The 63,078-nt window shown below is 54.1% G+C and overlaps 1 protein-coding gene across 3 annotated transcripts; it reads right to left on the bottom strand.

The window, feature by feature from the left end:
- Positions 1 to 28,636: 28,636 nt before the first annotated feature.
- Positions 28,637 to 50,571, bottom strand: LOC105700377. 3 transcript variants are annotated; one of them, XM_012426176.1, is made up of 5 exons: positions 50,312 to 50,571; positions 37,749 to 37,987; positions 33,148 to 33,288; positions 32,635 to 32,772; positions 28,637 to 31,888 (listed from the first exon to the last, which is right to left on the bottom strand). In XM_012426176.1, the coding sequence occupies exons 1-5, from the start codon at positions 50,481 to 50,483 to the stop codon at positions 31,655 to 31,657; spliced, it is 924 nt and encodes a 307-aa protein (XP_012281599.1). In that variant the 5' UTR covers positions 50,484 to 50,571; the 3' UTR covers positions 28,637 to 31,654. The 3 variants fall into 3 exon arrangements, with proteins under 3 accessions (XP_012281599.1, XP_012281596.1, XP_012281598.1); XM_012426173.2 differs by lacking the exon at positions 50,312 to 50,571 and adding an exon at positions 42,246 to 43,356; XM_012426175.2 differs by lacking the exon at positions 50,312 to 50,571 and adding an exon at positions 42,246 to 43,356 and having other exon boundaries at positions 28,637 to 31,867.
- Positions 50,572 to 63,078: the final 12,507 nt, after the last annotated feature.

The raw sequence follows: 63,078 nt of genomic DNA, 5'->3' as shown, positions 1-63,078 counted from the left end.
TTATCAGTGGTCAGGAAAGTGCGGCCGATTATTTTTTGTTTTTATTCCACATATTCATACCTCATACCCTGAGATAAAAGATTCATCCAGCCGAGGAAATACTTTGTTAATTCAATAATTATCCTACTCAAACTCAATAAAATTGTCGCAATTCCGAAGAAACGTCGCGTCCAGCTCGTTCGAGTTAAATAATTATTATCCGAGTGAATAAAATATTTTTCTTTCCTCCGGTAGAATTTTTCTCAGGGTAGTAATCGAAGGAGAGAGAAATGGGTCGAGAGTATTCGCAGGACTTCCTCGGGAAGAAAGGAAGGAAGCCGCTTTTCGGATCCTTGGGTCGAGACGCGATCGAGCCTGATAAGGTACACGCGAGTCTTATCACTAATCGCGTGACGCGCCGGGAAAGACCGCGGTCTCTCACACGGACGACGTAACGATCTCATTGTGTAACAGCTGATTCTCGATCCGAGGATCCTTCCTCCAAGGATCTGGGTTTCCCTTTTCGAGACTTCTTCCTTCCGACTCGTGAAACGCCGAGACGAGTCCTTGCTTCGATAGCGATCGAAGTGATCCAGTGATAAGAAAAATTGTACCGCTTGAAAATGCACATTTCCGTAATGCGTCTGCGACACATAGTACGTTGCGACTTTTTTTTAAACACTCTAGTCCCCTTCATTACGAGTGGGGTAATGTTTCATTCTCCCTCTTGGGAGGATGCGCATGGACCAGGACATCTCGCATGGCCCCAGGCCCCCGTTCAGGGCCCGATAGTCAATAAGAATCGAGGTATGCGCGTCCCGGGCCCATTGGAGGCATCCCGCGGTTATTACCGGGCGTGTGCGCGCATCCCGGCCCGGGGGCGGCAGATATCTCGGGATTAATGGAGGGATGCTGCGCCGCGGGGAACGGTCCAGCCAGTCGGGAGCCGGGGCCCTCTCTGCACCTCGGATTCCACGGGGCCCCCTTTGACGCCTCAATTCGCGTCTCGTTACCCTCCTCTCTCCTACCCTCAAAATTAGTAAGCATTTCTTCCCCTCGATTACATTGGCTATTCTCCTAAATGGCATGCTCTATCAGTCGTTTTCCTACAATATTCGCCGCGTCCAGTTAGTAGAAAACTTTTACAATAATATTTTCACTTTTCGTTACGAGCATATCGCACTTTCATGTCACCTTAAGATGTCCAGGAATGTCCAACCTGGATCATTGTCAATCGTCATTCGATCTACAAATCGATCTACATCTCTCAGATATCGCGAAAAGTTTCCTCGGCTTCCCCGGGGAAAACGAGCGGAGAGCCGCTGTCCGCAAGCGGCGAGTACTCGCGCTTGCTCGCGCGGCGAGGACGCGCCGGGACGCTCGCGCCCCCGAGTGCGGAGAGCGCCCACGCGGCCTCGTTAACCCGCTAACCGTGACGTCACCGTCATTAACATGTTACACGCGGTTCTCGACAATCGGGCAATCTCTGGTACACCGCCGACACCTAAAAGTTACACGGCTACCGTGCGCACCCCCCTCACCCTCCCACCCACCCANCCCGCGTCGGGCCCATTACGGGGCCCCGTGGTGTCGCCTTCGTCGGGCCCTAATCGGGCCCCGGTTGTACCATTTTATTGCCCCTCTCGGTTTTCTCGCGCTCGGAGTTGTCCGGCCCTCGTTACACGGCCCTCCGCGTGTCGACCGCCTCGACTCCGCTGCGGAAAAATCGGAGATCCGCGGATCCCCACTCTCGCTGCGAAGAGATATTGAATATATTCTGTTGGGCAGAAATTCTTTTTATTCTTATTACTCAGGAATAAGGAGGAGGTGTCCGCGTAAGTTCCCTAGGAAATACGTCCCGCGGAAACGGCCCGCTCGGTGGGTATTAAATTTTCCGCGGCGCGTGGGCCGCGCGCGGAATCGGGCCCGCAAGGCGGCGAGTGCAGGTGAGCGCACGCCATCGATCAAGGTGTGCTCGGATGCGTTCCCGGGGGATATCCCCTTCCCCGGGGGACGCGGATACCGCATGAAACCGCGCGGGAAACGCAGCGGCCGCCCCGCCCCCGATCGATCAGAAAATCAGAAACCGCGGGCGGGCGTTCCGCGAATCCCCGCCCGCCGCGGGGACGGTTTTCTCGGCCGAGGCCGGTCCCGGCGGACCGCGCGGAATTATTCCGCAGGGGGAGGGGGCAATTTACCGCGACTTAATTGCATTTAATCCGGCCGGCGCAACCGTAAATCGCGGAGAGTTGCGCGGGTCAGGCACGCCCGCTGTCGATGCGGGGCAATTACGCACGTCCCAGAGGTTGCGGACAGGCTGCGGACAGGTTGCGGAGGGCCGACACGCATGCAGACGTCGCCGCGATCGCTCGCTTCCTTCCTCCCGTTCTCCCCTTTTACGCGGTTTCCGCGGATTGCGAGAATCTCGCCCATAGGTGTCCCATTAGCGTTTCCGACCCCTCCGCAGCAATTCCGCTCCCGTACCGAGAAGCGGCTCCGCTAATGTCTGATATTAACGCCCGCTGAGCCGCCGGTAATGCGCAGGGCGTGACAAGGGATCTTCCCCGACGCGATTTCCGCCTGACGGCCGCAACTACTTGTCGGAAAATCCAGAAAGGGGGAGGATAGTTACCCTCTTCGCTAAGGGTGGTTTCAAAGGGGTAGAGAAAAAATCGCGATAAAATCCGACCCATCCGAAAATCGGCTTGAAAAATAAGGGGATGATCCTACCCGGTAAAGTGGCGTCTCCCCTTTTATCAAAGGACAGCATTGCTGATAAAATTTCGCTGCGGCAATACACCTTACCGTGTAGGAGAAGCTGCCTCGCGTTTATCGCGCGAAGATGGACGCGCGGCTTGCGTGGGCGGATGTCGGGCGCAAAAGTGGCGCGGACATTCCGGAAAGTCTCCCCCGGGAGATTGATGCCGTCGCGGCGATGGCCGCTCGCTTATTAAATTTGCATACCGCAATTTGCGGGCCGATCCGCTACCGTCAGTCGGCAATCGCGATAGCATTGTGTCCGGCGGGGGGCAGACCTGCGGCCGATCTGCCCCGGAGGTGTTCCGCGACGCGGCCGCGTCCCACGGGCCGCGGGCCGATAAGCGTCCGCTCGGCTTTTTCCGCGCCGTTTCCGGGCCCGCTCGCGCGGCGATAACTCACCGGGTCCCCCGCGAGCGGATCTAGTTTAACAAACTGGTACCGCACCCCTGGAAGGAAGTTTCTCCCGCGGCCAGAAACCGCACCCGAGACGCCGCGGTTTTTCAGACACCTCGCTCCGAGCGGCCGCGGGACGCGGATTTACGCACGCGCTGACAAATCGCCCGAGATGTCCGCGACTGGTTTTAAACCGCACCAAGAAAACGCGTTAATAAAGTGCCCTATAGGAATCCGTACTAATAAAACGCACGCGTTTTTTTTTTTCTTCATTTTTCTTAGCTCCTAGAAAAATGTGAACACTCTTGCACACTCGATGTTACCTGCAGGCGCGGAAAAAAAAAAAATAGAAATATGTGCAAACCTTCGCACCTGGTATTTCACGCGCATTTCACCTGCGTTTTCACCGCGCGGCGCAAAGTCCCTCTCGCGGGTTTCCGCGGCGGGCAAAGTCTCGCGAGCGGAAAGGGCGCGCGCCCGCGGAAAACCGTATAATTATCCGAACCGGTGGCGTAGAACGGTAGAATAATGTGTAATTCGTTAATCGCCCGGAGCAAGGCGGCCGTTCCGTGCCGTTCGTTCCTCGGTTACTCGAGTACTCGCTCTAGGTACTCGGAGTACATAGGGTACTCTCTAGGTGCGCTCTCGCGCGTACTCGCGCACGTAACGAGCGGGTGGGAGGGCCATTTTTCTTCTCCCTTCCCAATCCTCGTATCAAAATTTCTTTTTTGCCAATTTGTTCCAAAATCTTAAGTCAAGTCAAAATTGGGGACCATCCGGGCGAGCCGCGGAATCGCGTCCCGCCCACGGGCGGAAAGAAGCCGCCGGGCATCCCCGGGATAATTGGAGCGGAATCGAGTCCTGGACCCGCAGCCTCCGGGGACCGGTCCCACTCTCACTTTTTAATCAGGCCCCGGCTCTCCTATCTCTCTCGGTCACCGGGCCCGGCTGTAAATGTTAATTCGGATGTAAACCTCCCGTTTTGGTCCCGCGGAATTTACGACGCGATTTTTTTTTAATATTTTTTTATTACTTTTCTATTACTCGTCTTCCCACTTTGGCCAATTTTTGAGGTGACGAGAGGATCATCTCCGAGACGTCGAACCCGATCTCGAAGTCACGTGACGGCCGGATAATCCGCAGTGATAACGGCGCGCTGATACTCGAGGAGGTCGACGTCACTCTTCGATTATCGGTGTTTACTTTCGGATTGGGTTACAACAAAAAAGTGACGACGCGACTGTTATCCCCGGCTTTATCAGCGGAAGTCCCATTGCGCAGGTTTATCGGGAGATGACACGCGTGCAACAATTGAGGAGTAAACAAATAAAATGCCGCGCAAGCCCTGCGCTCATTTGTTGCATCTCGAAGACGTCGACGATACATTATTACCTATATTTTAATTTATTATTAACATTTGAAAATCCAGGAGGACATCGAGAGCGAGGTGTTCCGCGTTCGCCGGAACATACTACACGGGGACCAGAACCGGAAGTGGGTCAGACAACAGGGGCCTTAAGAGGCGAGGATCGCTCCTTTGATCCCGGCGATTGCCGAGATCACTTTCTCGTCTCCGAGGACGACATCGATGACATCGACGTCGATGTCTCCGGTATCTGAACGATCCTATTGGCGAGATCGGACGATCGCGCGGGTCCGTTCGAGGATGTTTACAGCTCGTAAAGACTGGCCACTGATCTGGGTCCGTTGAACCGCAATGGGCCCGAAATGGTCCAGCGAATTATTGTAGCATTCGCAGGCCACGTGGGCAGAGGATTTCCCGCTGGACCGAGAAATAAATGTCTAATCGACCGGGGGATATCGGTCCTCCCGCGTTCTCCAACGTTCTCCAATGGCCGCCATCTTGTCTTCGCCGGTCCCCGAGGCGCTCTCCAGAGAAAAGAGAAAAGGATGATTTAAAGAAGCGTTTCGTCGTTTCTAGAAACGCCGTTCGCCGGAAATAACCTCAAATAGACGGTCGCAATCCCGAGGAAACCTGGCATGCGGTTTATTCGAGCGGAATTAATATTCACAGGATTGATAAACAATTTCTTCGGTTCATTGAAATCCTCGCGGTGGAGTCGTCGGTCGGGGCGTATTTACGATCTCAACGAGTGGGGCCCGTCATCGGGCGTGGGACCATTGGGCAGTGTTTACAGCTCGTAATGGTCCATCGGCGTCGAAGAGTCGCATCGATTCGCGGGCCGATTATTATAACAAATAAAGCAACCGGACGCGCCGCCGAGAGTGGGCGTCGGGTTTGGCTCGGGATCGGGTAAACGTCCCCCGAGACCCAGGAGGCCCTCGGAAGACGCGCGTCCTCTCGCAGGGGCTCTTCTAGCTGCGGCCTTGGCCGGGGGCCCTCCCGGTGGGCCCGTAGGACCCAATGGGTCCGCTCCCCGGGCCCGAGCTAAAAGGGTCGATGACGAGAGAGTTCGGAAATGCGCTTCCCACGTGGGTGAGTTAGTGCGGGGCCATCCTTCCTCGGCGAGGAGGAGAATATCGCGGCGGAGGCGGCGGAAGGGCGCGGAGGAGGGCAGCGGAAGGTGTTCTCTCCGCTGCCGAGAGGAAGGCTCAGGTGTTCCGTTTCTCCCGAGAGAGAGGTCCGTCCCCCTCTTTGCGGATTTTTCCAAAGTCCCCGTCTCCCTCCACACCTCTGCGCTCTTGGTGCACTCCGCATCCCGTCTCGCCGCGTCTCCTTCCGCACTCCACGCGCGGAAGGAAAATCGCCCCCGTAATGAAAAACGTCGCAACGATTCAAAATGGGCCGGCGTCACTTTGTCCGGATTTTTGTCAATTCGATTGTAAATTCGATTTGTCGATTTAAGATGGAATTTTGCTGAAGAGAAATTTCTAATGGTTTCGTCCGGGATCCGATGCAATTGCATCTTTGCCGTTGGACCGATCGTTCCTGCAGTGCCGTCCTTTGCTAAAAGTGCGATGTACTTTTCTTTCGGAGTACCTTTCTGTCTTTCTCTCTCTCTCTCTCTCTCTCTCTCTCTCTCGAGTGATCTCGATACGTCGCATGTGTTTGTCTCTCTCGGATGCACGTAGAGGGTACTGGGTCCGTCTCGCTCGCTCGGGCCCGGTGCATCCCGGGAGGGGGGAGGATGCATCTCCGGCTGCACGCCCACGCGCGGGGCTGCACTCGGGGCCTCGGGGCCCTTTAAGGCCGGGCGACAACGCCTCCTCCTCCCGTCCTCGCTGCACTTTGCGCTTTCTCTTCGGACTCTTTCCGAAACTTCTGTCCTCAGTGCGGAGGAGAAAGCTCGTCATCTCCCGACTGGGAGAGCGCTGATTCTTTCAATCCCCCTCGTCGATATTTCCCCCCGAATTAGAAGTGCACCTCGGCGCGACGGTAAATAGAAAGTGCACTCGACGTCGATCGGGAAGATTCAATTGTTTCTAATTATTCCCCCCCCAAGGAAGTGGGTACAGGAACCGCGCGTCACCATCCGCGGCCATTTGTCAAATTTCTCAGCCCGGTGACAAATGTCGGTCAGATCGAAAACAGGCCCGAAATCGAAGATAGCATCTCGTCGCCGTTAAAAATGGCGGCCATTGCCGCGCGCGACAGGATATTAATATCCGTGCGGTCGAGATCTCGCGGCGTGATCTCCGCGCCATGTCGCGCGGACTTTAGGCCGTGTCCGACGCCAACATAAGGCGAGTTCCGTGTGTTTATGTCGTCCTTTGACGATTCGGTCTCCCCTCCGGGCCCCTCCTCTTGGGCCTTACCCGCCGCGAATAAGGCCCCGCTCGAGGGCCCGCAATTACGAGGTGTCCTTGCGCGCCGTCTGCGCGCGTTTCCGCTTTTCCATTTTTTTTTCCCTTTTTTTTTCTCTTCCACGGATTTACTCCCACGTCCGAGGACGGGGCCCGTCGACCCCCCCTTCTACAAGGGGCCCAGTCGTCCATGCGGAGCCCCGGGTCCCCGAGCTCGTCGAAGTCCGTCATGAAGACGTCAAAATCGACGACGCGTCTACGCCCACTGATCGCGGGCCCTTTAAATCAGCGTCGGGCCCCCCCATCGGGCCCCTCGACAGTCAGGCCGGTCCGAGGGCGGACACGGGGGCCCGGCGTCGCGACGCCCCGCGACTCCTCGCTCTCTTTCCGCAGGGAAAGTGACGGTGAAAGGGCCCTCCACTCCGCGAAAGTCCCCGGGAGGGGGTCCATCGGGCCCCGTCAGGCCCCGACGTCGCGTTTCGTCTCTGGTAAACTCCCAAGAGGGGGGCTGCTTTTTAATTTCCCGCGAGTCAAACGGGTGGGGGGCCGCGGGGGCGGCGCTCGCTTCCGGCCCCGGGGCCCGATGGGCCTTACGCGTAAATCCGGATCGACGAGAGCGGGTGGTATCTTTTTCTCCGTCTTTCTCTCCCCTCCCCCCTATCTCTCCCTGCGTATGGCACGCACTTCGGGGCATAATCGTCGCAGTTGGGCCCGTCCACTACGGACTGGCCCATATCTCCGTCGCCCACTCGCGTTGCTCCGGTTGCATTGTCGTCGCCGAGTTTTACGTCGGGCCATTAACACTTCCACGACAAATGAAAGCCCCCCCCCGGCCCCCTGGGCCCCCTTTTATCCCGTGTGCGTGTACGCTAGTACCTGGTACGCCCTCGAGGAACGCAATTACGGCCGCGCTTGGAAATCGGCCCTGATCGGACCGAGCGACAAGCCGCGACATGCCGCGACGGAGAGATCTCGCGATCCCGATCGCGAAGGTCCGATCGATCGATCGATCCGCGATCGATACATGAATTTCAGATGAGACGGGCCCTATGACCGAGCCTCGTTTTCTTCATTTCCTTCCTTCGTACCTTTATATCGAGCTTATGTGTTTTTTGCTCGGAGGAGAGAATGGGACCGCGATATCTACCGCTTCGCCAATGAGTGGCGTTCCACTGGACGCGGAATTTGATACCCCTTATCAATTATTTTTTTTTTTTTTAGAATACATTTTTCCAGAAAATTGATTTTCCGAGAGCAACACCGCGGAGATCGCGAAACTCCGGGAAAGTGGACCGCGATCGACATTACGAGCGGATCTTTCGAGCCTAATGACAGGGCAGTGTCTCCGGCGGACGCATACCGGCGTAATGAACGATAAGTAAGCCGCATGCGTTTTCCGCGCGGCTGGAAAACTCCCGGGCTTGATAACATAACGCGGCTAAGGAGGGACACCGCCACGCCCTCGCGGCCGCGCTCGCTAATGAGCGGCCTGCAGTTGCATTGTGCAACTGCAATCGCAGGCACGATAGGGCAAACGCGGCCGCAGGGACGCGGCAGGACCTTCTAGGAAAGGATATATCGAAAGGAAATCCAATCGTACTAGAAATCGCCCTCGATAAACCTTTTGGCTACTAAGAGCGCCTAAAGACGCCCGACGTTTGGTCCAATATTGCCTGCACGGTCAGACGAATTTCGCCCATATGTCGAAATGGCTCCGTGTTCAAAGAGTTAAGAAGCAACATTAAATGACATCCCCGTACCAAAGCGGGATTCTTTCGTAACAGGCCGAGTTTTCCTTGGACAAAAAATCGGCGACGAGTGATCGATCGACCGGGATCCACCGATCGATTTATACCTATACTTCGTACAATCGACTATTGTCTTCGGAGTCGCACCTGCCAGGTGACTCTAGGTGCGCCGCTATTTCGCCATTCGGCCGACAAAGCGACGAAAGGTTCCTCCTTTCAGGAGGACATCGTGATCGGAATGAGATCGAGACCGATCGAGTTTCGATATCACCCTGAGGAGGCGTCGCGACCTCGGAGGCGCATCCCGAAGAGAGAGGACCTCGATAAGATCCCGAGGATACCTCCAGGGAGGTCCTGGAGGAAAGTCCTAAAAGACGATTGTCTCCTTCGCTCTCTGTTTTGGTACCGGTACCAAACTGGTACGCGCCTCCCGGATAAGACCATCGCAATGCGTTCTAGGCTTAATGTCCTGGCCGGAGGAGGTTTAAGAGCCATAACGTGTACCAGGGCGTTCCCGGGACCGCCTGGAATCGGCGCGGTTCCCACGGGAGATCCGCGCTCGGTTTTTTTATTTCTTTTTTAATTTTGTTTGTTTTCAACTTTTATGCCATTTTTTTACAGCGCGACAAGGGTCACCCGTGGGTTCGGTCGCAATTGAAGACCTCTCCGTGCTGGACATTGTGCGCCCATGGAGTGACGTCCTTACAGCCTCCTTTCTCTCCTTCGAATTTTGTTAAGGATACTTTGTTAGTGTTGGGTACATTTTTAGGAGGTGGAAGAATTGTTTTGATTTTTGTATGACTTTTTTTTTAAGGTTCCGAGGTAGGAGGGAGTACTTAGACGCGGTGCAGGTTGGTCGTTCCTTTTTTCATCGATCGATCGTGCCATCGGAGAAACGTCGCGACGTCGACGACCGCCGAGAGAAAGTCGCCCGTCGTCCCACACCGGCGAAAAATTATTGTAGCCGGCTACAATGCGCGCGTTACGGTCGGCGTAATTAATGTACCGGAGGGTACCGCCGACAATTGGCTTCCCCTGGTTGTTTCCTTTCCGAGAAAAGAATCCGCTCGAAACTCCGCCGCGACGTCCGTGGGACGGTCTGAAAAACCGTGGATAGATCTGCTAAATTTGATATATTCGATAAATCCGATAAATGCAACAAATTCGATAAATTCAATAAATTCGATAAATTCGATAAATTCTGCAATTTCTACCACGATAAGAGCAAGACTTTCCCATCAACGTCGTTTTTTAGAAGCGCTAATGTCATTTTCGTCTACAAACTCGCCGATGGAGGGGAATTTTTTCCGAGGTCAGGAGTAGGAAATAATTATCCGGATTTCGTCGAGTCCCACGAGAGTCCCCATTAGCCGCCGAATGGAAGCCACCTAGAGCCGGTCGAGTGTACGCTTACAAAGTGCCCCGGTGGTGTCTCCTCGTCTTCAGGGTGGAAACGCGATACGAGGCGGTCGAGCCGATCGCTCGTAAAATTAGAACTGACCTAACCGCCAGCCGAGCAACACGCGACATTCGCGTAGGTGCTCCAGGACACCGAAGACACCGAAACCTGGTCCCGAGGGAAAGAGATCGCTCGGGACGCGAAGCGATAGCCGATCGATGACTACCCATCGATGAGCGCGAATTTGCGGAATGGCCTCGAAATTTCACCACGAATTTGCGAATGGCCTCGAAATTTCACCGCGAATTTGCGGATGGCCTCGAAATTTCACCACGAATTTGCGAATGGCCTCGAAATTTCACCGCGAATTTGCGGAACGGCTCGAAATTTCAGAATGAAGAAAGTCGGTGACGGAGTGCGGTGGATTTAATTGCCGAGATCTCTTATTGGAGAACCGGCGAAAGCGGAAACGTAGAACGGTTACTTGCATGAGTAATCTGCCTCGGAATAGGATCGATTCACTTTCGAATGGCTCTCGGAAATTGAGAATGGCCTCCCGGAAATGGGATTCGCACGTGGCGCCTCGAAATCGAGGAGGTCCTCTTCAGGGTGGCTGAAGAGGGACTTTTTTTCGGGCCCCGCGAAGTCGGTGCGTTGTACTTCATGGCGATCCATGTGACGCCGTGGAATACGAGTCCTGCAGGTGGGGAACGATTATGTCATCCCCGGATAGACTGTCGCTCCGAAGAAGATAATCTCCTTCTCTTTCTGATCCGTCAGCGTCGGATGTCCCGACTTCGAGACACCTGCATCCGTTATCGTATCGCGATAACGCGGAGACTTTGGACCGCGACTTCGTCGTGAACCCTTGGTACCAGTCCTTCGGGCAGTTTGCAACTTTATCGCGTACTCAATTCCACCCCTGTTGATAAGGATCCGGAAATGATTCGAAACCTAGATCAATGGAAGCGATGATAATTTTCAAAGCGTCCCGATCCCTGGTCTAGAGATCCGCAGCATCCCAGATTTTTCCTCGCATTTTCCAAACCATCCTTTTCAATAAGAACCCGGAAAGGAATGAAATCCTGGATCGCCGATGTCCTGGGAATTTTCGAAACGTCCCGGACCCTGGTCCAGAGATCCGCAGCCTCCCGGATCCGCGGCCAAACATTGCGTCAGAGGAGATCTTGCCTACACGGTTCTCGGTTTGTCCCTGGCGAGTGCGCGCCTCGTCCATTGTGTACCCAGCCTTAATATTCCCCTGCCAGGATCCGTATGTGCGAGGCGAACGACAAGGAAGAAGCCGCACCGAGAGGGGACCTCGGTCGGATGTAAGCTCTCCGGCAAAATCGTTCGAGATTTTTTAACGAGTTTACCCGCTCTCTCGTCCCGGTTTTCTCCGTCCCGGTGCCGCCCTCGTCCCTCCGATCCGTCTCTCTCTCTTCCTTTCTCCGTTTTCCTCTTCCTCGAGAGGAAGCCGAGCTGCACGCGAGGTAGTCGTGGGCGCTGCTTCACGAAAAGAGTCACCGTGTCGCTCTCTCTCTCTCTCCCTCTCGTGCTTACTCTACAAACATCTTAATATCGCTCGCACATGCCTCGCAGAGTTTCGAGAAGAAACCAGGGACGAGGAAGACGGCGCGCGGTGTCCCCGCCGCCATTTTGGTACCAAATTGGCCCCGACTATGTAGTCCAATAACAAGAAAAAATGGATTTTTGCGATAACGTCAAGGATTTCTAACGCCGATATCGTGGCGGTACCACCCTTTGTCATTGATAGTTATAGATAGATATCGATGCCTAATCGGTACCGCACAGGAGAGAAAATATTTTCATCGTCTCGGTTCCGTCTCACCGCCCCATTTTTCGGGGTCCGTCCCCTCGCCCTTTCTCGAGATTATCGATATCAAAATGCGGGGGGAATTTCGAACGATAAATCCCAGGGATGATGAGAGCCGTAGGCCGCGGGGAATACCAATCAGCCGGTCGGGCTAGATGTTTGCTCCCGATCTGCATAAAGATCGGGGCGTCCCGAAATTATGCCGAAACGCGGGGAGCGAGGTTAGAAGCTCGGTTGGTTGCTTTATAGTTCCGTAGGATAGCCAGCCGAGAAAAAGACCACTCGAAGTTAGAGTCGATCCTGCGAAGGACGCCGGAGAACGAAGGAGCGATACATCGCTTTTGCGAAATCCTTCAAAGCGTAAAATCTCGCGTCCCAATCCTAACCTCAAACCTGATAAGTGAAATCCTAAGGAAAGGTCTTAGACACCCAATCAGTTGGTCCAAGTCTCTCTTTCGACTTTTTTGCAAGACCACGCCAATAACAATGCCCATCACGACTCAATGCGAGCAGGGCTTTCGAAATCTAGAGTGGATCCCCGTGGACCAGAGATGCTGGGTGGTCCAGGGTCCAGGTGGGACCAGACGGTTCCAGGTCGCCCGAGATGGAGTTCTCCGGGTGGAGAACCGGAGAACCGGAGAACCGGCGAACCGGAGAACGGAAAAAGAGGTGGTGGGGGGGTCTGGAGCCGGCCGTCCGCGTTTATTTGTCACTGGACGGTCATTAGACCGAGATGAGGTGGTGGTCAGGTGGCGGGCAGGTGGGAGGGAGAGGAGGGTGGAGGCAGAAAAACGAACGGCTCTTCCCAGAAACCGCGTAAACTCCCGGCGTAGATCTTAGGACGCCGGCCGACAATGTACCACAACCAGTCCCGGTAGAGTTCTAGCACCTCCCCCCCTGGGGGAGGTAGGGGGAGGGGGGCAGTCAACGACCATGGACCGCGGTGGAGGCTGCGCGGATTGTAATTATCTGTCTCTTTCTCTCTCTCTCCCTCCTGCCGTGTCTCCACGATCGGCGGACCCCTTCTTTGTCCTCGGCGTGCCTCGAAGGGCCCAAATCGACTCGGCTGCCTCGACTCCGGACCCAAATCGATTGCGCAATTGGGCCCAAAACCGAAGAATTATCCTCCGGAGGAGAGTACAAGAGTGGAAACGGGGCTTTTACGTCGGATCCTCTAACGTTTCACTCGGGTAGATCATGGAGGAATTCGAGAGACAATGGGCCCGATCTTGGGACGAGGTCCCAAAGAAGGCGGCCGGACAAAGGGTCACCGGAGAGGGGCCGGACCGCGAGATGACCACGGACCTCCTCGGCGACGGGCCCACGTAAGGCTCCTCGGAGGCAAATCGCGGGCGATCCGGCCGATATTCAAATGGCCGGGCCCAGGAATGCAGGAACCCCTTGGGTCCCCGTGCATACGCGCGCCCTCGTAAAACAGCGTTACGGGCCCCGCGCCGCGGGCGAGCGGGCCCAGTTTTCGGGGCCTCGTCGAAGCGGCCCCGAGTCGCGGCCAATAAAGGCGGATTAGCATTAAGCGCATTGTGCGAGTAGATCGTACTTTGGCATTCCGGGACGTTAGGGCCCGATAACGGGCCCACTTCGTCTGGATGAGGCCCCGTTGCCCCTGATCTCGGTTTACGGAGGTCCTGGCCGTTCGTAATTCCGCGCTTCCCGTCGACGCCCACGTGGCGAGAGAGGTCACGTCGCCCCCCCTCCTGTCACGGGGCCCGAAGGCCCAGCTCTCGTCAGCCGCGATGTCGGTCGGTCCCACCAACTGCGAAGAATCGACCCTGGGGGGCGCATCAACGTTTCCCGGGTCCAGGAAATTCTCAATGCAGGGAGGAAAGGGTAGGACCCTGAAATTGGGCCCAGGCCCAAGGCCGTCCAGGAGGGCCCGTCGTTCCCACGCGAATCGCCCCGGGCTGCTGCAGGCTAGCGGACCCAAATTAAGCTCCAGTCGCCCTGATGCACCTTGGCATAATTAAAGGACGCGCAGGTAATTTCGCGACCTTGGGGTCATCGGGCCCCGATTAGGAAATCGGGCCCCGAGAGACGGTCTCACCCCCTCAGGGCCTTGAGCGCCCTGAGGAGCCACGAAGGCTGCGCGGGTCCCTTTGTCCCGGAGACGACTTTCTGCTCGGGCCCCCGTACATCTGCATCCTGGGGAGAGCGGCCGGGGCCTTAGGTCCCGGGGCGCCGAATGGAAACATTCCACAAATCATAAAAAAGTGAAATATATCGTTAACTCCGTGCGGGGCCCGGGTCGCGGGCGGCCGTGTCGAATTTTCGGAGCGGAATGGCCGACAGGGACGGCAGGCGTCGGGCCCCGGGCCGAGGGAGAGAGAGGGCCCGGAAAGGATCACCTACTAATATTTTTATTGGCCGTAAAATCGCGCTAGCCAGGACAGGGCGACCTCACCGGAACGTGGGGAGCGGCAGGAACCCCCGAGGATGCCGAACAAGCTATTCCACGGGAACCACTTGTACGAGCTCGGATCGACTTATTGCCTCGCATAATCGAAGGCCCGATATATTCGGAGGGCCCAAATGGGACGTCCCGTGGGAACGTTGGGACTGATGCATTGTCCTCGTGGGACGCAACGAGACATAGCGGAGGAAAAATCGATAGTTATCCCTGGTCCGCTAAGACCTATCGATCGACTTTTTATCCGACTCTTCGTTCGCAGTCTCGAGGAAAAAATCGATACCAACCGATCGATCGACTTTTAACGCACTTCACCGACGCGCGTCTCGAGTTTGGGCCTCACGATGCGAGGCCGCCCCGCCCCGGCGATCGGGCCCGAATCAATTTGCATGCAAATTATGCAGATCCATCCTGCGCGTTAATCTCTGCATGCCGGCGCGGATTTGCCGATTTCAGCTCGATTTATGTCCGCGCGACTTGCGTAACCGCGCGCCGAGGAGAGACGTTTCTCTCGCGGTGCGTCGATGGTTTAATTCCGCAAGCGGAGGGGAAAAGTCGGGGATTATTAGCTTATAATGGCTGCCGGGCCCCGACACGGTCGGGCGAGCGGGATTAATCGCGATAGATCGGGATGAAAAATCGGAAGGAGGCGACAGATTAAGGCGACGAGCTCCCGACAGGCCGCAGCGGTCCTGTCGCGGCGGATCGGCCGCGGGACGCCGACACCCGGAGAAACGTGTCGGGCCCAGGGGAAGGCTCGAAAAATCCCGCACCCCGGGAAAAAGTCCTGGAAGGCGGGGATCTATATTTACGCGTGTCGCGGCCGCAAATCCGCGTGTCCGGCCCCGCGGCGAGAAACGCATCGGGCCCGACCCGAGCCATAAAACCTCCACCCCGGAGTCCTTCTCCCGGTGGCCTTTCCCACGATTTATTCCGCGACCCTTTTCCCGCCTCCGAAAAGCCCCGGGCACACTTTATCGATTTTTATGAAATTCTAAATCATTCCGCATCCCGCGCGCGGTATCGGGCCCCGCGGAATCGGCGACGCGCCGTTTATTGCCCCATTCGGATCGGTGATATACGCCATAAGGATCGGGCCCCGATATGTCGGCCCGGCCGAGCATCGCCCGACGTTTACATACGTCCCTGGAAATTTATTGGATTATCGCCGCTCTAATTTATACTTCACTCGCGCGATGCGCCTGTCGTGGCGAACTTTGTTGCTCTTCAATATTTTCTCCCTTTCAACTGAAAAACATTGTAGAAACTCTTGAAAGAGGTTTGAGAGAAACTTTTAACTTTACAAAAATTCCACAAATCGCCATGGTGGGTGGAAAGTGAAAGGCGAAGGTCTTCCTTGCAATGTGCATGACAAAATTAGGGGGGAAGGAGAAATGCAATATTTATTTATTTCTAAAACAATCTTGACATTGTTCAATGAGGTGATTCCTGCCTTACCTACCGGTAAGGCCAATCGATAGTTGCGACGTCGCACACCGTGGAGACTCCTGCTGCAGGTGAGGTGCACCTGGAGCGATGCAACCGGCGATGCACGTCTGACGAGTGGGTTGCACTCCCTCTGGGGTCCGCTGAAGCACCATTAAAAATGCAACCTGTTGCCCTCGCAAGTTAAAATCTATGAATTTATTTCAAACGAAATTATTCCCAAGTTAAATAAATTAATTAACAGTGATTAATATAACCGAGATGGATGTAGTAAAATCCCAAAATGGCGAGGCGAAGCTGGAAGAGACCACTCTACAGGGTCGGGTTTAATTCCGGCTTAATTTTTCTTTCGAACAAAGTATCAGATCCTTAATTAGAGTCAGCTGGAGTGCCTCGCTAATTATCCTGCGGATTTATTCCACCTACGGGTCGGCGTTAAAAAAGTCCCGTCCCGGGATTCTGCGGCGAGCGACGCCCATCGTTCATCCACGGCGACTTCTTTTATGCCACCGGCCACTCAATGAGTCATATACATAATTGAGGCGCACTTCCTCCGAAATTTATGGTACGGCCAGGTTGGATCGTCGCCCGCGATTAACATAAACCCAGGATGACTTAACTCGCCGCGGCCCCGGGGACTTAACGAGCGCGAACCTCGCCCCGGTTTATTTATCGTGGGCCTTATCGAGTCTCGAGACGTTCACCCTTAACACCCACACGAGTTTTGACCGACATTTTGATACCGCCTTTGAAGATCGTACCCCTGAGCCCCCTCCCGAGATTAGTACGAGACCAAAACGGCGGTTCATAAAAGTAAAAAAGGGGCCTTATCAGGAAAATTTGAGACTTATACTCGAGGAACTCTACAAGGACCTCCCCGAGTCCGACATATCAAATGGCACTGGCGAGGATTCGGAATCGCGGATAAATATTCATGACGGCGAATGGGCCCGTCAATGGGGCCCATTTCTCGTTTATTTGTCACCGAGGCGGTGCATTAGCAGACGGCGGGTCTAGTTGGGCCCGATATGTTCCTCGAATGCCTAAATGCGTACAAGGTGCTTATCTTAACGCGCGTCGGATCCAGTGGGCCCATCGGGCCTCGAGGTGGCGGAGATGGCGGCCGAGGTCGAGGTCCCGGTAAGGCCCCGACTCGGATTGAGTCGTTGTCGAGGTGGCGGCGCTGGATCCAGGAGAGGCTCGCTGCCAGGGTAGGTATGTTAACAAGTTGGGCGATACACAGATAAGGATCCCGCGCGATCCTTTGTGGAGTTGCCAGGGTAACGAGACACCAGAAACGGGCCCAGACCGAAACAAGACCTGGGCCCGTCCGGCCGCCCCCGAGAGGAGGCCCCTCCAGAGGCTCAATGGACGATGGGGCCCCGTAGGAGGGGCCCGTTCCCTCATTCATTCAATCGCCGCCATTACCCTCCTCCCTCTTCACCCCAGATTGGGCCCCTCGCGAATGATTCCCGGAAAAGGGACGAAATCGGAACCCTTCCGATAGACGGACTCGCCGAGGCGATTGGGCCCGATAACCGGCGATCGGTAAGACGATCCGCGTCGGGCTTTTTGAGGGCCTTAAGCCGGGCCTTAAGGCCCCACCGCGTGTCCACTCGAGCGTCGAGTGTTTGACAACATCGTGCGTGTGCGCGAGCGTTCGCGCGTCTGCTTGCCGAGAGGGCCCACTGGGCCCAAGAGACGGGCCCAACCTCTCCGCGTGTGGCGGCTCCCGCGAACCTCCGCCCTTTCTGGGCCTTGTCTCGCCTCTCCTCGTCCCGGTTCGCCTCTCGACTCGGCTCGCGCGCCACCGCCACAAATCACGCCGCCTCGCGCCCTTAATTCTCCTCGGGAGCCGCTGGGCCCCAAGGCCCCGACCCGAGGGGACCTACAAGAGAGTCTCTTCCTTCGATTTTCTCCAACTTCCGTCGAGACTGCCGGTAAAGATTATCACCCGCGGTCTGCCCGGGGGGGTTGACCTAGGTCAACGTAAGGCCCCGGATTCGAGCCCCGCGGTTGAATTCCACCGCCACCAAGGGACGCCGGGCGTCTCGAGATCGAGGCTCGTTCTCTCGACGTCAGCCGTAATCCGTGGATTTACGACGCGAGTTGGGCCTTATCCGCCCTCTCGCTCCCACCCACGGTCCCGGCTTCCGTCTGCGTCGCTCTTGCGGCGGAATGGCGTCCGGTGAGAAAGGCGTTACCAATGGCGGGAAGTATCGGCACCGGGGTGATTTCTCTATTAGCCCTGGCCCACCCCCCGGGGAGTCGAGCCCCGATCCGAACCCCCCGCCACGTCCGGGGCCCCCTCTTCGCTTTGTGGCTAGCCGACTCGGGATCTCTCTTCGCTTTTTTCCCTTTCCTTTCTTCTCTCCCTTGCTCCTGGAGATGTCTCTTTAGTCTCTCACCCGATTTGACGGGTTTCACGGATTTTCTCGGCCGATTTTCTGGACCCGCTGGGGAGGTGGGGCCGGAATGGGACTCTAGGGCCCAAACGGCCGGCAGGGGTTTCGTCGTCGTTGATCGGACTGATACTCGAGGATATACGCTCGACTCGATGACTGAGTCGAAGGGTGGGAACGCGCGCACACCCCGGGCCCCGAGTGGGCCCGACATGCTGTCACGTACCGGACCCATCCCTATCCCGGAGGTGACATCGAGATTCGAGGTCGCGATATCGCGCCTGGCCTCGGCCCGCGTCGGGCACTTATCTCGCACGAGAGCTACTCACGGGCCATCCCCGGGGACTTTCGACTTCCGTCGGGCTACCTCGTGAGAACGCCCAGAGATAGGGCCCCGGGGGCCCAGTCATTCTCCCGGAATGCGCGTACGACTACGTGTTCACCGGGACCGCTCACGTGGCGGGAATGAAATCGACAGTTTGGAGAACGGAAAAGCGAAAGCATGGTTTCATCTTTTCGAAAGGGTTCCAGATAAGGCCCAGAATTTTTGCCCGACCCAAGAGGTGCCCCCGCGCTGGGTCAGTAGCGCCGCGGTTCCAGAGCACGCGGGAGTGATATGGGGAGTTAAATTATCCGGGGATAAGGGGGGTCCGGTTGGACCCAGTTGGGGCCCGACGGGGTCGGGGGCGCCGTGTCGGACCGCGAAGAATGCCCGATGCCGTTTGTTTGCGGGCCCGTGTGCATCCGTGTCCGATCGTGTTTCACGAGGTTGCGGTATGTGTCCCTCGTGCGGTGCCCCTGACGACTCAATAGGGCCCAGAAGGCCCGAAGGGAAGGCCCCGAACAAGGCTCTGGTATTCCGACCTCCTCGACGCGGCCCCGCAGGTAGAGCCGGACCGGGTCCTCCGGAGGATGCGGCGCCCCCCGAGGGAATCAAAAAGGGGGCCCGTTTCTCGCGTTAATTGCTCGTCGGGCCCCTTCGTCGATCCATCGGGAGAGGGGCCTCGTGCTCGGAGTGGATTTAGGTGGGTTTATTTGCGATCTATATCCTCGCAAATATTTGACCGAGATAACTTCACAGCTAGCGAGCCGCCCCCTGCACTTTCGGGGCCTGAGGCCCAAAATCAATAACCGCGGACTAACCGAATCGATCAGAGTTTTCTTTCACCTTTACCGTATCAGAAAATCGAGAGGCAGAGGAATTCAGACCGGTATCGAGCGCCTCTCGTTAGGTCGCTCGCTCAGGCCCAGAACCAAAACGAAGCCGGGGCCGGAGGGGCCCGGGGGGTGCGTCTTTCGGTTTCACTTAGTGTGTTTTACACGGCTCATCTCCAGGTATACGGGGTCCGGGGTCCAGGCTGCTCCCGCGGTCGAGCCGGGCCTCTCCCTCGGGATCTCCGTGTGGGGTCCGGCTCGGACTCGGGCGCCCGGGATGAATGGGCCGCGACAATGGGCCCAGGAAGTGTACTCGAGTGATCTACCGATCCTGCCATCCTTCGGGAATCTTCGTAACCTACGTGCCCGAGGCCCGAGCGGCACTTGACTTTGAGCGGCGCGCCAACAATGAGCACCCCCAAAAATGGGCCCGTTGGGCCCCCCGCCAGATGCGATTTTGATGAAGTGACTTCTTCGGGCCCCCTTTTGCACCTCGACGGACAGTCCTCTTCCTGTTCCCCCGTCTAAACGGGGCCCGCTCTCCCTGGTAGGGCCCATCCCGATCCGCAAAACTCGGCCCCCTCACCTCGCGCAGCCTCTTCCTGGACCACTCGTCTCTTTTCTCCCCCGCTCGGAGAGTTACTCCCTCCTGGAGTAAAATACGACTTGCCTTAGGTCGGCGCGACGTCGTCGGCGTCGCCGTCGAGACGGCGCGAGAAAAAGAGCGCCGCGGCGAGCCTGGGCCCTATGGGACCGAGGGGGGAGCTGGGACCCGGGTCGTTCAGATGCCTTTCGCGAGAACCTCCCGTAGCGGACAATGTGCCAGGGCGTGCATACAATTAGCCCGCACACCATCGGTCCGTTGTATCGCGCCGGAGTTTGTTACGTTGTAATGGACCCTCGGACGTCAAGAGGAGGTCCGGGCATGTGGCTCGTACGTGCCTACGCATGCGATCTGCTTGCTAGCTGATCGCGCTTGAGGTGCCGCACAGGAACGAGTACCGCTGCCTCGGCTGGACCAGCGCGAAACGTGGGGCCCCATCAGGCCCGACACGGTTCCGACGTGGTGATGAGCAAAAGCGGTCTCGGACTCGCAGTCTTGGGCTAGGTCTTGCAAAATCCCCAGCAACTAGTCAATGATCTGACCCTCTTCGCGGGACCAAGTCCGGAGTCAGCAAGACGGTACCACCAAGACCGATTTGGCCCCTCGCTCCTCTGCCGATCGCCTTGCCCGGCTTCCTCCCTCACCTCCGGGATTTTTCCAAGTCCAAACGACCCAACCAAAGAAACTTGGGTCAAAGGATCAACGGTAAATATGGGTTGTCCAGAGGATGCTACTTTTTCAACGGAAGTGGGGCCTCCGTGACTTCCGGCCGAGATGACACGTCCTGTGGTCAAGGGATGTGGAAAGAGGACCCGACCTGATCCTTTTTTGCGGGGTGCAAGAACATCGGATGCAGGACATGGTGCTTCTATCGATAGGATAAGGTCGAGGCCATCCTGGGATACAAGGATCGGAATCGGACTTCCAGCCACCGGATCCTTCCTTGGAGGCTGTGTGGACCCGCAAGGACTCGAGGGACTTTCACTCTCGAAATGTCACGAGCGAATGCCGACTCGCGTGTCCTTGCGGGTGGATCCGCGATCGTTGTCATCAAGGATCATCAAGGATCGTCAAGTCATAAGTTGCTGGGGAGATGTCTGGTGTCCAGAAAATGGCCTGTCAACACCTGGACTGGCACTCCGCAGACTTCGATGGGTGGATTCTCCCTCTCCGTCCATGGGATTCGACATTAGGCCATGAAATCGCGATTCGGTCGACGGGATGGCCCCTCGCGAAGATCGGCGAACCCTGGGGAACCGTGAAATCGGGAAGGCGTGCCGTGACATCGGTTGACAGCTGCGCGTTCGTCGCGCCTGTCGTCGGACGTCCTCGAGATGCTCTTTAGGGTGTTTGGACGTCCCGATTATCCTTAACCAGAACTGATATCCCTACCCAATCCTCGCACCTCTCCTTTCTGATGATCTCTCATCGAGATAACCATTGAAAACTGGGAATTTAACAAACCTTGGGACCATTATTTAATAATAAACTCCACGTCGCGTTGGCCTCTCTCAAGGGAAAAATGACGAACTCCGAGTTTAACAATCCTCGTGACAATTTTTTAATAACAGCCTCTCCATCAGGACGACCTCTCCCAGGGGAGAAATGAAAGGCTCTGAATTTAACAGGTCCCCCAGGAATTTATTAATAATAAACTCGAAGGCGACGGGAGAGACGCGTCTCGCGCCTCGGATTAAAAAGGACGCGGCGCACAAAGGGCCGGAAACTGCAAGTGCATTTTCGCCCCCCATCTCGACGGGGGCCTGTGTTCCTTTCGGCACGGTCCTAGGGGAGATCCTTGGGGATGTCCTCGGGCAACTACGAGCTAATACAGGATTGTCAGCGACTATAAACTAATACAGGAGCGGACCGTCGGAAGAAAGAGCGGCGCCGGGAGGGGAGACACGGGGCGGAGGATGCGGTACAAAGGGAATGCTTCAGTTTTCACGGATCCGACCGAAGATAGATGATAGCGGGAGTGAAAAGAGCCCGACCCGGAGCGGCCTCTAAATCATAGGCCAAACAAGCCTATTGTTGCGCATTTAGCGTGTGAAAGAATGTTGCCAAATCTGGAAGGGATTGTCCAGCTTTGCCCGAGGGCCCCTCCACCCCACACACACATAGACGAGAACCCCCGAAATCCTGTACCTTCTGCTCCTGTTGGAGTGTGGGTGGAGGCAAAAGCCGCAGGAAAAGGGACTAGGACCTCGCAGGATGCTCGAGTGGCGCCAGCCTGGCGTGGTGTCTGCGTGTGTGCACCTGGTGCACACACCGACGCACCCGGAGCACCACACGGGTGCACGCCTAGATGGGCCACTTTGACACGAAGCTGTAGAAAAATCCCGGTGCTGCATCCTCGTCAGGGTCTCACCTTCAGGGTCGCTCATACATAAATGTGTGTTTACTCATTAATTGAAGGTGGAGTTACTAATTTATTAAAATTCCAAGGGTGGTCCCGGGTGGAAGGTTAAGACTCTCGCGGGTGGGAATGGACCCCAGCTCCCAGCCTCCTGCGGGGGAAGGTGCCGAGTGGAGGGATTTACCCTAGGGATTTTCTCGGGTCGGGATGTTCCCGCGAGCCGGCGAAATCTGTTAGTTAAGGGCATTGTGGTGCGCATTTGTGAATGGAGCGGCTCTTTCTCCGCAGCCCATTGAGGACCTCCGCCGTGCACGAGCTCTCCTCAGGATCTCGCCAATGGCGTCAGCATCTTTCCGCCAACCCACCGCGATCTTATCTCCCCCAGGGAGCCTCTTCTTTCTTCTTGCCCGTGTCCAGACCGAATCGTCTATTTTTCCCCAGCTCCCTGGCCCAAACGTCGCCGATCGAGTGGAAAAAACGAGCGCCCGTCTTACAACCCCCCCACCCCAAACCAAAATTCCAGATTTCCGACCGACTCGCTCGCGACACGCGGAAACGTTTCCTACAAAACTGGCGGAGCACTTTGCGGTGCACAATTTTTGTAGGAATCATTTTTCCATATGACGATCGGTTCGTTCAATAAACCGCTGATCAGCATGGCTCGAAGTGCGGAGTGGTGGGGACACGTGGGTCCGTGGATGAGCAATGGGCAGCGTTTCTGGGAATATTTGGCAGAGCCAGTCAGCCGATTTGCAGGGGTATCGAGATCGTATCTGCGGCTCGTAGCGTCCTCCATTAAGGAGGAGCCGATCGAGGCGATCCATTTTGAGCGGTGAGCGGCGACGCGGAGAAGCCGCCTCCTTTAAACACGTGTAAAAGCAAGGGGAGCGGAAAGAGACGGGGCTCCCAGATGAAGGGAGCGGCGGTGGAGGAGCCGAAACGACGATCGGCGAATCGAAGAGGATCGGGCCGGTGTTCGGTTACGGTTCTGGAGGTCCCCGGGGCCCACGGGCCCATAAGGCCCATGGGACCCTGGGACCGACGACGCGTTCTCATGGCTCCTCGGCCGCCTCGCTGGCTCGGCCTTGTCCGCTAATATATTATCGCCAGGCCCGTGATATATTTGACGTGGGTGTCGGAAAAATTAAAGCAATCCTTCTGGGCCCGTTACCGCCGGTGGTCCGCGACGAGTCGGGCCCCGGGACCGAAACCGGCAACCCCGGGTAATCGGAGACGGCGGGTTACAAATATGCGCGCATTAATGGAGGGCGGCTAAACCGACGCTCGAGGCGAGACATAGGCCAACTTGACGGAGGGGGACACGCATCGGATACGCCAAAAGAAGGACCGAGACATTCGCAAAAAATGGGCCCGTCCCTTTCGATAGACTGGGCCGTTTCGGCGCGGCGCCCGGACGGCCCCAAAGCGCCACCCCAGGAGTGGACTATTCAAACTCGATCAAGGGACCCCCAAAACGTGGCTTCGATCGGCCCAGAAAACGAGTCGCTCCGGGGAATGGGCCTACTCGCCGGCACCCTTTGGAGAGTCCTCGAGAAGGATTAGCCAGGAAAGGGATTGACTCCTCAGCACCCCGCGGGTCTATCCAAAGCTCGAGACGGAAGTGCACCTCGGTCTCCAGTCTTCGGAAAAAACGGGAAGGGGGCCCAAAATGGCGGCGAAAATATCCGAGGGCCCGGGGCCCATGGGATGAGCAGTCGGAATCTGGGAGACCAAGATGGCGCGCGTCAGCGCCTACCTAGACCCGTTACCAAGGGCCCCAGAATCTACCTACCGAAACCACTCTTTTTCCTCCCCCCTCTCCGGTTCTTCGGGCCCCCCGGAGTGGAGTGGGCCCTCCTCTCTCTCTCAACATCCGAAAGAAATACGAATCCGCGCTCGCCAGGACGGAGACTCTCCCGGAGCCGGGAGGAGGGAGGTCTCGGGTCCAGGACGGGCCCAGGTCGGGCCCAGGACCCCCCACGGTCGCGCCTCGCACTTTCCCACGTGCGGGTGATCCCGTTTCATCCCGCCGACGCGTTCTCTCTTCACCTCGACTCTGCATGCTTGGGTCGGGCCCCGGTCCTACCGGTCTCCGTCTCGCTCACCTCCGGGGCCTACCCTCGCGAAATATCCCGGTCCCAAAGTGGACCTCCTTTGTCTCTCTTTCGGCACGGCACCGGGAGAAGAGCATCGACACTCGGGCCCCCTCCCCGGGTCCGGCACCTCTCTTTATTTCGGGGATCCTTTCCCAGGTCCCCAGGAAGAGGATGACGCATCGCGGCCGAGATTTACGCGCGCCGCGGGCCCGCTCTCGATCGGTCCCACAGGTTGGGTCCGCCGGGGCCGGGCCGCGGTCGCTCCCTAATGCGACAAGCTCTTTGGGATTCCTGGCGGTCGTTTCGCGGATGTTAACAAGGCGTCGGTATGGGCCTCGTGCTCCTGTCGCCGTCGCGATCGGGCCCCACCGGATAACATCGCCGGGCCTCCGGGCCCCTTTCCAGGTTTGCCGTACACGAGTCGGTAGCGTTACGGCTCCGCTTTCGCGCCCGGGGACCGTCCGGCCTTTTTTGCGGCCCTTTTTTCGGGCCCCGGTAACGCGCGATCGGCCGGCGTCCCTCGGAGATGGACCACTTCCGGCGGGAGCGGAGCCCTTCCGTATCCAGCGGTGATCTGCGCGCTCGGGGCCCGCCGAGACCACTGGGCCCGCGGGGACCACCGGGCTCGCCGAGGGCCAGCCGAGGGGTCCTCGCTCGGGGGGAGCGGCCCCCGTAAACCCGGATCTTACGGGCCCCGATTGATTTAGGGTGCGGGGTCGGGTGACCGTTACCCGCCGTGCCGTTGCTCCGACGTCGTCGACGGGCCCCGGGAACCCTTAACCTGCCCGGTTTATTATCGCGGCACCCGGCCCGGGAGTGGCCGCAAACGCCTCGATCCACCGTGAAGGATCGGCTTTACGGCCGCGCCTTTGCCGGGCCCCGAGGACTCTCGTCCACCTGGCTGGGCCAGTCAGGCCCACTCGGGCCCAATTGACGGACCGCAGCTGGTGTCGCCCCCTGCCGCCCAGCTGACCCCCTGACCCACTGGCGCCACCCCCGGCCGGGGGTTGCTCCGAAGGGGGTAGGGCCCCGCGAGGCCGGAGCTTCGTCGGGGCCCGTTGAGGAACGAGAATGCATTACCCGCCGCCTCTGCACCTCTAACCGAGATCGACGTTGGTGGCGCGCCGGATAGGACCGGGCGTCTGGATCTTGACGCTATTACGAGGCGCGGGACGGCGCCCTCCGTCGCCAGGCATTCCAAAAGAACGAGCTGACCCGCGCGATGGGTCCGAGCGGTGGACAATATGTAAATCAGCGGGCCCCGGGCATCGCTGGTCACGATGTCGCGACCTCGCCGTCTCGCACTCCCGGGCCCCCCTCCAAATGCCCCCTCCCACCTCCTCCCGAGGGATTCCTCGCGGATGCGCCCGGGGATCGTTATTCTTGCCCCGGAGATATAATCCAGACTCCATGGGGGGACCGTCGCACTTAAATGTACCTCGCGCTTCGTTATCCCCCCTCCCTCTAGGTAAGGCCCACAATTCGGGCGAATTATTAATCGGACGTGACGTCGATGTAACGTTCTGGATTCGTGTTCGGGAAATGGAGGCGGAGGCTGAAATCGATGCCGCGAGCCCCCAGGGGCCCGGGGGTCGGGCCCACCCAGGGGCGAGGGGCCCCCCCGGGCCCCGGTGGACTCGGTGATTCGCCCGAGGAGAGCGAGGCGATCGCGGCCGATCTCTCCTTGACCGCGCTCGGACTTCTTCCAGGCGAAGTCGTAAAAGTCGTCGCGAACGTGTAGGAGCGAGCGAGTGCTCTTCGGGCCCGAACGGGCCCCGTTCCCATGCATTTCGCCGGAAGATTAGCTCCTCTCTCTCGATTCGCTCGATACTTCTCGAGGTATATATATATCCTCGTAGGCATATCCAGTTCTCCGCGGTCGTCCCTATCGGCGGCAATTAGCCGTTAAAAGTGTTCGTGTGTTTCCGCGGGCTATCTCGCGCCTCCCAGCTGACCGGCAGTCGGGCCCCGAGCGGGCCCCGATGTCGCCGAACGGCCGAATTTCCATATCTCCCTCTCGCGCCCCCCGGCCGAGAGGTCTCGTCCGCGAGGCTCTTCTCGGAAGAGGTTCGCCCGTTCCCACGAACGGATCGTGCTTTTCTCTGAACCCTGAGCCGGGCGAGCCCGGGGCCCCCAGCGCGGGCCCGGGAAGTCCCAACCGCCCTGGGTCCATGGACTTCATCGGAGTCCACCTGGAAGGATCACCAGAAACTAGTGGCTCGAAATGAGGTCTCGTTGGCGATCCGATCGGGGCCTTATCGAAGCCGGGACAATTTGGGCCCACTTTATTCCGGGGGAAGTGCCGCTCCGCGTTTGCGGAGGCCCGACATCGGCGAGGAGGAAGGCGGTTTAGCGCCACGTTTCCGAGGCCGGGTAAAAAGAGGAGTTGGGTCCGGGGCCCAAGAGGCCCGGGCCCCGCGAGGACCCGGGGACCTTGTACGAGCAAACAAGAGCGATCCTTCTCGTCCCGCCTCCCCCTTGGCGGCTCCGGTACTGGCGGCTAACAAGGCGAAATTAGTCGTGAAATAAATCCCGGATGTTTTAGAGCGTGTCCCGGCAGAGGGACGCGGGATGGGACCTATTAGCGCGGCACCGCCCCTCAATCAGCAGCAGTTAAAGGAGAGGACCGTGTGCCACGCTCGCTCTTCAGGGACGCCCAAATCATCCTGACCTGCTCTCCGGGCCGTAACCCTATCCCGGGGATCGCCCAAATTCGTTCCACCCTTTGGGCCCTACCTCCACCCCCGCCGCCGAAAGGCCCACCCCCTCCCAGCTCCCGCATTCCCGACATACCGGATGACACTCGCGAGTCGCGGAGGTCCCCTGGACCCATTGAGTCCATCGGGCCCAAATGGGCCCTTTGTCTCCAGCGCGCGATATCGGGCCCGGCGGCCCTGGGGTCACCGGGAATGTGGCCGGGATAACCGCAACCGCCTCGGGGATCCCGAGGGAGGACCGGGACTCCGTCCACGAGCCATGCGGGCGCACTGTCCTAATTACAACGGGGCCTCCTATTTTCTCCGGGGCTGAAAGGAGCCGAAGTATTCGCCCGCGGCCACGGGGCCTAGACTCCCTCGATTCGGGCCGCTCCCAGGACTGGAGAGCCTCGCCGAAAGGATCATCCGTCCTCGGCAGGAATATTGGGCCCTCCCCCCAGCCCCCCTCCGGGGCCCTACGCCCGCCGCAAGACGCCGACGCGGGTCCGGCGGGAACGCGACGCGGATCGCGGCTTTTCCCACCCATTCATGGGCCCAGCCTGGAGTTTTTTCTTCTCGGGGCCTTCTCACGACTCATTCATGCCTCTGCCGCCGCGGAGATCCGATCTCGGCCTGGGCCCAAAACCGAGTGGCGCCTCCGACCGGGGCCCTCGGCTCCAATGGGCCCAGGGCGGATTCACGTGCGCTACATTCGGATTTCGCCGCCTTTGTGCGACTTTTATTGGGAATTCTTCGCGGATATTGGAACGGTGCGCTGCTCATGGGCCCTTGGGCCCAGGATGAATTCATGCCATTTTTTACTTCCGTCGGATTTATACAGGTTATGGGGAACTGGGGGTTCTGGAATTGGACGGAGTAATTTGAGCGTTCGGATTGGAGGGGCCCGCTGTTTATTGGATGCAGGAAATGGGCCTTACACCTGTCGAGCTGGCGGCGCCTTCCGGGGGCGAGGTGGACGTCGCCGGACGAGGGGCCCGACGCCGAAAGCCGCGTAGACGTAACGAGGACTAACCATCTTAATGGCTAGGCAAAACATTGACACCTTAGCAGGGCCGGGGGGCCCAGGTGGGCCCCGAGGGGGCCCGGGGCGGCGCCGGGGGAGACGTCAAACAGACGCCGAGATGAGCGCCGCGGCCTCTCGCCATGAGAAAGTAAGTCGGGCCCCGAGCGATGACAACGAGCTAACAGCCTCGGCAAACATGGCGGCGAGGGACACAGAACTCGGGCCCCGGAGTCCCGAGCCGGAATGCTCGTCTCCTCGCAAACAACCGCGACGAGCCGCGGACACCCTTTCCAGCTCGGCCATGGGAAACCTCGCTTGGGCCCGATCGGCCCCAATAAGGCCCAACAAGGCCCAATAAGGCCCAAATCGATCGGCGCCCCCGAAATCGCGAAAAACCTCGCCCACCCATTTCTCAGACTGCCGTCAGTGATTTCAAATGTCTATTATCACGTTTCCTTTGTCATTTATCCGCGGGACTCTGGGAATGACAGGGCGGCCAATCAATATGTTCCATGTTGAACGGTCTTTGGTTTAATATGATACAACAGAGCGGGCGGTCTGAAGGGAGGGGCCCGTATACATACATATCCACATATATAATATTTTATCTTCTATATCATCGGATCTGTCTATGTACAATGCATCTCTAAGTGACGTCGACATGGCGTGTCGTGCAAGGTGGGACAGGGAATCGCCTCTTGACCCCAAGGCTCGAAACTGGACCGGCCCTCGCACTGCCGCGAGTCGACTGATCTTCGAATATTTCCGAAGGCCCTGAAGAGCCGTTTAACCCTTCGTTAATTATCTCATTAGACGATGTGAAACGATCACCCGGTGTCGTGGTCCGCGTCGTGTCCTCACGGGTCAGGGCCCAGTCGACTCGCCACGGTGGAGGCGCCATTTCCTTCTCTCTTCGCGGGACGTCCCGAGACCCGATTCTCGAGTTCGTCCCATCAACTTTTCAAATTGACCATTCTCCTACGCGACATTCAAATGTTGAACGATGCACGCGACTTGCGACAATGGCGAAACGTTTTCATGCGGATCTATTGGTACGCCAACGAGAATCCGTATCAACTCGAGAATCGAGCCCCTGGGTCGTTGCAAACGCGCCAACGAGCGATCGCAGGAAGTGACAAATGACAATTGACAATTGACAATTTACAATTAACGCCGAGGGCGTCCATCCTCGCGGACGGATAGGTCGATCCGGTTATTAAATAGGAACATCGCGATCGGCGAGCGGGATCCACTCGCTGCTGCATTTTCCATTTTTTTCCGACATTTAACAACGGCAGACACCCACGTAAATGAAATTAAAAAGTAAGTAATAAAAAATGCGCGTAGTCAGTGATTAAGAATCAATGAAATTAATTCAAACCGGTGAAATGAAATCCGGTAAATTCGACCGAGTTTCGTTCATTTATCCCTAGGGAAGTGAATCGCGGGGGCGTCTGCCAATTTTGGGATAAAAATTAAAAAATCCAAAATCTAAAATTCTAGTTCTAAAATTCTAAAATTTTTAAATTCTAAAAATGACTAGTTCTCATGCTAGGTGAGCTGAACGAGAACGAGGGAAGAGGCGACGCGAGGTCCCTCTGTAAGGTCCAAAGAAATGATTAAAAAATAAAATTGTCAAAAATCCATGGGACGTTATCGGGGTAAAGTGCAGCAGCAAAGTGCATCCCCCGAAGACGCCATTAGCTCTTCGGGTTGATTTTGCGGGGTTTTCGTCGTCGCATCCCGAGGGGGGAGGCAATCCCCCCAGTGACGGCGTCAACGTATCCATTTTTCCTTTCCTTTTAAATATAGCTCGCGCGTGTGTGTAAAATCTTTACAAAAATAAAATAAATAATCTGAATAAATACGAATATAATATTATATAGTTAATTAATAAATATCGCATTATAGGAGAGAGATTGGGGGGGGTAGGGATCTCTCGAAAGATTCTCGTACGTTTCTTAAACAGGCGACGTGCGTGTACCTCCTCGCACCCTCGAGCCCCCCTTCGCCCCCGATAATTTCGGGGGCGGGAGGGGGGCGAATACTGCGTAATTTTCACCTAGATTCTCGTTCACCGGGGTCGTCTGGTACCCCGAGAAAAATTCTCGTTCACGTACGACAACGCGTCGTGACGTCTTCTCCTCTTCAGGGGCTCTGCCTTCTGCGTCTCTCTTCTCTAACTCTCGGCGGGAAAGCTCGCCGATTTTCACTCTCTCACTCGCTCCTACATACACGCGCCCTCCGGTTCTCTCTCTATCTATTTCCATAGTTCGCGTATAAAATGACGGGGGGAAATAAAAAGTACAGACGGTTCCCCAGGACGTGGCACTTTCCGGGACGTGGGGACCTGGAGGTGACCAGGGGTGCAACTAGGACGAGGGTGGAGGGTAATTCGGGATCATTCCCCAGACAGTAACCTCGAAGTCCAAGTGGGCCATTGGGAGGTGCGGAATGGGCCTCGGATCCCCCCCCCCATCGATCGAAATATCGCTGATTATTGATCGATGGAAGGAACGATCGATCCCACTCCACCTGTCATCGAAGAACTCGCTCCTCTTCCCTGTTCCCGGATTCTAATCAACATCGTGCGATATAGTTCGGTGTTCATCGTCAACGCGACCTAGGGTCGTCGCCATCCTCCCCGTCCCTCGTCCTTAGAAGCCACATCCTGGGAGGGAACCTCAAAGGAGGTCTTCAAGGTCCATCCAGCGACGAGCGAAATCCTGGTCCGGGTCTTCCAAGTCGAGGGAAGATATCAAAATGATCAGAGACCAAGGACCTACCCCAATTCCGCTCGTCCCTGGGCTCGTCCTTCCTCCGGGATTCTTATCTCGACTCGCACTCGTCGGGAAAATGTTGAGAAAGTGGGAAAGTCGAGAGAGAGAAAGGGGGAAATTAAAAGGTCCTATCGATAGGATAAAGGACGACGAAGCACGACTAATCCGAGTACGGCATGCAGAGCGTCCGTCGCAGCTCCGAAGATACCGGGGTGTGTTCGTGCGATCCTGAGTCAGGTGCACTGTGTCCTGGTGCACTCAGAGTCCCGCTGCATCCCGTCCCGGCCGCGTCCTGGACCGCGGGCGTCCAGGAGCCTGCACTATACGTCGGCCAGGTGGGTTCCAACCAGTGGGGGTCGGTCCACTAGGTCTCGGTCCTCTTCCAGGCAGGGGTCCCGTCCTGGACGCGGGTCCTCCAGGGTGTCCTCAACGTCCACTTCCCACGTCGATCTCGCTCCTCCTCCTTGACGGTGCATCGGGTGCATCGGGTGCACCGGGGTGCACCTGGGCCGCGGGAAGTGGTCGCGGCCGCAGGTGCGGAAATTGGGCGGCGAAAGCCTGCGGCAGGTGTGGGGCTCCTCGGCGAACGACTCTCTTCCTCGCGCTGCTCCCCGAATCTGTGGGCCCTCGGCCCCCCTCCGTCAACCCCCCTTCCGGACGGCGTCGGCTCCTCGACGGACGCGTCTCCGGGGGGTCGCCTCCTGGGGGATGGCCCTTGGGGCTTATTTTTCCTCAGGCTAGGAGGGCCTCCAGTCGGGGCTCCGGCTTCCTCAGGTGGGCGAGTCGTCGCCTGGTTGTCCTGCGCCGGCTTCCGCCTTGCCGCCCTCAGGACTCCAGGCCTCGGCGCAGGTGCTCGAACACCTGCACTACGTACTCCAGACCGTTCATGTAGTCCCGGAAGATCAGCCAGTCTCGCAGGTTCCGGTAGGTCGCGGACTCCGACATCGCCCGGTACTCGCTGGACATCGCGTCCCGGGTCACGTCGGGCCGCGGCGTCACCCCACGCTCCACCAGGGCGACCTGCAGCTCGCAGAGCACCTGCAACGAGAGGCGAAAGGACTTCGCTTTATTTCGAATCGCCCGCTCGATGGCACCTACGGTGGGGGAAACGTACTCACAGAATCTTGCGATTCAATTTCACACCCGCGTTACCTCGGGAGCAAAATTGATAACGCGATATCAAATATGATTTTAAGGGGATGTCAAGGTAGCATTTCAGGGGTCAATCGTTCGTGAAACTTTTCTTCGAACTGGGTGTTCATGAAATTTCATTTCTAATCAAAGGCGCAATTGTAGAAAATTACAGAATTCATTTCATCGAGCTGTCGGAAAGGCGTTATTAAATTGTATTTTTTTTCCCCAGGGTGCATGCTCAACCGGTCGAACGTTAACCCTTTACGTCATGTACTCCGAGTACAATTTACCCTCAGTGGTATAAAATGAATTAAAAAAATCGAAATCGAAGGAAGACCGGGGTCGCGGTCGACCGAACCTCGAATCGGCCGGCGAGAGTTGCACTTCTCTCGGAGCGGCGATAAAGTCGGGCTTTTTGTCGCGGGGCGACAAGCCGCTTTACGTAAAGCAGTCGTAAACCCGGCAAAACGTTCTTTATTGCGCGCCCGCGCGCCAACTCATAATTCAGGCTAATTGTTGACCGGCAGTGCATTGTGAAAGTCGGTCCGGATTCTTTTTTCCCTCGGCCCTTTTTCTCCCCGAACCGATCGGCCTCTCCTCGGGCGACGAGGAGTCGCGAAATGGAGGCCGGGATCATCCCAGGGGTTGAATTTCCGATCCTGATCGCTTACCGTTCGCAGCTTGAACTCGGTGTCCTTGAACTGCTTGCGAAACTCGAGGCGATGGTCCTCCTGGTCCCAGACGATCTGTTCCAGGCCCACCGCGTACCTCTGCATGTACTCGTACGCGTCCAACAGCGCCGTGTCGAGCTGAAAGGACAATTGACTCGTGAGACATCAAACAAGTCGAATTTAATTTGGCAATTTTTTCACCCCAGGAGAAAAATCCACTTTATAATCACATCTAAGGAAACGTGACAAGACCTATCGCGACTGCAGAGAAACTGACCTCGACAACCGATCGGCGCAAGCGATGGGGATTTTGCATCGAGGTAAAAAAATCCCACGTGGTGAGAATTCAAGTATCGACGGCACGTGTTGGGTAATTTTTAAAAATATGTACGAAATGTTGAATTTAACGAAAAGTCCTACTTCGCGTTAAAAATGTCATTGGGGAATGAAGAAATCGGGCGCAAGGTGGAGGGAAGGTAGAAGAAGGTTTTTTGACCGAGTCTCGGTACCAACCTCCAACTTGCCGAGGAACTCCTTGTCCAGCTGTTCGCCGAGCTGCTTGGGAATCTCCTTAGGACCCGGCAACCAGTCGTAGTGGTTGTCCTTCCACGTCGAGTGCAGATCGGCAAAGTCAATGTTAAACGTCCGCTTGATCTGCAACAGGAGGTAAAAACGGGGCCTATGATTTAGACGTCGACTCCTGAGGAGTCCCGAATATCCTTCCCACGGTCCCTCGTCCACGGCCAGGACCTTTCCCCCGTCTTGGTCCCGTTTTGACCATCTTGAGACCTCCCTAAAAAAGTCCCAGTCTGTCCAGCACAGAGAAAAAAAATGCCCCATTGCCCCTACGAGCTGTGAGATAATTATATACCATCGGGAAAAAAATAAATAAAATGTCAACGTGACTAGAAAATTCTGATATTGTTCTTCTAGAAATATCCTACACTATTGATCGGGAAAAATCTAATGATTTAGAAAATTGTACCCGATCGACTTTTCCCAGAGAGACTCCTTCCGACCCTGAAGAGTCGCCTCGGCTCGATTTCGCGATTTCGACCTCGTAGTGACTCATTAGAACCCATTTCCTATATACGGTCTATGTACATTCGGCTTGTCAACTTTTCTGGGAAGCTCTGCTCCCGTTCCTGGTAAAGAGGCGCCCACGTGACCACGGTGTTCCCGAAAAGTCACCATGCGTGGTAAAGAGCTCCGAACTCCCCTCGCTTACTCACTCCCCGAGGAGTACCGGGAACCAGATCGTGGTTTAGTCGGAATCCTGGATCGAATCTCGCCACTACGACCCGGCTAATCGGTGACTAAACGACCCTGAAGAGGCGTGGGAGTCGCGATTCGCGGGAATCGCGCGCTACGCCAAAACCACGTGGTCGCGGGATGACAGCTGTCAAACGGGGCTCCCTATCATGTGCACCGAGAAAAAGAAATATTTCATCCTATGGTGCCAAAGAAATATTTCATTCAATGGTACCAAAGAAGGATTTAATTATAACAATTTAACGATACATCGAGGGGAGAAAAGAGTCGTTAAAGAATCCGAGGTTTAATTTCGAATCGAAAAATCAGGGAGAGCTAATCGGGGCCTTAGGCCCCGAAAAGGGGCCCCCCCGATACCTTCGATTCTCGAGAGGCTGAGAAAGGGAAGGTATCAACTTTGTGTAGCCGAAAAGTGGGCATAGGGCCCACGTTGCGTCACGTCCGGCCCAAACTCCGCGGCCGAACGAAATCCGAGCGAGGGGCCTGAAAGGGAACCGCCCGGGTAATTAAAGGCGACTTTACGATAATTTCCCGTCACCGGGGCCCGCCTAATAAATACATCAGTTCGGTCCCCATGGGACCCCGCGTTTTATGGGGCCCCCCTCATTCGTAGATTCTAATCGCGGGCCGATTTCCGCGTGCGACTCCGCCGCACCTCCCGGAGATTTCTCGCGAGAGAAGAACCGCAAAAGCGAGGCGAGGGGCCCGAAAGAGAAAATCGAGGGAAAGTTCAAAAAAAAATGGGGGGGGGCGAGAAAAAATCGGAAAAGGATCCCGCGAGGACTCTCCGCCTCTCCGGTCGTCCTGCGCCTGGGGAAAAAAAAAAAAAAAGAGAGAGCGCGAAGGAGCAGGATTGTCGCTAACAACCACTGGCGACGACGGACGAATCGCGGCTCGGCTCTTTTGTGCCTCGTAAAAAGATCTCTCGGCGGCCGCGCCGAGGCCTGGAATAATCGTAAAACTGGACTGAAAACCGGCAGGAAGTAGGCTGGAGTCGGCGGACCCGTCAAAATCAATTAGGCTCTCCCCTCCCCCCGGGTCTCTCCTCCTCGTCCCATTGGTCGCTCTCCACCGGTTATTAGAAGTTATAAAAATTCGGTACAACGGCCTCGGTGAGAGATCGCCGCTGCCTCGGCGTCTCTTTCTCTCTCTTTCTCTCTCTCGGTGCGTTCTCAAAAATTCACGGGAAACGACGAAACGTAACCTTTGCGACGTTCGGTATACGTTCGGTATACGTGGTACCGACACTTTTCTGGCGTCCTAGAACGTCCGGCAAAAGGTCGCGAAATGTCGGACCGGCACGGATACCGGACGGACACTGGACGTACGCGTGCAAATCGACCTCTACCGAGCGGAACCCGTAGTGCGTATCCGGTCTGCGTTTTAGTACGTCAAAAAATTCCCAGGAATTGCGAAACGCAACCTTTTCGACGTTCGGTATCCGTTCGGTATCCGTGGTACCGACATTTTCCCGGCGTCCTGGGACCTCCGGCAAAAGAGGTACGGGGCAAATGGTCGCGAAACGTCGGACCGGCACGGATACCGGACGGACACTGGACGTACGTGTGTAAATCGACCTTTAGCGAGCGGTACCGAGCGGGGCCCGTCGTGCGTATCCGGTCTGCGTTTTAGTATGCAGGCGGGGAAGCCGGCCGCGCGCGGCCGCCGGAATGGCGGCGGGGCGGCCGGAGGCGGCAGCTTCCGATTCTGATTTATTGGAATCCCCGACTTCCGATATTTTACGATTCCGTCACGTAGCCGGGGCCGCGGCCGGGCGTCGCGGCGCCCTCGACGCCGGGGCGCGCTCTCGCGCGCAGGCGCGCCTCCGCGCGTGCCGGAACTCGCGCGTCACGCCCCTCTCGAGGAAGACACGTTTCGTCAGCGCCGAAGACGCGAGTCGGCCGAGTCGAGCGAGTCGGCGATTCGGACGGAAACGGGGAAACCGCATCGAAATCGGCGAGATCGAGGATCCCACCCCGGGAAGAGAAAGAAAAAAGGTCCATACAACCGAAGGATGATTTCCTTCGTTCAAGGAATAATTTCTTTTTAACCCCGATAAACTGGAATTAATTTCGAGGAGCCCAAATTTCCTTCGAAGTCGTGACAATTCCTGGGTAGAAACCAAAGGATCGTTTTGTCAGGTCGCCTGCTAGACGTCGCGTCGCCGCGTCGTCGCGTCGCCGGTGTCCCTGGTCCAGTAGACCGCGCGTCGCCACCGGATGATATTATAATTCATTATCCAGGTGGTCGCAGGTGTGCCCACCGCTGTCCACCCCCCATCGATCAAACTTCCCGACTCTTCGGGATTTTTTTTCCCAATTTTTCCGAATTTTTGCCCAAATTTTCTATTTTTTTCCTCCACCTCGAGGAGGCCCCCGTTCACCTCGCATCGCTCGCACTCGCCTCGAAGTCGATTCCAAGCGGATATCGAGTTCGGCGCTGACTCCGACAACATCGGGATCGAGTGTCACGGCGATGATGTAACGAGTGCGGAGAACGCTTAGGTCCGCCCTATCCCGGGGGCTGGTCTCTCCTCCAGGAGAGGAGAGGACCATGGGGGTCGGAAATCGTGGAAATGTATCGACTTTCGGCGGATAAATTAATTCCGGACGCCGCGACGCGTGGCGCCCTGCGGTCGAGCCTGGAGAAGTTGGATCTCGACCGCAGCCCTTCATGGGGCCCCCTTGACGCCCTGGATTTTTTACGGACCCCTCTGAGTATCCTGGATCTCTCTACCTCCCGCTTCGCATTTGGATCGATTTCTGCCTATCAAAAAGGTGGAGGGGGCATGTTTTTATCAGCTCTTATCGGGCGAGAAGTTCAAACCTTGGATTAACCACGTTAGGGATTACTCTTCCCGGAGAGGTTAGCTAAAATCCGCGGAGCAACCTGGAAGACTCGGGTCCGATCCGTATCGATCGGCCGGAATACCCTGGGCCTATCGGCGGCGCATCAGACGATCGATTATCGATTCGCGGGGCGTCGCGTCGATCTGTCGAGTCGGTCCCATAGCCGATATGAACCGGCGATTAGCGAGCGTGTGTCCGAGAAAGTCGACCTCACGCCGTTGGAAGACGTCACCGACTTCCGGTGGAGGGAGGTCGACCCCGGAGAGGGAACACATTAATCCGGACCCGGGAAAATTCGGAAATTAACGGAATACGGAGGGAAATCGAGAAATCCAGGAATTCGGACGTCCAGCTATCCAGGAATTGCACGCCTGCCAACTCCGAGATCGACATTCCGAGAGGAACGGCGAGCCTCTTCGCGCGACGACCGATGTCCGTCTCACCGGAAGTACAGCCATAACTGCCTTCCGCCCGAGTACCTCCCCCCACCCGCCGACGCCCCTCTACCCGCCCACGCTAGTAATTATCGTTTCATTGACGAGCATTGATCCGTGAGTTCGACTATCGAGCCCGCTACGACGCCCCTCCGTGCCTCGCAACCGGGCCATCTTGTCTCTCCCCTCGACTTTTCCACGGATAATTGAGAAAAATCTGAATTAACTTTTTAATCAATTCTAATAAAGATCCAAGAATAGAGGTTAGGTCGATTGACTTTGTATTTGAAAAAAGAAAAAAGAAAAAAGAAAAAAAGAGATACACCGTGCATCGAGACATGATTTCTGGAGCAAATCGAGGAACTCCGTCGCGTCTTTCGGCGTTCCTTTTGGAAATGACCCGTTTGCCCGAGTTCGGGGACCGCTGATAAGTGGAGCGTTTGTTCCGTGCGGAGAGCGGTATTAATCGCCGAAGAGTCGGGAAGCGGAATTTAGCCGTGGACGGGGAGGGGCCCGATCGATCGATCGATCGACTTTGCATATTACGGCCGATACTCACGTAATCGTCGCGAAAGAGCTGGGCGTGCATCAGCGCCGTCTTCGCCTGGACGACGACCTGCGTGAGGAGCTGCTCGTCCCTCAGCTGGACCACGTCCAGGTCGCCGTCGAAGTCCTCGGCGGCAAGGCCGCAGGGGTTCACCCACTTCGGGGGTGAACTGAGTCGTCTGTCCTCGAGCGTCATCGTCGGGGCGCCGCGCACCGACACAACCAGCAATGTCACCAGGAGACTGCCTAGCCCTGGAAGAGAAATAAAAACAAATTCTTCGTTAATTCGCAAATCAACATTAAAGAAGGAAGAAAGAAACAAGGAGAGTAACGGAGAACCATGGAACAGGAATATTGGAAAAAAAAAAAGAAAATCGGCCGGAGGAATACATTGGCTGAAAAGTGCATTGGCCGAAAAAATGCATTCTTCGAAAGAAATGCACTAATCGTAGAAATGCAATAACCGAAAAAAATGCACTAATCGAAGAAATGCACTGATAAAAGAATGCACTGATTGAAAGAATGGCATATGCATCTTGGCTTCGAGATAAGCAAAAACAAGAAGAAGACACGGAGAAAGAGGGAAAGAGGAATGGTGTCTTCGGCGACCTCTTCCGGGCCCAAAGGAGGGCGAAAAACCGCTGCGGAGCCGTTTTCCTCCGAAACGGAGCGGAACCCCCGATCACGGGGAGCCGATCTTATGATCATCCGGCAGTTTGGCTCCCGTTTGCGCATTCGGTCCACCGGTCGTCGCATTATTTCGGGAGTTACGAGCCTTGATGAGGGGCCACGGCCGAGCGACAACCGCGAGCGGCGATTCCGCGCCGGGTCGGTCGCAGCCGGACGACGAGGGCTGCGCGCGGCATCTCCGGACACGCAAGGCTATTTCCTTCGCGTCCTTTATTTCCTTATCTCGACTTCGCTTTGATCCTCACCTCCTTTTGGACTTAAAATTAGGACCTTAAAATGGACGATAACAGGATATCAAAAATCACGGAATCAACAGTCTCCGACTGTTCTCTCGCTGCCAGTCCAGAATTTAACCCTTTCAGTGCCAAACAGCGGAGTGTCGCTTAGGTACGATTTTTTTGGTTGACGGGGAAAGGGTTAAGGATTCACAAAAATTAATGAGATAAATCCAATTAATTGTAAGACGAGTCCTCGATGAAGCAAGGAGAGCTGGCAGGGGTAGCCGCGGAAGTCGGGGAAGTGCCGCCCACGAATTTACGGAGAGTGCGTCGAGAGGCACGTGCTCTCCGGAGATGAGCATCGCGACGGAGGTGGCAGAGCCGAGACGTCGCGACGCCTTTGCGCATATTAAGAGAGAGCAGTTACTCTTGAGGCGTCCGTCGATGTCGCGACGGAAGGCTGGGAGGAGCTCGTACTTTAATCTAAGGTATCGACACGAGGAGAGGTTCGCTAAAATTGGCTGGCAAAAAGAAAAAGTCTGACAGCCTGTAAAAGAAAAAAAAAAGAAGAGAAAAAAATCGCTACCGATCAAGCTAGGCGTCCATTGACATTTGTTCTCCCGACATAGACCCCCAGGATTCACGGTTGCCGAGACGCCTCGACTCGTCGCCTCCCTTTTTCGTTATGGGCTTTCTTATCAGAGTGATTATTTCCGTCGCGTGAAAAAAAAAAGAAAAAAAAAGTGGGAATTGTACCTTCCATCGCGATCGATTTCACTAACGAGGGGAGCTGCTCGCCCGAGCGGAAGAAAAACCTCCCTTCGAGTTATTCCTAAAAGCTCCTTGACGGCCTCCTGGTGAATCCGAGTCCTCCCCCGAATTGGTAATCGCCAAATTCGGCCCTGCTCTAATTCGGGGCACTATGTGCACTTTTAGTGGACCTACACCTTGACCAGGGCCAAGATCGATTTTCTTCATCGCCGGTCCGAATGGGCGACTATCTCCGAGACTTTTCCAAAATAGTCCCCAGGGGATGAGGATTTTATTTCTACGGTGCGCAATTTACCTGGGACAATTGTGCACATATGGTGCATATGATGCACCAATTGCACGCACGGTGCACGGTGCATATGGTGCGCCAATTCTGATACGCGGGGAACTTGAAAGATTAGGGAACGCGATTCGACCCCCTGCGTCGTCGCCGACCTACCCCACGGATCCGCGCGGCTCGCCGACGTCGCGGCGCTTCGTCGACGGCGGTCGCGGCGTTCCAGCGAAATTCCTGGGAACCCTTGGCCAGCGGTAAAAAAGTAAGTTGCGCCGCAAGCCGCGTCCGCAAGAAGACCGCCGGGAAAAATGCAGTAATGGTGCACTGTCCTCGCATTGCTCCGCGACAATTATACCCCATTATACCCTCCCCCGTCCGCCCCCTCCGCGTCCGGACCGTCCTCCGCGAATCGCGTTGCGGTAGGTCGCGGCTCGAGCGTACCGCGCGCTCGCCGATTTATTATAGGCCGCTACCGATCCCGCTCCTATCATCTTATCAAGCCCGTCACCTTCCGTCCCCCGATACTCTCGCTCAACCTCCACGAAGCCACAAAATTATGAACGACCATAAATATGGAGAAATTAATGTCCCTCGATTTTTTTTATCTCCAAGGAAAGCTCCAAATCTTGTTCGCAAAAATTACAAACAAGGATTTGGCAAACCTTACTCGACTATCACGAAGAGCAACGGAATTATCAACGACGTTAAATGTGGAGAAATTAATCTCGCTAATTTTTTAATTTTTTAATTTTCAAGGAAAATTCGAAATCTCTTTCATTGAGAATTCTCAAGAGAAGTAATTACATAAGGACGTGAAAAGGGGTGGAAGAGAATTCCCGGCGTCGAGTCGGAGGTGCAACCACCTGTTGCTCAAAGAGGTGTCCCGAGAGGGAGGGTCCTATCAATGAAAGGGTTAAAAAGTTAACTTTTAATGACGCCTCCCAAGAGGTACATCAAAGGGGAGGGTTAAGTTAATTTCGCGCCTCGATGTGTGAAGTCGATTAAAGGACCAGAAGTGGGGAGAAGGGGGTGACTTCCGACCGAAATTAATCCGGCGAGAGCGCCAGTCGGGCCGCGATCGTTAAAAATCCCGTCGAAGTAAGTCGGCAGCAATTAGTTCGAGTACAGCGTGTGCCGTTACGGTGTAGTAAATCAAGGTACCTCGTTACTCCGGTAATACACCTCGCGCTTACCGCGTCAGCGCGAGAAGTGGCTCTTTGAAGCGGCGCTCCGGGCGGTGAGGAGGCTCTCCTCTCGTATTTCCGGAAGAAAAATCCCAAAAAATTCATGCTACCCCCAAATACATCCCCAGACCCGAGGAAAATATTTCCGATCTCTAGATAACAGGGGGGGGAGGGGGGAAAGATGCAAAATGAAAAATTGAGGGAATTCATCGAAGCAGCGCTGGGGGTTAAAGAGGCCCTCGTTTATCCGAGAGAAAAATCCCGAAAAAATTCAGGGAACTCAAAATCGCGTCCACAAATCCCGAGAAAATCTTTCCGGACTCCAGAAGAAGAGGGGACGAATCCAAAACCCAAAATTGTAGGTCGAAAAATCGAAATCCCAGAGTTAACGCGCCGAGCGCTCGTTTATCGGCGGGAAACGCTCCAAGGTGCGGAATTTCACTCGCAGGTCGTAATCCGAATTGGCGCCGATTTACGAGTAATTGTTAGTCGATTAAAGCCCGACCGGCGACTCGATAATGCCCAGGGATTTCGGATATCGGGATCCAATTAGAGGTCGGTCGGCGATTTCGAACACGGGTGCCATTCCACGACTTCTCCTGAGGAGAAGTCGTGGCAGAATTTCGGAAATCGACAATCCCCGATCGACCGTTCGCGGAATTTCAGGGCCCTTTCTGCAACCGGCGGACATTTTCTTTTTTCCGATCCAATCGCCGGGATTTTTCTCCTCGTTAACGCTTCCCCGAAGGCCTTCCGCATTAACTCAGAGGGAGCCGACAAATGTCGACGACACGATCGGAATTAGCACGACAAGGTGACGTTCGAGCGAAGATTAATGAAGCTAAGGAGCGTTCCCGTTGACGGGCGTCATTGGCATTGACAGCGATTCCCACCGAGTCGAAATCGCCATACTTTTCCCGCCTCCACCCTAGAAGATCGGGGATCAAGGTGCGATAAAAGCGCCCCTCCTCGGTTTCTCAATTACCCTATTTTCCCAACCCCGGAGTCAATCTTCTACTTTATAAAAATCACCCCCAAAGAAACGCGGCCAAATCCGAGATCATCCCCCCACGAACTAAATCGCTCCTACATCACCCCAGCGCAACCTATTCGAGAGATTCTCAAGTGTCAGCCCGTAAGTTCGAAACCGTACATAGGGGGTTCTTTGGCAAAGTGGGTTTTTTCCGCGATAACTCGCTCTTTGGGGCGACAAAGCCTGTCGTCTCCACCATAGCGAGTCCATCGACGCGATAACCCTCCCGTCGTCCCGAGGGGTCCTCCTTCGATCCTCGTAACGAGTCCTTTGGCTCGAACCTAAATACGTAACCGAGGAGGCGGCGAGGGTGGGTAGCGGCGTCGCGTCGACTTACTGAGCCACGTGTTGCTGTTGCTGCATGCGGCGATGCCCCTGATGCCGGAGACGGGGCTCCGTCTCGCGAGGGTAGGATCACAGCCGGTGACCGCGACGAAGTCGGTCCTGCGGTTGCGCGCGCAGGTCTGGGTCCTGGGTGCGGGGGCGGGGGCGGGGCCGGCGGATCGGTCGGGCCTCCTTTCGGAGACGCGGTGGTGCGCGGTGGTGCGCTGGTCCCGCGCAAGAATGGCCTCCATGGTCACGAGTGGGTCCTCGCTCCGGCCGGCCATCCCGGCGGTCGGGGGTCGAGGTCGTCGCTGGTCACTGGGTCACCGCACCACCTCGTCGGCGAGGTCCGAGCACGTGGCCGATCCACTTGTCACTGGTCCCGGCACACCGCGGAGCGGCCTTATATACCCCGCGGCGAGGGTGCCCCTCGTGCCGGTAGCCGCGGAGGAGGTCGCGGGTCTCCTCCTCGCGATGCGGGTTCCTCCCGATGCGCGATGCGACCCTCGGAGGTCGTTCCCGGCCGAGTGTCAGAAGGTGACTGAGGACGGGGTGCGAGCGCCCGCGTGGTGCCGCGGCCCGCTCTCTCCCTCTCTCTCCCGCTCGCCGTGAACGGCCTAGCTCTTTCCTCGTCGCGCCGGTTACGCGCCGGCCGAGAGCGCCTCGCGGAAGGAACGGAGAGGTGGAAGGTGGACTCTCTTCCGTCCGTCTCCCGTGCGCTCGGAGCGACTGTGTGTACGGTACTAGGCGCTCGCCCGAGCGGTGCCTATATACGATTGTAAGAGCCGACGAGAAGCACGTGGCCCGCACCCCGCTTTGGCCCCACCCCGGCCCGCACCCCTCTCTGCCGCGCCGACACCCCCCCGAGACGGCCCATTCATAACTCCTGGCCGCGTACGCGCGCCCCACCCCGCCCCACCCCCCACGCCTCTTCCGGGAAACGCGATACAAGGACCATTGGACAGGTCGGGGTCCGCGCGGCTTTTCTCCCCCCTCACCTGGACGCGACTTAGAGATTTTCAGATTTTTCCCCACCTCCTCTCGAGCGGGATCCTCCTCCGCGATTTGACCCTCCGAAAGCTCGGAGGAGGGGTACTCCTGGAACGAGAGAGGATACCGCCGGTGGAAACGATATCACTCCGCGGAAAATCTTGGACAACTCGTGCGTTTGATAACGCACGTTCTTGGTACCCGCTTTTCTCTCATATCTCGCTACTCTCGCGCGGGGAAACTCGAATTTTCCACCCTGGCGAAAGCTACGAGATCCCGAGGGATCTCTCGGATTTATCGCTTTCCCTGGATCCGATTTAGGATATCTCATTCTCTGGAGTCCTTGTCAATTTTCTCTCGTCCTTAGAACTGGACACATCCTGGCTAGAAAAATCAAGGGACACGCCGAGCCGGTGACGTAGCTCGAGACGGTTCATTGCTGAATCATTACGTCAATGTTTTATAAGGCGCTTCCTCGCGACACGTGCAAGTCACCGCGAGGCTCCGCAATCCCTTCGGGACAAATGTGAAAATCATCGAAAATCATCGAGATCATAAAAAATCATCGAAAATCATCGAGATCATAAAAAATCATCGAAAATCATGTAAATTCGTAGGAACTCATCGTAATCACGGATAATCATCCAGAGTCATCGAAAAATCCCGTTTGTCCCTTAAGATGGAATCGTGGGGGCGCTTATCGCGACCTCTTATCAGGGCGAACCAGTGCTCCGAAATCCGCGAAATGAGTCAAATCGCTTCCGGATTCGGCGCTTCCCCGGAAGACGTGCGGGTTTCCTGCGGAAAGTGCCGCGGCGCCGTCGAGTAATGACTTCACTCGATGAATCTGCGGTAACCGATTATTATCCGCGGTGCAACGAGGAGTGACGTCACGTGACGCACGCGATGCGCACTCCCGTTCGCGCAGTGCTAGATTTCCACTCGAGAGAGAGGATGGAGATTCGGGGGAGAGAGAGAGAAAAGGAAGAGGTCCTTTCGGCGAATCGAGGCGCCGATCCGACCCCGAGGAAGTTTCCCAAGGAGGTTTCCACCGGAGGAAATCTCCCGGAGGGCTCCGGATGGACCATCTTCCCCCCCCCCCTTCCCTACTTTTCATCCCCACTCGCTGACCAACCCCCTCCAACGGGACCATTTTTCCCCACCGAGGTGACCATGATGACGTATCCTTTCACCGTCGCCCACCTTCGGAGACGACGCGATGACGGCGACGATGTGACGACACGATCTCCTCTCCCGACTTCCGGGCGTAACTGTATCGGAAATCCGAGAATTTGACGGTCGGGGAGCAGATTGCACGCGAAAATGCGTGCGTGGGAAGATACACGCGTGGGATGTGGTATTTCGAATTCCGGAGGATCGTCATCAAAATTAATTCGTCCAGAAATTCATCTCCTTTAAGTGCTTACATAGACGCGTACTAAATTTCTAACACATGTTATAGATTTTATTTGAAATTATGTTGCAAAATTAGTATAGCATTTGTGAACCGAACTTCCGTGAAAAGTGTTGTAAAAATCAGGGAATTTTTTTTAACCGTGTGGGAAGGAATTCGATAGGAATGTCCTGTGGATTGCGTCGTCACGTCGATGTCGAAATCGAAACCCACGTGACTCGATCTCGGGTTTTTGGGTTTCCGTGTCACGAAGTTCCGGATTCGCCGGTCTTGACACGTTAGCGATCCCAGGAAGGATCCCGGTTTCCGGAACTTCCGGGCATTCTGGAACACGCCTACGATCGCTTCCCTCTCCTCCAGGAGGTCTCAGAAGGAGAGGTGGGAGAGGAGAAAAAAAGAGAGAGAAACCAAAGACGGGGTTCACGGATGGTGCCGTAGCGTTTTCGTGATGATCACACTGTTAAACAAAATTACCCGAATTTTATAACATTTTTGATGGAAGTTTTATTCAGACATTTCTCATTTTATAACACAGTTTCAAATAAAATATATAACAGGTGTTATAAATTTAGTACACACGTGTGTAGTAAAATGATTTTAATAAGAGTATTAATTTTATATTACGTGCATTATAATTTTATAACAATTTTAGAAGGGCGCGAAGGGCCCTTTTGGCGCTAATTCAGGAGTAAGAGCTTATCCATTGTGATGTGACTACCTCCAGCTTGGATTTTTCTGTACAGCCCAGATATTGTATATTGACGGCCGGGTTCGTCCTAGTAGATCCATAAATCTCGAGAGATCTCGCTCTAAATTTTTTCCAAGGAAATGATTATATCCCCACTAAGTGGTAGGGATCCGATTAACTCTTCGTGAACGCACCGACCGATTTTGCGGGCCCTTTGAGTCAGGCTAATCCCGTGTCAACCCCTTCCCAGGATTAACCGAGGTTTAAACGGTTTGGGGGAGTGTTTGGCATTCGGTTTGCATGGCGGCTTCCTGTGGCGAAACCTTCTTATCACTTGATAAGGCCTCGGTGATGAAGTTACTCTAAGCAAGTCGCGGTCGAATTGCAGAATTCGGGGGTGAGGGCCAAAGTGTAATTGGTAAGTCACGTTTACACGGTCGCACCGACGAAGGGATCACGGTAAAGTACCGCTTTAATTGGCCCACGACATTTTTTCCGGAATCGGATTTCGAGGATTATGCAGCTTGGACGAGTTCAGGTGCGCCGGCACAATTATTCCTGGATTCGGGGAAAAAGTGCATTGCTCAATTCGGGAATAGGTGCGGACCCAGTATTTCCTCAGGTACCCTGGGGAAGTACGCGTGCCCCGGTGCATTTCCGGGAAGCTCCTCGCACTTTCGTCAGGGAAGTTTCGGGACGCAGACGAGGAACCGACGAGGCCCATTCACGAGGACTCGGACCTCCTTGTTCCCTGGTTCATTGATAAAGTCCTCCAGGTAGGCTGGGAAGTACCAGAGGACGAGATTTCATCGAACGTTTTCACCCCTTTGTGGGGAAATTTTCAATCTAGTGCATCGACGGATTAGGAGGGAGGTACAGGTTCACAGGTGCATCTCGTAAGTAGCGACTTCCGCTGAGAGTCATTCATAAAGTATTCCATGTTCATTGGGAAAGTACGCACGGCCATTCACGCGGTCGTGCGTATTTTACAATTAGAACTTTCCCCGGTGAGACGTGTCACGAAGAAAAAATTCCAGGATTTTCGACGTCTAAAGGTTGCCAGGAATTTCGATGTCTTGAAGTTGCCAAGAATTTCGACGTCCAAGGGTTGCCAGGAATTTCGACGTCCGGAAGTTGCCAGGAATTTCGACGTCCGGAAGTTGCCAGGAACTTCGACGGCCAGAAGTTGCCGGGAATTTCGACGGCGGGAATTTGCCAGGAATCTTGTCGGCTCGAAGACGACACAAGTGCAGGCACTCGTGGCAGAAATCCTCTCGATTAAGTCGGGAGATAAATCGCGGGATGGAAATATGAATTTGTCATTTTAACACGAGACACTGGACGACGTTTGGAGCGCCGCGAGAAGTTGCGAGCTTACGTGCGCGGCGATCGTCCGTGATTATCCCGCTAATGAGGATGTCGAAGTTTCATAATTTCTCGAACGTCTAGCATTCGTCTACCGGGGACGTCGCTTTTAAGATTGGCCTTTAAATTCCTCCCAGAGAGACGGCGAGAACGTCATCCTGTAATAACTCGAGGTCGAGCACGGTTAGAACAAAAGTCGGTTGGGAAAAAATGTATCTATTTTTTCCCATTTGACAAACGATTGCCAGAAAATTTTATCCTAAATTTCCTCCGATGATTTTACATTTTCCTCTCCATTTACGGCGTTTAGAGAGGCTTAGATGTCATTGAGAATTTTCATGCCACGACGGACTCGCGATGATACGTGACGACCGTCACGATCATCGTCTAGGCGCTCTTCAAGGTAGGAGAAAATCGTTATCACCGAATTAAGGTGATATGAAAGGGTCATTCTATATAAATATATATATATATATATATAAACATAATCGATAAATCTGTGCAGTTTTAACTCAGGCGTATATGCGGTATACAGGTCGATTTAACTGCACCGATCACAAGTCGATTACGATTCGGCGTTAAGAAACCATAATTCGGGAATGTCAAGTTCACGCGACAGGTAGTTCCTTCTTTGAGACGTCGGGGTAAAATGATAAAGAAAAGGCGACAAAAAAAGGGACTCGTCGCGACTGACGTCAGACGCACGTGCTCGCGCACTTTCCGCGCGGTATCGCGGCTTAAACGATGACGAGCGGAACGCGCGCAAAACGCGAGAGCGTCTTAAACGCCTCGTCATCGGTTGAAAAATGAGCGGCGAATTGGTGAGTCAATTCCCTCCCGAGAATCCCGGGAGTTTTCCCGCGAAATCTGCGGAACTGGGGCGGCGATCCTCGCCTATTATCGCGCTATCATCAGGTTATGCAAATCGCGAGAGACGTTACCACCTGATCCGTCAGCTTGTCAGACCGGTCTGCGGGGATCCCCGACGGATTTAAAATCCCCCACCTGGCTGGAATCGACGATTTCTCGCTTATCAAATCCGACCACGTGGAAACCTACCACGTGTCGGGAAAACACGACGGGGTTATTCACCTAGTAAATCATGAATTTCAATTATCGTAATCTCTCGGGGATTCGTGAACATAAATCCCTGAGAAATATTGATATTAAAGCCGAGCTTGTCATCGAATCGCACCGTTTATCATTTTAAATCGAAGTTAATCGGTTCTCGAGGAGGCAAATCATTTTCCCTGATTTTCAAGTGAGATACCCCGGGAAATCAAAGGCGATTGGTACTTAAATAATTGGTAAATAAATATATAAATTTATTCGTTCCTATATCACCGGCGACGTCGAACGCGATGGTGACTTCAATGCGGGGGAATTTCAGTTCCATGTTCCCGTATCTCCGGAAAAGGCCGAATCGGGTCCTTGGGGGCCTCGAAAGTTGCTAAACATCGCGTTAATCTCTCGACTTCCGGATTAAAGTCGGATTAAACTCGGGTTTAACAGTTTTGCGACCTGCCCGGCCCGACCTGGCATTAAGCGCCTCCCGGAGAGAAGAGCGACTCGGTCGCCCTGGACACAGGCCGGCCTCTAATGGAGGCGCTAATCTTTATTCCGAATACGCGCCCGGTCTTTCCCGCCGCCATAAGTACGGCCGGACTTCTCATTTAACAAGGGCCCGAGACAATGAGGAACCAAACACCGAGCCCTGCCCATGCGAGGCGGCTTAAACGCGCTAACGAGTACTCGCGAATTCTCCGCAGGTGCCCGAGGTGCACCTGGAGGCGTCTCATGGATAAGTACTTATCCCATTGACGAATCCAGTTATTTCGATAATGAGTGCGTCGATAGACGACGGATAGGGGGATTTAAGATATCCGGGCCCGAAAGTGGGAGCTGGAAAATCGGCAACTCCAGCCGGCGGTCAAAGGGTATAATTAAATCATTTCAACAATAGGCAGCCAATTGTCGGAAGTACACCGATCGATAAATCTAGGCTTCTTCTAGGCTCGGACTTGGAGCGACGGAGAGGTCCTAGACAATTTCTGGAAGGTTGAAAAATTGATAAGCGGAATCTACGGCGGAGGGATCGCCGATGCCATTTTGGCAGGGACAACCGGTCGGCGGTCGGGCCTCCGAAAAACGGCCTTTATGGCGGCCAAAGTGGAAAAGGGGCGGGAGTCATTTCGCGAGGGGTAATTATCGATGTGTGGTCCGAGATCGGTGGACAAGAAGCGGATAGAGACATCGGGCACATTCCTAAGTGCCGGCATGCGGTCCAGGGCCCGAGGAGGCTGGGTGCTCCTCTCCGCATAAGATTTCGACCACCCAGGGTATGGCCGCGACGCGCATAACCGATCGCGAGCGGCCAATCCGCCCAGAAAAACCGCCCCCGAAAAACGTCGACCAGTTCCGGATGCTCCCGGGAATCTTCCTTCTTTCGAGAGATTCGCTCGCGGGGAACGCGGAAACGCCTGCTTTTGGTCCCTCCATGGTCCCTCGTGGTCCCTCATGGTCCTCCATGGTCCTGCGTGATCCTCCTTAGGTGGTCCTCCCATATCCCCCGAATTCCCAGGGGATGGTCCCCCATAGGCAACAAAATGGCGGCCGCGACCTGCATTCGTTGCACCTTTCTCGACCCCTCTTTAATTTGTTTATAGCTATTTTCAACAAATTTTATAAGAATTGAAATTTCCCGAGTTTCAGGACCTACCTTAGGGTCGCCTTATTCATGTGATGACATTTGAAAGAAATTGGCCCAATTCGAAGAAATGTTTCATGAACTATTGACCCCTAAGATGCCACTTTAACATCCCCTTAAAACGATTTGGAATAAATTCGAGCCCGTCGACGCTTGAGGGGAAGGCTCGAAATCTCGTACTTCGGGATGCTGCGCAGCCTCATCTTGACGCATCTAGATGCATTTCGATGCATTTCGATGCATTTCGACCAGGGATAACCTAACTCCGACCATCACCCACGAGCTTACCCAGACGCGGCATCAACGAAGTTGCTCCGGATTTTCTGAGCCTCTCTCAGCAATCCGGAAGACTTCTTCCAGCCATCCGTTCTTGTCCCTCGTCCCCAGATCTCCGAAATCTGCACCCTGGACCCTCCAACCCTGCATCCGATTTTCCGCCAATTTTTTACGGTCTCCTTAACGGGGAAGACGAGTCGCGAGACCTCGACGACGTCGACGGAAGACTTCCCTACGTGCCATCTGATCTGATTTTTTGATCCATCTCGGTCTTCGAAATTGTGAGGAATAGACAACCCGACCACCGTGACAGGCGATCCGACACGACAGATCGAATCGGATGACAATTGACGACTTGCACCCAGAGGTCTCCCTGATTAACGCGCGAACCGATAGTTCTTAATGAGAAGGTTCATGAAAATTAATCCCTGGGGACCATAAATTTTCGGAGGAAAAAGTTCATAAAAATCCATGAGGTTCTATAAAGATCGTCGTGAAGATTAGGACGGAGGATAAACTCCGGGGATTGAGAAGAAACTTCGTATGTTTGTATAAAGTGGCCTGGGGTTTTTGGGCTCAATGATTTATGAATGAAAAATATGGAAAAATTGATACGAGGTGGGCGAAAATCGGACTCACGGGCGCCATCTCCTGGTGAGCTGGATCGGCAGTCCTCACGCAACGAATCCCAGGCCATAAAACGTGTCCGAGTCACGGTCACGATCACGACCACGTCCAACCATCTTACCGCTGGTGCCCTTCGAAGTAACTCACTCGGCCCCACGTGCGCAGATGCGCGAATCGCGAGCATAAGTCCGACATCCGGTCTTCCCGGTGTCCGGCGAGAATTTCACCTCGCGGAATTTTCAAATGAATAAAAGGACTTGAATTTCAATTTAAAAAGATCGACAGCCGAATCCTTAGGCGCGACAGGATCGCTTCTGAAAGCCGCTTCGATACCTCGACGAGTTCTCCGATCGAGCCTCGACACGGCTCGAGGAAAACAAACACGCCGTCCTATTATCACTCCCGATCAGACGTAATCGTTTAGGCTAGGTCGAGTGGTGGGGGACATTACCTCCAGGCGGATTATATCCGACTTTCATGAGGATCGAATTGCGGCGACGCGGAAATTCGCCGCGGAATTTAAGATCCTCCGTATCCTTCCGACCGAGCGTCCTTCGAGACTCACGGGGGAAATTGATTTGGAATTTAATTTCCCTAGGAATGATTACAGACCGATGGTTTAATTCCAAGGGATTCAGGAATTCATTCAATGAATTTCCGAATTGGGCCCTCCCTCTCTTGGCGCTTATTTTCGGTAATAATAATTTCTATTATAAATACGGAGTCACTTTTCCAAGCGTGCCGAGATGTAACCATGGTTGGATATCCTTTCCTCGATTTTATGAATATTTCTGTGTATAGGAAATTTTATTAAAAAATCTAGAATCGCGGGTTAGGTCGGGATCATCCTTCGAAGTCACTTTCGCACTCTCGAGGACGCGCGCGTTTTTTGGGCGAATTCTTTTTGCGGATTTTTCGAAAATCCCCGAGCGACTCGAGACGTCTCATGGACCAGCTGGAGATGCTGGGCACTGGTTCGCATCAGGCCGGCTCTCCTGCTTAATTTAGCCTCGAGTGGTCCATGCAGCAGACGGAGATGCACCTCGTGGTACCCGAGTTGCATCCGAGTTGCACCTCGTGGCCAAAGGCCGGAACCTCCGTTTAGAGTTCGCGCATGATTCATTTCGGCCGACTCTTTGCAGGTTGCTTAGTGTATTTTTAGCGAGTGATCGCCGACACGAGCGGGGAAAGCTCGTCTCGTATATATTAGATCATCTCGCAGGCTTGGCGTAATCGTTCGAACCTTCTGTCACCAAAGGCCAGACACATCCAACCTCTCCGCACCCTCGCGATGACGTTAACCCGGGAACAATGCCGCGGAATCTGGAGCACACCTGCGACACCTGAGGATTCCCCCTAAAATGATGCTGAATTGTCGCCCCTTCCTCGAGAACTTTTTCCCTCATTAATTGGATGCCCTCGGAAGGGATGAATTTCATTCCAGGAGGTTTTCGGGATTTATCGACACCTGTAGATTAGCTTAAAAAATTATGTAGAATTGTCACCCCTCTCTCGGGAATTTTTTTCCTTCGTCAATTGCATGGAAATGCAATCGGGACGGATAAATTTCATTCCAGGAGGTTTTCGGAAACGCGATGAGTCCCCGGAAGTGACTTTCTGCATATACGGGAGTAATTTGAAAATTGATACAACCAGATGGATCCAAGAATCGGAGCGATTCGCGACTCCGCGAAAATTACGCGCTCGGGAGAAATGTCGCCAGCTCGACGCATGTTCCGATCGACGGAATAATTGCACGATCGGCCATCGCTTTCCTGGATTTTTCCCGGTTATCGCGGCCGACTCTGCTTATATTCCGCGAAACTTAGCTCGACAGGATTAGCTCCAAGGAAAGGAATTGTCCCTATCGGTGAAAAGCCGCTCCAACGTGTGGAAATAAATCTTAATCCTGAGAAATTTCGACTGACATATTGGGCTGAGTCTGCAGGGGTCAAGTGGCCGCGGTTTCCGGGGGTCAGAAGAGACTCAGCCTGGTGTCTGAATGATATCCTCATTTCGCGATTCCATTCCAGGAATGTCAAATGATCCCGAGGAATCGTTAGGTCGTCTGCTTCCCGTTGGGACACTTACTCGTTGCGCGTCCGAAAACGGATCGACTCTCGTTATCGCCGAATTATTCAATTAATTGCCACTTTGCGAAATCGCTAGATCCTAGAGATCTAAATCTGCATGTGACGGACGCCTAAATATCCAACTTCGAAATTGGATAAAGGGAATTGAATGAAAATGATAATTTAATCGATGATAAAAATTGCAGACGCGGCGCACGTGGAGCTCCGCGTAACAGAAGACTCGTAAGGAGTACGTAAGGATAATTCTCTTTCTTTTTCTATTTTTCTTCAATCATTTTTCTTTTTTTTCCTTTTTCGAGTCGCCTAAGCATCGCTCCATTGTGCAGCGGGATTATGCATCTTGCAGGAGAGCTACATCCGACATCAAGGCGAGCGACTCGTAATCGAAACATTATTAGCCGTCTGCCAGTGCGGCCGCATAAGTGCCATTGTCGGCGAGAGTGACAATAAATGCCGAGTGGGATCTTTTGTTTTTTTTTTTCTCCACGTGGACGATTTTCGACCCCGGAATCTGGCCCGGGAAAATACCGACGTCCCTGGTAGCATAGAATAATTTCTAAATATTTCTTAGTAATCGTAATTCGACTTATCTGGAGAAATGTCAGATGAGAAAATGTCTCTTACCTTATGAAAAGCGAAGAAAGATCCTGCCTCCGGCCGCCACCTGGAAAGGTATAAATCACACTCTTTAATATTTGCATATGCTTATGATAATTCTTTGGTCATAACTCGAGCATAACTTTGCAAAATTCGATATCGATCTTATCAGTCAAGTACGTGTACATGAGAGCACGAGAAAGTCAAGGCTAGAGAGATGACTTAATTTCTTCGGACATTCAAATTCACGGGAACGGCCGATTAATAAAATGGGAAAAAATCGGGAAAGATCACTGAATTTGATTGTTAAAATTTCGCAACATTTTTCCTTCGCCTTCCCCACATCTTCCTGGACTTTCGCAGGATTTCGCCGGCCCTAAACGAGGCTTTCACCAGGATACGGTTACTTTGAGAACGTCCTCGCCGTCCGAGATGACTCCGGCGAGTAACACAATCTCATATCGACGGGTTGATGAAAATGACGTGGCAACCTTTCGAAAACCTGCGGTCACCCCTAGGAATTGGATACACGTAGAGCAGGATGCATCCTGGCGGAATACCCCTCTATTTTTATCCTGCGGTCTCCTCGTTACATTATACCGCGGCGTTACGGCCGGGCCGTAATAGTCGCGTCAATAGAGAGAGGGAGTTAGAGGAGGGAGAAAAAAAAAAAACCAGTCATCCTTCAAGTATGCGAGTATTGTTTCTTAATAAGCGTGCGTCTCTTGAATCATACGTCTCCTGGACTCATGAGCGTCGCGACGCTAAGATTGCCGGCGTCGGTGATCGATCTTCGATCACCCCGAATTACCGGCAAAACGAACGAACTCCCCAAATCGTTGATACATGAAAAATGAACATTATCAACAGCCCAGAATACCCAATCGCATAAATATTCCGAACTCTTTATAATTAAATTTAATTTCCATTGAATTAAAAATCAAACGTCATATAAAATTGTCCCGATGAAAAAGAAAGTGTATTCCACGTGAGGAGTATTCTGTCAATTCAAGGAATAATTATTTCACTGGAGATCGATTAAATTGTCATCCTTCCGCAGTTGTATCCAATCGAGATTATTTGAGTGAAATAGTGATTGTTTGAATTAAATCAATTGATACCGATTAATTAAATGATTCTCTGGTTAGTTGAAATTTCTATCTGGGGGTGGGAGTTCGCCCGTCGAGTCCCATTGACATTGCCGCTATGAAATGAAACATAAATAATGAATATAAATAATTATCGATGAAATAATCGGTAAAGTTGTTCGGATAAAAAATGCCGGCCTTGAGGAGAGGTCTTCGGGAAGTGGCCGAGATCCGATCTTCGAGTACTCCGCGCACCGAGAGCGATGAGTAACGAGTCTTTTTGCGTACACCCGGGGGAATACCTACGTCTAAGTGCAAACCAAGACATCCGAGTCCAGGCCCGATCGTGATTCATCGTTTTCGGCGGATGCTCCTCGAGATATCCCGGCAAAAAGAAGATAAACGCTACGAGAGAGCGGGAGAAGGAATTCCGAGCCGGGAGATCGGTAGAAATCGAAAGGATGTCCGGCTTTCCCTCGCCGAGAAGCACCGACTTCGTTATTAAATGACCTGTTGAAGAACTCTCATCTAAATATCGCGTTCAATGACGAAACGATGAAATAACCCAATTTTTAATGTCAAAGTTTGGGGATAAATGGGGCAAAATGAAATGACACAATTTTTTATGTCAAAATTTCAGGACGAATGGAGCAAAATGGAATGATAGAATTTTCGGGGACGAATGGGGCAAAACGGAGGAAAGAGGAATAATGGAGGGTGCCGGTGAACGAGAATTGGAATGCCTAGGTGGAGATAATTTAAAATCGATGAAACGACGAGATGGATAATAAAAGTGGGAAGAATGAGAAAAATGAGGTTACAAGGGTTCCTTCCGAGGGAGCATAAAATGCCGGGCCAGGGACACCGTTACAGCAGTCCAGGAACGAGGAGAAGGAATCCAGCCCCTCGTCCCTTCGGCCGGGAGTCCCGATTGGCGAGAATCCCCGAGGAACCGACCGAGAGGAGCGAAGCTATCAGGAGAGGACGCGAAAGAGGAGCCGCGCGGTCCAGGCGCAGCATCCCAGCCCGCGCGGCTGCACCTGCGGCCGGTTCCGGATAATCCGGCCAGGATTCTCCGGAGTCGGCGGTGCATCCGGGGTGTCGGTGGCCGTGCACCGTGCCTGCACACCCGGGACCTATCTGGCCGCACATGCATATCGGCTTCGAGCGTTCCTGACGTTGCGTACCGAGAACACCAGGACTGCCATCCGCTCTGGAATCCGATCGCGCGAGTGCCGACGACGCGCGAATCGCCCGCGATCACCTGCGAGGTTCTTATCGAGACTCGTTATCGCCTCTTGGATTTGGACGACATCGGAGGAGGAGGTTGGGGGCAGGGATAAAATCGGGGAGGGAGGGTCGTGGTCGATATTCGGGCTGGTTGGCAAATTGGAGAACATGGAGAACGCGGAGAACTTGGAGAACGCGAAGAGTTCGGAGGACTCGAGGAACCCGCAGGACCTAGAGATCCCTCGACATGGAATTTCTTCCGCCCCCTGTGACAAGGCGGGGTCATCCCAATTGTCCCTCTCTTCGTCGGTATGTTAAGATCGTTTCCTGCGAGTGATTCACCGTCGCGGCTCTTTGGGGCGAGTATCGCACGGTGTCCGGTTACCCCTTCGGTGCACCTGCGAACTCTACTTCGGCATCGCGCCGAGCATTCCGAGTCCTCTTCGGGGCCTGAAAGCTGTCATCGCGCTCGATAAGATTGTCACCGCTCGTGGGACTCGAAGTTCAGATCCTCTCCCGAAGACCACGTGCGATACGCCATCTGTCTCGCCGAGATAAATCGTCTCGATGACCAACTTTGTTGATCCCGAAGACGGGGTCCCAGATAGATTGTTGCGAGACCGTCTCGATTAACGCCGGGGAAATCTTATCGGCCTCGGATAAACAGTGGACCTCCCTTGAGAGGCCTTCGTCCTGGTCCATTCGACTCGGATGCTGCGCCGCCTCGATGACGATGGAATTTGTTGACACGTCCCGTTCGACAAATTGTTGCTCGGTCTCCAGAGATTTAGACGACGACTCCGGAAGTTTATCGCGTCGAATGAAGAATGGTCCTCCTTTGAGATGCCGAGGTTTCCCAGGATTCGTTTCTGGTCTCCTCCTGTTGTAGATGGCAGACTTTCGCGTTGGTCCACCCGACTTGGATGCCGCGCGTTGATCTCTTCAGGGTCGGATTGGTCTCGATTGCGGAAGCTCCTCGGCGGATGTCCACTTGAAAGTTCGGCGACGCCGATCGCCGACGCTGAATCACTCTCCTCTCTTCCCGGAAAGCTCCATTCATCTCCCAGCAATGTCTGGGACGCGTCTTGCGGAACCGGGATCCTCGTCGCGCATGCTTAACCCCATTCCTTGCACGGTCGTTTTTAAGGACGCCTCCTCTACGTCAGGCCCAACTTCTTCTCCCCGTATCCTGAATCCTCCCGATTCTTCCCCGTCTCCGAAAAATCGCGATCTCCGAATCCATCCTCCACTTCCTCATCCCCAGAGTCGGCTCGCCCATCGCCACGCGGCTCTCCCTCCTCGCCTCCCCCGTCTCCTCGACCTCCCACAAAAAAATGCTTCCCACAAAATTTCCTCCGAATAATATCCGTAATAACTTTCGTTAGCGACATTTTTCGATGTCGCCCATGGTTAAGTCGGAAATTCCCGATTATCCGAGCCCCGTCGCCGTCTGCCGTCGTCGCCGCTGGTCGAGGCACCTGCGCACGTGTTTCATTATTTCCAACGTGTATCGGAGGAAGGCGCCGTTTCTTCGTCGAAAACAGGGGAAAAAAGGAACAAGTCGAGCCGTTTCCTCCCGAGTCGTAACCCGACGACTTCTGAATCACCGAGCGAGTGGCCGAAAAGGAGCATGGGCCGCGGATACGTTAGTCACACGGGAGGTCTCGCGTTTCGCCTCGGACTTGCGCAACTCGACAAGTCCCGTTAAAGGTGGATTTCGATTCGGCTGATGCAAACCAAGTCCATTCATCGGGATGTCTGCCTTAAGGCCGATCGTTGCCTCGGTCGTGATCTTCGGCACGAAGGCGGACCCAACGCGAGAGTCTTCAAGGTTGCAGATTTATGAAATCCTCTCAGCGCGTCATCGAGGCGTCCCAACTCCCAGCGAAAGTCATTATATACGATTACATACGATTAATCTCGATACCGGTGCCTTATTTGTTTTTATTTATGCTCGGCTTGATAAACAGTCATTCCATCTCCCTTATCAGCGGTTCAGAGGAAACCTCCTACGTGGACGCGCAACAAACTCGGTGCACTCCTTAAAGAGGTTATACAGTGTCCCTTGATTTTTGGTAATATTTTCATTAGCCGAAGGATGTTTGCAAACAGCCGAGACTATTATTACATTGTGATCTAATATCTCGCCGACAGCGAAGGAGTCCGATGTAAGAGGAATAAAAGACGAATTGCCTAAGTGGACGCGCGTGTTTTACGACTCCGGTAATCAGCGGTTAATCATTGCCACGTTTTTCCCCTTTGAGAAACCATGTTACGTTAACGGCGTCGGTTTATTACGAGAGGGACGATTTTAATAGTGTAAATCGAATTTACGACGTCGTCGATTCTTCCTCCCTCTCCACGTCCGCTGCAGAGATTGCACTTCCAGGTTTCGGAGTTTCCCAAGAAAATGCAAATTTCCACGAATCAAGATATCCACCCCCGACCGACCGTAACAATAACAACCGACGACTAAAAAATGTGAAATATGAAGTAAATAATTTTAAAAAGTCTTACATAAATAGGGGCAGGATACTTCCTTTTCTTAAACAGGAAGATGGCCATCCTAAACCTTGGGAAATAAAAAAATATGACGTATGAATATTAAATTTCACTCAGATGAGTGTTAACGTCCTCGGAGCGAAGAGAGAGCACCCTGGATGTCACGGTGATAACAATTGCCGTAATCGAAGGAAAGCATATCAATTTCACGGATGAGTAAGAGAGGAACTCTGCTTATCCCGATTTTCGCGCAGGAGAAAAAAATCCTGCTCGACGATCCTTCGAGACGATCGATCTATCCAGAACGTGAGAAGAAATCCCGGGCCCCTTAAATCGATGCAAATGCAATCAGGCTCTGTCCCATGGTGTCGGGAAGATAAAGACGAGCCGACATCTCGATCGAGCCAAGACGACTCGTCTCGGACCGGTCAGTGACGCTTAAGGTCTCCATTTGGCCGGTGGCCGAGAAATTAGCATACTCGTGTCATTATTTTTACGCAACCGGAGGTTTAGGCGAGCTCGTATCGACGAGTCCCGAAATAATTGGGGAGTCCGGATCGACGCCCGTTCTGGATGTTACCCTGAGAAGACGGAAACCCTGGGAGATCCTCTCATCTCCATTTTTCCCCTCCCCTCGTAAAAAGTTGCACGAGAAACCTCCTTTGTTCGGATTTTAAGGACGGATTTCGGGGTGTCTTCGGACGAGGCTTAAGGTGAAGTGAAACACGTCGAGGAACTCGATCGACTCCGGTAAAGAAGATTTTTCTAAATAGCTACGTCGCCGACGTTGGTTTTAATATTGACTAACTTCGTTAGACTTATTTTTCTACATCTTCAGAAACTATCGGAGACCCTTCAGGGTGTTGGTGCAACTTCCGGTGTTCCCGAGGAAGACTCCTCTGGTACCTTTCCTAAGGCCGGCGCTGATTATCGGTAGCCCACGCAACGGCGCCGTGTGTACCTCATTTGAGAAAATCATGACAACGGCTGCCAATTACCGATTAATAAGCTCGACGACGAAGTGAGCCGAGAAAATCCTCGCCGAGATTTCCACTGGGCTGGACCGAACCAGCGGTAAAGTACCCGAGGAGATTGCTCCTACCGTCGTGACGTCACACGAGAATGACCAACGCAAACAATTGAGAGTCCCGGTGGTCACCTCGACATCCTAAGAAATAGCCGACTCACCTGGAGACTTTGAAACCGAGGGGACTCCCCGAGAAACTACGCTCTTCAGGATTTCCATCGGTATTGAAATCGATTCCAAAAGAGAGATTTTATAAATATCTTGATTTTTTATTATACGTATATCACAGTTTGATAATACCATAAGAGTCGAATATGAAGATAGAGAGCCCTTGGCTAAAAAGAGGAGCCGAGCGCGTCCTGGCCGATCCCAGGACCCGGAATCCTTGTCGGGACCTGCATCACCGTAGATCCTTGATTGCACCATCAGGACACTCTCACTGGAGTATTCGATCGACCTACTTGTCCATGGATATGGCGGGTTCGGTTCCTGATCCTTCGCGCTCGGCAAGCCCCGACCTGTCCCGCTCTTTCTGAGAGATATATAATGCCCGGAGGAAGAAAAAGAGGGATTCAAGAGGCTCCTTCCGCTCCTTCTCGAGGCCCTAAGCATTCCTCAAATCTCTCCCTCTCCCTCGCACTATTTGCGGGTCGAAATGGCCAGAGCCTGAAAATAGCGACTCGCGATGTCGAAGAGCGATGATCCTTTGCATGGTCTTCTCCCTCCACTCTCTACATAACGCCCCCCGAGTAAATTAATTCCTCACGTTACAAACCTTCATATGAATTTTAATTACACAATTCTGGGTCCACTTATCCCTTCGGGTACCTCTTCGAGTAAGGACGAAGGACCTCGACTACGCAGGAATCATCGGACCGAAGATCCTCTGCCCCACCCTCGCTATTGAGTACCTATCATGACACCTGATAATGACCCCTGATAGTGCAATCCTCCGCGTGCCTTTCGCACCGTATGTATGTGAACTGAGTCGCGAAGCGTGACGTTGATTTAAACAAGTACTGAGCCGCTTAGTTAGGTACTCGAGTGCCGTAACGAGACGCGAGTACCGATGTAGGATGCAGGTTCGCGCCCTGGCTCCGCCACTTTTTTTTCTCTTCTTTATATTTCATCCCTTGTATTTTCCATCGCGTATATTTATTCATTTGTCGGGATATATGTAGGATAAGAATAAATTATTATATATTCGGCGGGGGAGTTGAAACCGTCGATGGACTCGGCTCGGTCTTAAGGACTCGCCGTTCGGTGGCAGGCCCAAATCGGGCTCTGGGGAGACACCTGAGAATTTCTCCCCGGATCTTGGGCCCAGGGATGCAAGGAAATGCATCTCGCGATCCAAGATGGCCGACCTCGTGCCGAGTCCTTCCCGGTACTCCTCTCGCGGCCGCTCAAGGAGAACGCGCGCGGAGCGCGCTCTCGGCCCGGCATGAATCAGTCGCGTAAGTGTAACGACCCAATGACGTCAAAGTTGCACAACTAAACGCGCCTCCGGTAATTCCAGCCCGGAGTGGCCGTTACCTTGCCGCCGATTGATTTTCCTCGGGCCGAGTTTTCGCCGGCGATTTTTTTTTACACCCCCCTCTCGGCCCGAGGTCGACGGTTTTCCGGAAAGGTGCGCAACCGGTCGTTACGAGGCGACGGAATTTTTGCGGAAAGTGGGTTGCACTTATTTAACTATTGCACTTATGCACTATTTAACGAGAATTAACGAGCGGTAGAAAGGAGCAACGAGGGATTAGACGATAAAGGGAAAAAAAGTCACGGGAAGGAGGGTGGGAGTTTTTTCGAATTTTCTCATTTCCATGTTTTTTTTTTTTATATACACTGTTAAAGATTGTTGGAAAGAAAAGAAATTTGAAAGTATGTAATGAAGTTATACAATTTTTATCTTTTAACAGTGTAGTGAAGTGAATTGTCTGTTCCATCAGTTTTTTCCTGAGGAAGAATTTTCTGGAGGAAATCATTTCTTCCTCTTTTTATCTGACTTTCTGACTTCCTGGGAGGATCCAGGCTCGGTTTCCTCCACCTGAGGAAACTTCCTCGTGGGACGCCGACAAGATGGCGGGTCGGGAGGTCCTTGGCTGGCGAAGGACCTCTTACTGGAAAATCCGTGATCATTGACGTCAACCAGAGCTGCTTTGAATCGAGACTCGCTCGGATGACTTCGTCACGGTGGAGGAAAAAAGAAAAAGAAAAATGTCTTTTGCTAAAATTCCGACGCATTGCTCGATAGCTGGAACAATGCCATGACTCGGTCGCCTATTTTTATACCCCGATATTGTATTTAATTCTCGTTATTTTGCCTTTAGCAGCGGCCCACTTTTTACTCGGCATCCCTGAGACGTCGGAAGGCTTCCTGGACGCCGTTCTGGAATTTCGCGAAGGGCGAATTTCCATCCGGGAAATCCTCTTGATGCAACTCTTGCGATAGAAAACGTCACCGTAGATCCTCGAGGGGATCGCCGCCGACTTTCGAAATTAATCATCGGCCTTCGATCGCCACGCAAGTGCGTGAATCCCGCGGATAGACCTCGCTCTAATCTTAGTCTTTGATGTTAAAAAATGACCTACCAGGAATTTTTCCATATTTCCCGAAATAGGCGATTAATTGTGGGGACCACCCACGGGCGAGTCTAAGCGCGGTCGCGGAACACGTTTCTCAGCCTTCGGGATCCTCCTCATCTTATGTCATATTTAATAACCCACGGGAGCTCCCTTACAGACGAGTATCACCAATCTCCATAAAGAACCGCGAATTACCCGAAGACACGCGAGGAAGAAATGATGTCATCGAATTTACGGTACCATCGATTCTGCCGATCAAGTAGGCTGATCTTTAAATGACAAATCCACTTGCGGGGTCTACTGGTGTCTTTAAACATGAGCGGATCTTATTAAATCATCCCACTTTATCTGATGATTTCTTAACGATCAGATGAAATTGAAAAATTCCTAATAAAAAAATGTCCAATACAGAAATTGGTAATAACAAAAATTTGCAGTACAGAAATTTGTAATAAGAAATCATCCCGCAATGTATACCTCTATCGATATTATCGGCATAATTCGATTAGTCGGCGAGGTCAAAGCACCGCGGCACAGAGCGACACGCAGCACTGTCAAAAATGACACGCACCCACGTGGGGTAATAACGACCAGCCGCCGGCAATGACAATGACAAAAATGAAAAGTGTCACCGCACTCGGCGGACGAGCGGCTTTTCCCAGGAGTGGTTAAAAAATGTCTCACGTATCGGCGCGTATCGGGCGGATAGTCGTAAAGCGGAGTTCCGTGCACACACGTGCGCACTTCCACGCAAGGTGGTTATGTGCGTATGTGCGTTACCGCACATACCGTAGGCGAGTTAAACCGGCCTTTAGCGGCGTGCTCGCGCGTGGTCAGTGACACGCGGGAGAAACGCGTGCGGCTTAAGGCCGGCACGGCCGTGTAACTCGGCCCGCGACTGCGCGTGTCGTGTGTAAAATGTGTCTCGCCGGTGTGGAGAGTGTAAGCGGACCCGCGCGGGTGGAAGAGCGCGTGCACGCATGCGCGCGTGCGAGCGTGTGCGTCGACGGCGCGAGGAATCGCGGCCTTGGCCCGCTGACCGCCGCCGCGAATTCGTTCTAAGGTTCGCCAACAGTGAATTATTTTTTTTTCTGAGGATTATAAACCGTAAAAGGGATTTTTGGAAGAAAAGATGGATTTTAAGATTTTTCTCGACCACCGGGGATTTTTTAATCGGGGGAATTTGCTTATCGGAGTCACCGATAGGCGATGAACAGCTGATCGCTTTGAGGTTCGCCGACGGGGAATTATTTTTTTTTCCTGAGGATTATAAACCGTAAAAGGGATTTTTGGAAGAAAAGAGGGATTTTGAAATGTTCTATCAACCACGGGGGATTTTTAAAAGGAAGTAATTCGCTTGTATGCAAATTTGATATGAATTGAATATTAGGTACTAGCATTAAGAATATCATCGATTAAACCTCCCCAAGGGTCTGGCGGACCCTCACGAGTATGCAAATGGAATTTGGGTGGAACTCGCATAAATCAGGAGCAAGGTACCGAGAGATGGAGGGAGGCACGTGAGTCACACAACACGGAACGTGACTCACGAAAATCCCGCCGCGGAATTCGTGAAAATGCTGAAGAGGCTCCACCTTCATTCATAAGCGATTAAAAAAAAAAAAGAAGAAGAACAATCCTAGAAATAATTCCAAAGAA

This window comes from Orussus abietinus, unplaced genomic scaffold, assembly GCF_000612105.2.
Source record: "Orussus abietinus isolate OABI.00-Male unplaced genomic scaffold, Oabi_2.0 scaffold18, whole genome shotgun sequence".
Lineage (NCBI taxonomy): Eukaryota > Metazoa > Arthropoda > Insecta > Hymenoptera > Orussidae > Orussus > Orussus abietinus.
The sequence above is the reverse complement of the archived record's forward strand: the minus strand, read 5'-3'. Positions and strand labels throughout refer to the sequence as shown.

Coding starts and splice junctions, on each gene's coding strand:
- LOC105700377 (XM_012426173.2), bottom strand. CDS start 42,516: ATGGCCGGCCGGAGCGAGGACCCACTCGTGACCATGGAGGCCATTCTT. Junction 37,988..42,245: donor CAACAGCAACACGTGGCTCA/GTAAGTCGACGC, acceptor TTTCTCTTCCAG/GGCTAGGCAGTCTCCTGGTG. Junction 31,889..32,634: donor CCGAGTTCAAGCTGCGAACG/GTAAGCGATCAG, acceptor AATAAAGCGAAG/TCCTTTCGCCTCTCGTTGCA.